The sequence below is a fragment of the Staurois parvus genome, unplaced genomic scaffold, assembly GCF_062004578.1.
Source record: "Staurois parvus isolate SC_StPar_1 unplaced genomic scaffold, SC_StPar_1.0 ptg000389l, whole genome shotgun sequence".
Classification (NCBI taxonomy): domain Eukaryota; kingdom Metazoa; phylum Chordata; class Amphibia; order Anura; family Ranidae; genus Staurois; species Staurois parvus.
Genome location: NW_028318185.1, coordinates 9,541,665 through 9,613,753, shown reverse-complemented (window position 1 = coordinate 9,613,753; position 72,089 = coordinate 9,541,665).

The window sequence follows — 72,089 nt, the reverse complement described above, 5'->3', positions numbered from 1 at the left end:
GACAAGAAAAGTATTTCTTTGTAGAATCTATTGCCTTTTGGATATAGATTGTTAAATTTTATATGTGAAGAACAAGACTAGAAGATCGGCGTGAAAATGTAGGGAAAAAAAAAAAAAGGCGGATGAGCTGGAGAACAATATATTGCCTGTCTGTATTCTACAGTTATCTCATATAAAATAGGTATGTAAAAATGGAAATAAATAAATAAAAGGAACAGGGCAAAGATCTTTGTTCAGAAAAAACACCTACAATTGTGAATTGGAACCCAATATAGCATGTGATTGAAGGATAAGAACACACGCAGTGAAACAAATGAAAAAATGGGGCATGGTGTAAGGAAGGAAGGTATGAAGTAGGATCATCTCTGGTCTGGGAAGGTTAATGGGGCCCAAATATTGACGGAAGCTCATACATAGTCAAAAGTATGTCAACTGTTGACCATAACACTTACAATGTATGAGCTTCTTAGACATCCCATTCCAGAACCATGGACATTAAAAATGGAGTTGCATGCCCAAAACCCTTTGCGGCTACATCAACTTATACTCTTCTGGGAAGGCTTTCCACATTATTTTAGAACATGCCTGTGGACATTTTGCCCATTCAGTCAATCATGAACATGCAACTCCAAAAGGTGTTCAGTAGGGTTAAATTCAGGGCTCTGGGCAGATTTTGATCATCATACTTACAGTATATGAGCTTGTTGGACATCCCCTTCCAGAACCATGGGCAGTAATAAGAGTTGCACACCCCAACCCCTTTGTGGCTATAACAGATTCCACTGTTCTAGGAAAACTTTCTATGTTATTTTGGAGCATGCCTGTGAGAATTTTGCCCATTCAGTCAATTACAAATGGCACTCCAATTCATTCCAAAGGTGTTCAGTAAGCACTGGGTGTATTTACCACAAGGCAAACAAGGTATTTGCCTAGGGCGGCATTTTTCAGGGGGGCAGCACTGCCCTTTGGAAGAAGGGACAGAAGAAGGGACACACGCGGCATGGGGACATTGTGGGTTCCAAGAGATGCTGTGAGTTTCATGATGGTGTATGTACAGCCTGACTCTCGTTCCTGGGGATGTCCAGTGTTGTGTAGGTGAGTGTCTTTCTCTCTCTTGCCATGGAGGATGGTGGCTGGTGTATAGGGGACAGTGGTAGTGGAAGGCTCATGTGGAGGGCAGGGGTGTTCTTGGTGAATGTCAGGCTCTTTCTTTGGGGGGCGCCAATTTTTGTGCTGCCTAGGGAAGAACAAAACCTAAATACACCACTGTCAGTAAGGGTGATGTCAGAGCTCCGAGCAGGCCACTCAAGTTACTCCATAGCACACTCAGCAAAAAAAGTTATTGTGGATCTGCGTTTGTGCACCTAAATTCAAAAATTTAGGGAGTTGTCCAAATACGTTTGGCTATATAGTGTATTTATTTGGTACATTGGTGGTTTAGTGTTATTTTTTAACTTATAGATCATCACCACCTACCAGTCCTCAAATTGGTGACCACAAGCAAAATCGCAACCAATTTCTGTAAGCAAGGTCACCAGAGTCTAGAAAAAAATATGCAAGCAATAAATACGAGCGCTATACCAATAGTATTACAAAAGTGGGAATAGGTTTTTTAATAACTTGCCTACATCGTTCAAATTTCATATGTGGGTACAGTAATTTTTCTTCTGTAGAAACTCTTCTTTTCCTTTTTTTCATTGCAGCTAAGTAATGAATTCCAAGCAGAAGCAACATGCTGCCATTTAGTTCTTGATGAAGGAAGGGTGCAGGTTGTCCGACATCCACGAAAAGCTACAGAATGTTTATGTATGTAGCGCCTCTCTAGATAGCCAGGGTGAGTTTGTTACATTGTTTTTTTTTTTTATTAGAAAGGCTGAGCAGCAGCCTGGGAATAGACAGCAGGGTCAAATTTGGGTAAGGGCTTTTGCAGATCAGTTCTTTGATACCTCCCCCTGCTCTAGAATTGTGGAAAAGAGCGGTGCTTATTTGCATACCTAGGGGATCCTGACCAATCCCCAGGCAGTAGGCTTGGCATGGGGTCAGGACAACCCTTAAGTATGACTGAACCTGCTCAGCAGTAGGAGAGTTCGGTGGAAAATGTGAGAGAGGAAGATATGCAGGAGCCTGGGAGGGGGTCCAGTGGGAAGGAGCCTACTTACAGGCCTGGACCTGGACAGGAGGATCACTTAGCCTCACCGGTCCCCAGAGGGAGTACTACTTGTGGAAAGGAGCCAGCCCAGCAGAAGGCCTGAAGGCAGCCACCTACTTAAACAGCTCCTCCAGATGCTCTTGGCCCTATAATTAGAACACGTCAGTGTTAGGCCCCTGGAAGGAGCAGTCAGCTCCGAGTGCATAGCCTTGGTTTCTCCCTTCTGATTGCCAAACGTCCTCCTGTGTGACATCACATCTGCCCGTGGTTTCAACCTATACGGGGTTAACTGATGTTGCAACCCATAGTGATCCGCAGGATCAGCTTCAGCGGTTTGCAGCCTGTAAGGGGTTAACTATGGCAGCTCTGTGCTAAAGTCGGAGAACCGGCACATGCGCAGTTGCTCCAGGGGATACATATTTTCACGGGCTACTCATTTTACCGCTACACCGGGGGCAGTTGTCACTGTGCCGGGAATCCAGGATCACCCCGATAACTGGCCAGGACCTTCACAGAGCCCAGAAGCTCTGCTGGTATCCTACTCTTGCACCCAATGTGATGGTGTCACCCGGTGCTCTCTTCTCCCTCCTTCAAGTATTTTATTATTTGAATTTCATGATTTTATTATCTGTCTCCACCTGTGATGCAAGGGATATACTTATCTTGACTAATAGCTGGAAGTTATTTGCTTCAACAGTTCTCTTGAATTTGTATTATTATTATTATTATTCATGCCTATGTATAACAGCAGCTGTGTTGTACTGGATGAATGACACCTCCTGTTTTTTTTCTCATCTGCTGTTCACCTCCTCCCCTCCCCTTTTTATTTTTCTGTACCCACATTTCTGTTTCAATAAATATATATTCAACCTAATTCCCATTACTGATCCAGCTCTCTCCTGAACTGATCTTGGATTCTGCTTTGTACTGCTGCTCACCTGTTTCTGACCTCAGCTTCATCCACAACTCTGATTCAGACTATTTATTTATTTATTTCAGGTACTTATATAGCGCCATGAATTTGCGCAGTGCTTTACATATATATTGTACATTCACATCAGTCCCTAACCCTCAAGGGGCGTACAATCTAAGGTCCCTAACTTACATTCATACATACACATACTAGGGACAATTTAGACAGGAGCAAATTAACATATCAGCATGTCTTTGGAGTGTGGGAGGAAACCCACGCAGTCACAGAGAAAACATGCAAACTCCAGGAAGGTGGTGCCATGGTTAGGATTTGAACTGGCGACCCTGGTACTGCCAGGCAGAAGTGCTAACCACTTAGCCACTGTGCTGCCCATTATGATTCTGTATCTTGCTGCCTTCCTGCTGCTACATCTGTGACTTCGCTATGGTCTCTGGTTTAGCTCACTGCTATCACCAGGGTTGGGGCAGTTGTCATATTTTGTGTAGTTGGTGAACTTGGATGCAGGGATACACTGGATGCCTATGCTGTCATTTTGGTATAGCTGGGCATCACATGCTTCCCTGTACCTTTAAGGAGGAATGGGCTCCTCTAGGCACACCTACCCTTCACCTATCTATTTATACAGGTGCTCCTACTTTGGAGGTTTTGGAGATTTTATTGAGGTCCACAGTATACAGAGGTCCCTTGATGTGGGATTGTGGCTTACGCATGTATTTGCAAATGTGGGCAGACAAAACCCTCTGTTTTTAACGCAAACTGTTAGACAGGGCCAAATTGGTTGTGTTGCAGGCTGGCTGGTAAGTGTTGCTGGGAAATTGTTTGTTTGTGATGTGCATTGCCCCTCCATGTGGACCTTGCTGCTAAGGTTGGTTATAGGTTGTGACTAGAGATGAGCGAATTTCTCAAAAATTCGATTCGGCTGATTCGGCGAATTCCAGTGTGAAATTCGATTCGATGCGAATTTCTTCGCTACGAAGATGACTTATAAAAAGGGTTTCTAGGCTTCAGAGAGCCTTTAAATTAGTGCAGAACACTGTACCTTTAATTTAAATGCCCTTGGAGATGAGGAAAGAGAAGGAGAAGGAGAAGGAGAAGGATGAGAAGAAGGAGAAGGAGAAGGATGAGAAGAAGGAGAAGGAGAAGGATGAGAAGAAGGAGAAGGAGAAGGATGAGAAGAAGGAGAAGGAGAAGGATGAGAAGAAGGAGAAGGAGAAGGATGAGAAGAAGGAGAAGGAGAAGGATGAGGAGAAGGAGAAGGATGAGAAGAAGGAGAAGGATGAGAAGAAGGAGAAGGAGAAGGATGAGAAGAAGGAGAAGGATGAGAAGAAGGAGAAGGATGAGAAGATGGAGAAGGAGAAGGATGAGAAGAAGGAGAAGGAGAAGGATGAGAAGAAGGAGAAGGAGAAGGATGAGAAGAAGGAGAAGGAGAAGGATGAGAAGAAGGAGAAGGATGAGAAGAAGGAGAAGGAGAAGGATGAGAAGAAGGAGAAGGAGAAGGATGAGAAGAAGGAGAAGGATGAGAAGAAGGAGAAGGAGAAGGATGAGAAGAAGGAGAAGGAGAAGGATGAGAAGAAGGAGAAGGATGAGAAGAAGGAGAAGGATGAGAAGAAGGATGAGAAGAAGGATGAGAAGAAGGATGAGAAGAAGGAGAAGGAGAAGGATGAGAAGAAGGAGAAGGAGAAGGATGAGAAGAAGGAGAAGGAGAAGGATGAGAAGAAGGAGAAGGAGAAGGATGAGGAGAAGGAGAAGGATGAGAAGAAGGAGAAGGATGAGAAGAAGGAGAAGGAGAAGGATGAGAAGAAGGAGAAGGATGAGAAGAAGGAGAAGGAGAAGGATGAGAAGATGGAGAAGGAGAAGGATGAGAAGAAGGAGAAGGAGAAGGATGAGAAGAAGGAGAAGGAGAAGGATGAGAAGAAGGAGAAGGAGAAGGATGAGAAGAAGGAGAAGGAGAAGGATGAGAAGAAGGAGAAGGAGAAGGATGAGGAGAAGGAGAAGGATGAGAAGAAGGAGAAGGATGAGAAGAAGGAGAAGGAGAAGGATGAGAAGAAGGAGAAGGATGAGAAGAAGGAGAAGGATGAGAAGATGGAGAAGGAGAAGGATGAGAAGAAGGAGAAGGATGAGAAGAAGGAGAAGGAGAAGGATGAGAAGAAGGAGAAGGAGAAGGATGAGAAGAAGGAGAAGGATGAGAAGAAGGAGAAGGAGAAGGATGAGAAGAAGGAGAAGGATGAGAAGAAGGAGAAGGATGAGAAGAAGGAGAAGGAGAAGGATGAGAAGAAGGAGAAGGAGAAGGATGAGAAGAAGGAGAAGGATGAGAAGAAGGAGAAGGATGAGAAGTAGGATGAGAAGAAGGATGAGAAGAAGGAGAAGGATGAGAAGAAGGACAGTTCTGTGACAGTTTCTGTCTATTTCTGACAGTTCTGGGACATTCACTCCATACAGCTGTTTCAACCGCTGTATGGAGGGAATGTCATGGAACTGTCAGAGTCCCAGAACTGTCATTAATAGTCTATTTCTGACAGTTCCATGACATTCCCTCCATACAGCGGTTGAAACAGCTGTATGGAGTGATTGTCCCAGAACTGTCAGAAATAGTCTATTTCTGACAGTTCTGGGACATTCACTCCATACAGCTGTTTCAACCGCTGTATGGAGGGAATGTCATGGAACTGTCAGAGTCCCAGAACTGTCATTAATAGTCTATTTCTGACAGTTCCATGACATTCCCTCCATACAGCGGTTGAAACAGCTGTATGGAGTGAATGTCCCAGAACTGTCAGAAATAGACTATTTATGACAGTTCTGGGACTGTCCTTCCATACAGCGGTTGAAACATTGTATCTATTTTTTTCCATAAATGACATTCTGCAAATACACTTAGAGGAGCGCTGCAGATACACTTTTTGCCGGCTTGGAATTAATCTTATTTTCATCCTACTTCTTCTTCTTCATCCTCATCCTCATAAGAAGAAAAAGAAGAAGTAGGATGAAAATAAGAATAATTCCAAGCCGGCAAAAAGTGTATCTGCAGCGCTCCTCTAAGTGTATCTGCAGAATGTCATTTATGGAAAAAAATAGATACAATGTTTCAACCGCTGTATGGAGTGAATGTCCCAGAACTGTCATAAATAGTCTATTTCTGACAGTTCTGGGACATTCACTCCATACAGCTGTTTCAACCGCTGTATGGAGGGAATGTCATAGAACTGTCAGAAATAGACTATTAATGACAGTTCTGGGACTGTCCTTCCATACAGCGGTTGAAACATTGTATCTATTTGTTTCCATAAATGGATCCATTTCTATGACAGTTCTATGACATTCCCTCCATACAGCGGTTGAAACAGCTGTATGGAGTGAATGTCCTAGAACTGTCAGAAATAGACTATTTCTGACAGTTCTGGGACTGTCCTTCCATACAGCGGTTGAAACATTGTATCTATTTGTTTCCATAAATGGATCCATTTATGGAAACAAATAGATACAATGTTTCAACCGCTGTATGGAAGGACAGTCCCAGAACTGTCATTAATAGTCTATTTCTGACAGTTCTATGACATTCCCTCCATACAGCGGTTGAAACAGCTGTATGGAGTGAATGTCCCAGAACTGTCAGAAATAGACTATTTCTGACAGTTCTGGGACTGTCCTTCCATACAGCGGTTGAAACATTGTATGTATTTGTTTCCATAAATGGATCCATTTATGGAAACAAATACATACAATGTTTCAACCGCTGTATGGAAGGACAGTCCCAGAACTGTCATTAATAGTCTATTTCTGACAGTTCTATGACATTCCCTCCATACAGCGGTTGAAACAGCTGTATGGAGTGATTGTCCCAGAACTGTCAGAAATAGTCTATTTCTGACAGTTCTGGGACATTCACTCCATACAGCTGTTTCAACCGCTGTATGGAGGGAATGTCATGGAACTGTCAGAAATAGACTATTAATGACAGTTCTGGGACTGTCCTTCCATACAGCGGTTGAAACATTGTATGTATTTGTTTCCATAAATGGATCCATTTATGGAAACAAATACATACAATGTTTCAACCACTGTATGAAAGGACAGTCCCAGAACTGTCATTAATAGTCTATTTCTGACAGTTCTATGACATTCCCTCCATACAGCGGTTGAAACAGCTGTATGGAGTGAATGTCCCAGAACTGTCAGAAATAGACTATTTCTGACAGTTCTGGGACTGTCCTTCCATACAGCGGTTGAAACATTGTATCTATTTTTTTCCATAAATGACATTCTGCAAATACACTTAGAGGAGCGCTGCAGATACACTTTTTGCCGGCTTGGAATTAATCTTATTTTCATCCTACTTCTTCTTCTTCATCCTCATCCTCATAAGAAGAAAAAGAAGAAGTAGGATGAAAATAAGAATAATTCCAAGCCGGCAAAAAGTGTATCTGCAGCGCTCCTCTAAGTGTATCTGCAGAATGTCATTTATGGAAAAAAATAGATACAATGTTTCAACCGCTGTATGGAGTGAATGTCCCAGAACTGTCATAAATAGTCTATTTCTGACAGTTCTGGGACATTCACTCCATACAGCTGTTTCAACCGCTGTATGGAGGGAATGTCATAGAACTGTCAGAAATAGACTATTAATGACAGTTCTGGGACTGTCCTTCCATACAGCGGTTGAAACATTGTATCTATTTGTTTCCATAAATGGATCCATTTCTATGACAGTTCTATGACATTCCCTCCATACAGCGGTTGAAACAGCTGTATGGAGTGAATGTCCTAGAACTGTCAGAAATAGACTATTTCTGACAGTTCTGGGACTGTCCTTCCATACAGCGGTTGAAACATTGTATGTATTTGTTTCCATAAATGGATCCATTTATGGAAACAAATACATACAATGTTTCAACCGCTGTATGGAAGGACAGTCCCAGAACTGTCATTAATAGTCTATTTCTGACAGTTCCATGACATTCCCTCCATACAGCGGTTGAAACAGCTGTATGGAGTGATTGTCCCAGAACTGTCAGAAATAGTCTATTTCTGACAGTTCTGGGACATTCACTCCATACAGCTGTTTCAACCGCTGTATGACATTCCCTCCATACAGCGGTTGAAACAGCTGTATGGAGTGATTGTCCCAGAACTGTCAGAAATAGTCTATTTCTGACAGTTCTGGGACATTCACTCCATACAGCTGTTTCAACCGCTGTATGGAGGGAATGTCATGGAACTGTCAGAAATAGACTATTTCTGACAGTTCTGGGACTGTCCTTCCATACAGCGGTTGAAACATTGTATCTATTTTTTTCCATAAATGACATTCTGCAAATACAGTTAGAGGAGCGCTGCAGATACACTTTTTGCCGGCTTGGAATTAATCTTATTTTCATCCTACTTCTTCTTCTTCATCCTCATCCTCATAAGAAGAAAAAGAAGAAGTAGGATGAAAATAAGAATAATTCCAAGCCGGCAAAAAGTGTATCTGCAGCGCTCCTCTAAGTGTATCTGCAGAATGTCATTTATGGAAAAAAATTGATACAATGTTTCAACCGCTGTATGGAGTGAATGTCCCAGAACTGTCATAAATAGTCTATTTCTGACAGTTCTGGGACATTCACTCCATACAGCTGTTTCAACCGCTGTATGGAGGGAATGTCATAGAACTGTCAGAAATAGACTATTAATGACAGTTCTGGGACTGTCCTTCCATACAGCGGTTGAAACATTGTATCTATTTGTTTCCATAAATGGATCCATTTCTATGACAGTTCTATGACATTCCCTCCATACAGCGGTTGAAACAGCTGTATGGAGTGAATGTCCTAGAACTGTCAGAAATAGACTATTTCTGACAGTTCTGGGACTGTCCTTCCATACAGCGGTTGAAACATTGTATGTATTTGTTTCCATAAATGGATCCATTTATGGAAACAAATACATACAATGTTTCAACCGCTGTATGGAAGGACAGTCCCAGAACTGTCATTAATAGTCTATTTCTGACAGTTCTATGACATTCCCTCCATACAGCGGTTGAAACAGCTGTATGGAGTGAATGTCCCAGAACTGTCAGAAATAGACTATTTATGACAGTTCTGGGACTGTCCTTCCATACAGCGGTTGAAAAATTGTATCTATTTTTTTCCATAAATGACATTCTGCAAATACACTTAGAGGAGCGCTGCAGATACACTTTTTGCCGGCTTGGAATTAATCTTATTTTCATCCTACTTCTTCTTCTTCATCCTCATCCTCATAAGAAAAAAAAGAAGAAGTAGGATGAAAATAAGAATAATTCCAAGCCGGCAAAAAGTGTATCTGCAGCGCTCCTCTAAGTGTATCTGCAGAATGTCATTTATGGAAAAAAATAGATACAATGTTTCAACCGCTGTATGGAGTGAATGTCCCAGAACTGTCAGAAATAGTCTATTTCTGACAGTTCTGGGACATTCACTCCATACAGCTGTTTCAACCGCTGTATGGAGGGAATGTCATAGAACTGTCAGAAATAGACTATTAATGACAGTTCTGGGACTGTCCTTCCATACAGCGGTTGAAACATTGTATGTATTTGTTTCCATAAATGGATCCATTTCTATGACAGTTCTATGACATTCCCTCCATACAGCGGTTGAAACAGCTGTATGGAGTGAATGTCCTAGAACTGTCAGAAATAGACTATTTCTGACAGTTCTGGGACTGTCCTTCCATACAGCGGTTGAAACATTGTATCTATTTGTTTCCATAAATGGATCCATTTATGGAAACAAATAGATACAATGTTTCAACCGCTGTATGGAAGGACAGTCCCAGAACTGTCATTAATAGTCTATTTCTGACAGTTCTATGACATTCCCTCCATACAGCGGTTGAAACAGCTGTATGGAGTGAATGTCCCAGAACTGTCAGAAATAGACTATTTCTGACAGTTCTGGGACTGTCCTTCCATACAGCGGTTGAAACATTGTATCTATTTTTTTCCATAAATGACATTCTGCAAATACAGTTAGAGGAGCGCTGCAGATACACTTTTTGCCGGCTTGGAATTAATCTTATTTTCATCCTACTTCTTCTTCTTCATCCTCATCCTCATAAGAAGAAAAAGAAGAAGTAGGATGAAAATAAGAATAATTCCAAGCCGGCAAAAAGTGTATCTGCAGCGCTCCTCTAAGTGTATCTGCAGAATGTCATTTATGGAAAAAAATAGATACAATGTTTCAACCGCTGTATGGAGTGAATGTCCCAGAACTGTCATAAATAGTCTATTTCTGACAGTTCTGGGACATTCACTCCATACAGCTGTTTCAACCGCTGTATGGAGGGAATGTCATAGAACTGTCAGAAATAGACTATTAATGACAGTTCTGGGACTGTCCTTCCATACAGCGGTTGAAACATTGTATCTATTTGTTTCCATAAATGGATCCATTTCTATGACAGTTCTATGACATTCCCTCCATACAGCGGTTGAAACAGCTGTATGGAGTGAATGTCCTAGAACTGTCAGAAATAGACTATTTCTGACAGTTCTGGGACTGTCCTTCCATACAGCGGTTGAAACATTGTATCTATTTGTTTCCATAAATGGATCCATTTATGGAAACAAATAGATACAATGTTTCAACCGCTGTATGGAAGGACAGTCCCAGAACTGTCATTAATAGTCTATTTCTGACAGTTCTATGACATTCCCTCCATACAGCGGTTGAAACAGCTGTATGGAGTGAATGTCCCAGAACTGTCAGAAATAGACTATTTCTGACAGTTCTGGGACTGTCCTTCCATACAGCGGTTGAAACATTGTATCTATTTTTTTCCATAAATGACATTCTGCAAATACAGTTAGAGGAGCGCTGCAGATACACTTTTTGCCGGCTTGGAATTAATCTTATTTTCATCCTACTTCTTCTTCTTCATCCTCATCCTCATAAGAAGAAAAAGAAGAAGTAGGATGAAAATAAGAATAATTCCAAGCCGGCAAAAAGTGTATCTGCAGCGCTCCTCTAAGTGTATCTGCAGAATGTCATTTATGGAAAAAAATAGATACAATGTTTCAACCGCTGTATGGAGTGAATGTCCCAGAACTGTCATAAATAGTCTATTTCTGACAGTTCTGGGACATTCACTCCATACAGCTGTTTCAACCGCTGTATGGAGGGAATGTCATAGAACTGTCAGAAATAGACTATTAATGACAGTTCTGGGACTGTCCTTCCATACAGCGGTTGAAACATTGTATCTATTTGTTTCCATAAATGGATCCATTTCTATGACAGTTCTATGACATTCCCTCCATACAGCGGTTGAAACAGCTGTATGGAGTGAATGTCCTAGAACTGTCAGAAATAGACTATTTCTGACAGTTCTGGGACTGTCCTTCCATACAGCGGTTGAAACATTGTATCTATTTGTTTCCATAAATGGATCCATTTATGGAAACAAATAGATACAATGTTTCAACCGCTGTATGGAAGGACAGTCCCAGAACTGTCATTAATAGTCTATTTCTGACAGTTCTATGACATTCCCTCCATACAGCGGTTGAAACAGCTGTATGGAGTGAATGTCCCAGAACTGTCAGAAATAGACTATTTCTGACAGTTCTGGGACTGTCCTTCCATACAGCGGTTGAAACATTGTATCTATTTTTTTCCATAAATGACATTCTGCAAATACAGTTAGAGGAGCGCTGCAGATACACTTTTTGCCGGCTTGGAATTAATCTTATTTTCATCCTACTTCTTCTTCTTCATCCTCATCCTCATAAGAAGAAAAAGAAGAAGTAGGATGAAAATAAGAATAATTCCAAGCCGGCAAAAAGTGTATCTGCAGCGCTCCTCTAAGTGTATCTGCAGAATGTCATTTATGGAAAAAAATAGATACAATGTTTCAACCGCTGTATGGAGTGAATGTCCCAGAACTGTCATAAATAGTCTATTTCTGACAGTTCTGGGACATTCACTCCATACAGCTGTTTCAACCGCTGTATGGAGGGAATGTCATAGAACTGTCAGAAATAGACTATTAATGACAGTTCTGGGACTGTCCTTCCATACAGCGGTTGAAACATTGTATCTATTTGTTTCCATAAATGGATCCATTTCTATGACAGTTCTATGACATTCCCTCCATACAGCGGTTGAAACAGCTGTATGGAGTGAATGTCCTAGAACTGTCAGAAATAGACTATTTCTGACAGTTCTGGGACTGTCCTTCCATACAGCGGTTGAAACATTGTATCTATTTGTTTCCATAAATGGATCCATTTATGGAAACAAATAGATACAATGTTTCAACCGCTGTATGGAAGGACAGTCCCAGAACTGTCATTAATAGTCTATTTCTGACAGTTCTATGACATTCCCTCCATACAGCGGTTGAAACAGCTGTATGGAGTGAATGTCCCAGAACTGTCAGAAATAGACTATTTCTGACAGTTCTGGGACTGTCCTTCCATACAGCGGTTGAAACATTGTATCTATTTTTTTCCATAAATGACATTCTGCAAATACAGTTAGAGGAGCGCTGCAGATACACTTTTTGCCGGCTTGGAATTAATCTTATTTTCATCCTACTTCTTCTTCTTCATCCTCATCCTCATAAGAAGAAAAAGAAGAAGTAGGATGAAAATAAGAATAATTCCAAGCCGGCAAAAAGTGTATCTGCAGCGCTCCTCTAAGTGTATCTGCAGAATGTCATTTATGGAAAAAAATAGATACAATGTTTCAACCGCTGTATGGAGTGAATGTCCCAGAACTGTCATAAATAGTCTATTTCTGACAGTTCTGGGACATTCACTCCATACAGCTGTTTCAACCGCTGTATGGAGGGAATGTCATAGAACTGTCAGAAATAGACTATTAATGACAGTTCTGGGACTGTCCTTCCATACAGCGGTTGAAACATTGTATCTATTTGTTTCCATAAATGGATCCATTTCTATGACAGTTCTATGACATTCCCTCCATACAGCGGTTGAAACAGCTGTATGGAGTGAATGTCCTAGAACTGTCAGAAATAGACTATTTCTGACAGTTCTGGGACTGTCCTTCCATACAGCGGTTGAAACATTGTATGTATTTGTTTCCATAAATGGATCCATTTATGGAAACAAATACATACAATGTTTCAACCGCTGTATGGAAGGACAGTCCCAGAACTGTCATTAATAGTCTATTTCTGACAGTTCCATGACATTCCCTCCATACAGCGGTTGAAACAGCTGTATGGAGTGATTGTCCCAGAACTGTCAGAAATAGTCTATTTCTGACAGTTCTGGGACATTCACTCCATACAGCTGTTTCAACCGCTGTATGGAGGGAATGTCATGGAACTGTCAGAAATAGACTATTAATGACAGTTCTGGGACTGTCCTTCCATACAGCGGTTGAACTGTCCCCATTAATAGTCTATTTCTGACAGTTCTATGACATTCCCTCCATACAGCGGTTGAAACAGCTGTATGGAGTGAATGTCCCAGAACTGTCAGAAATAGACTATTTCTGACAGTTCTGGGACATTCCCTCCATACAGCGGTTTCCGGCAAAAAGTTTATGTGCAGAGTTCCTCTATTCTGCAGATACACTTAGAGGAGCTCTGCAGATACACTTAGAGGAGCTCTGCACATACACTTTTTGCCGGCTTGGAATTATTCTTATTTTCATCCTACTTCTTCTTCTTCTTCTTCTTCTTCTTCTTCATCCTCATCCTCATCCTCTTCTTCTTCTTCTGAGGATGAGGATGAGGATGAAGAAGAAGAAGAAGAAGAAGAAGAAGTAGGATGAAAATAAGATTAATTCCAAGCCGGCAAAAAGTGTATGTGCAGAGCTCCTCTAAGTGTATCTGCAGAATAGAGGAACTCTGCACATACACTTTTTGCCGGCTTGCAATTATTCTTATTTTCATCCTACTTCTTCTTCTTCTTCTTCTTCTTCATCCTCTTCTTCTTCTTCTGAGGATGAGGATAAAGAAGAAGAAGAAGAAGAAGAAGAAGAAGTAGGATGAAAATAAGATTAATTCCAAACAGGCAAAAAGTGTATGTGCAGAGCTCCTCTAAGTGTATCTGCAGAATAGAGGAACTCTGCACATACACTTTTTGCCGGCTTGCAATTATTCTTATTTTCATCCTACTGCTTCTTCTTCTTCTTCATCCTCATCCTCATCCTCAGAAGAAGAGGATGAGGATGAGGATGAAGAAGAAGAAGAAGAAGAAGAAGTAGGATGAAAAGAAGAATAATTCCAAGCCGGCAAAAAGTGTATGTGCAGAGTTCTTCTATTTCTGACAGTTCTCTCACAGCTTCTTCACATGAACAGTGGTTGAAACATCTGTATCCTAAATGTAAACTAATAGATACAATGTTTCAACCGCTAAACATGTGTTCCTTCTGTCAGAGAACTGTCAGAAATAGCGGAGCTCACTGCAGGGACACTTTTGCCGGCTGATCGGGAAATGTTCGATTCGCGCACCCGAAGTAGGCAAAATTTCGGTTTCGCCGCGAATCGAATATTTCCTGAAATTCGACTCGAATTCCGGTTCGCCTGGTTCGATTCGCTCATCTCTAGTTGTGACGATTGTCACTTTTTGTGTTGTTGGCTATCACCAAGTGCCAGCTCTGAATGCATCCTGAATCTGCTCTAGTTAACTGTGTGCTTCTGTCACCTGCTCACTGGGGTCGCTTGTGGACTTCACCCTCCTGACTGTGCAGCTCAACCATAGACTCCCTCAAGAGTTGGTTCTGGCCAGCTCAGTGGATTGCTTCAAAAAAGTCCTGGATTCTTTCTTGGATACACAGAATATAACTGGATATAATATTTATAGGTAAAGTTGATCCAGGGAATATCTGATTGCTTCTCGGGGGATCAGGAAGAAATTGTTTCCCAGCAGGAGCAAATTGGATCATACTTTGCTGGGTTTTTTTGCCTTCCTCTGGATCAACTGTGGGTGTAGGATTATAACTTTCTTTTTTCTATGGTTGAACTGGATGGACTTTTGTCTTTTTCAGCCAGACTAACTATGAAACTATGTAACCAGCGTTTGCCTTTATCCTCTTCTGGTTCCTATTCTGCTGCTGTCCCTTTAATGTTTTTCTGCTGGATCTTCTGGGTCAGCATCTCCAGTCTAAGGTTCTGATATCACCATTTACCAGTATTTGTGCTCCTCCTGTCCCTTGGCACTGTCTGTCCTACTTCCAGAGGTGCTAGGGCCAGAGATACAAACAGTGGTGTATTTTGGTAGTGTGCCGCCCTAGGCAAGAGTAAAATCATGCCCCCTTCCATGTGTGTGGAGGGGGGAAGGTTGGAGAGAGAGAGAGAAATTCCAGCACCCACCCGCTGGCCACCCTGGGAGCCATGATCAGGAAAGCCTGACGTCTTCCTTCTGATCTCTGACAATGATCCTGGAATGAAAGTCTGACACCCTTCAGCATCCCACAGTAGGCCGCACTGCTGTGCCTCCCCTTCTCCCTATCCTCAGTCATGGCTGCCACATAGGGCTCTGAGGAAGAGGTTGTGTCCTCGAAACGCGTTAGCCAGTTGGTCATCCAGGGTTCCATTGTATTGACTCAGATGTTGTTTGGATCATACAACTTGTTCAGTTTGACATGCCTGTGTTATTATGTCCATTGTGAGTATGATACCTATTTTTGTTTCTTTAATAATTTATTTTAAACGATAATGCACTCGGTCGGTGCACCCTTTTTCTGTTTCTCCATTTGTATCCATGGCTGCCACATGTATCACCTCTACCTGGAGGCACTGTTGCCCCCCTGTAAAATTCTGCCTTAGGCAAATGCCTTGTTTACGTTAAATAGGCCCCTGGATACAACAGAGGCTACCCTTGTCATTTCAGTCTCCTATCAGGAACGTGACAAGAGATCTGTCGCACAGTGTATAGTTTATGAAGGATATAACACCACAAGCTGTGTGAAGCTTTGAATATTTTTTTGGTTACCTTCGAAAGATGGCATACTTTGCAGAATGCATTTTTTCCCATACTCTTCCAAGTGTCGCTTCTTATCTTGAAACTTTGGTGTTGGCTGACTTTGGGCTGCAAATGCAGCTTGCTATTGACATCAGTTTGAGACACATCTGATATCATCCAGAATTCATTGACAGGTATTTTCCTACAGTTGAACTCCTTCTCATCTGCATTTGACCTGCTTCGAGCTGCTTTTGCAAACCTATAGACTTGTTTAGGAATAGAATGAGTTCTGACATAAACAAAAGCCCATCCACACTGGCCACTTGTCATCATGGTATCCTACAAGACCTTTGGTATTTTGATCTAGGTACTGCAGGCCTGTTAGGCTCCATTAATCACCCCTATTCATGTTAGAGCCCAAAGAATCCTAATCAGCATGTGACTGCAGTAGAGAGCCTGGCAATGCGCACTTACGAAATATGGTTCTTCCACTGGTTTTCAGGTAGAAAAAAGCAACAATAACAGGTCTGATTATTTTTAACATCAATAGCCCGGGGCAGGGAATGAAAAAAAAACATCAGGCGCACACCAATTATTTCAAAATGTAAATTCCACCAGTGATAGGTCACTGGAAATATGATGACGATTAGGCTGACAAAGGGTTTAGGGGCCAATTATATGTAAAAAAAAAACCGGCTATATTTAAATATAGTTTTAACATGGAATGGGGTTTATCAACATCAACCCACATATTTTGATGTAAAACAGTGTATAATACATGAGATTAAATATAGGAAATGAATTTATGTAGGTCAGAGCTCACAACTAATTCCCAAACCACAGCTGTGCTATACATAAACCAAAGGGCCTCTATTCACATTTCCTTTTCCTTCTCGATAGTTATGGAACTAATTTTCATTACTGGAAACTGTAACTAATATTAACATTCATAGACATATCTGATTCCTGCTTTTTAAACCCAAAAGTGTACATTATTGGAAGCTACAGTACATAATTGGAAAGATAAACTCTAGGTAGGCAACTAATTACTTCTAATTTCTAATTCTATTCAGCCAGTAGTGAGATCCAAAGCCTTTGCCTTGGACAGCCAAGTCCTGGAACTCTATTGCAATTCCAGTATACTGTTTGGAAACCCTACCAGTGAAATTTAGTTATTTGCTTCTTTTCGATCTTTCACATTTGCCATTGAAAGTAATAAAATGACTCTTCAACTGCCCGAAATCTTGTGTGCTCATAATTCCCTTTGCTGAAGCCACAATGCCTCTGCGTTTATCAGGCCTGTCTGGATAATCATGGGACACCTCTCTTCCTTATTATAGAGATGAGGAGAGAGTCAGGGGTTCTGCAATCATAACTTACTTCTCAACATAGGTTGACAATGCTGCTCTTCTGTAGATACGATGCAGTGAGTGTTGTCATCTTAGGACAGAAAGTGTGTTACTGGCAGGATCACTGATGAATGGGAGTTGCACACCTATCCGCTCTTCCAAAAACATTTAACTCAGCAATCAGTAGTGCAGGTGCATCCATGTCATTCATGCCCAGGGACTGCTCCTCCGTGACTTGTTTCACCACTACTGGCTTGATTGCAAGGTCCCCAGGTGGGAACAATAAGGATGCAGGTGTACTACAGTATGGCCGAATAAAAGGTTTTTGGAAAAGCGGATTGGTGTGCAGCTTCCATTCATTAGTGCCCTTCTGTCAGGGCAGGAGCTGTGGAATGGACAGGCAGGTCTAATGGCAGGGTCACGCACCGACTGACGACAACCACCACCCACAGACCAGAGTCCCTCAGGGCGCGGAGTCTAAGCCCCAGGCTGCCCTTCACCAGGGCCCCTGATGGTGGGGATGGACTTGACGCAGCCAGGGACCAGGTTGCGCCCCCCGAGTAACCCCAGCTGTGGTAATGGCCGCCGCCAATGGCGTATAGCTGGTAGGAACCAGATAACAACGAAAGTGTAGTCGGACAGGCCGGGTCGATAACAGCAGGACAGACAGTACAGAACGGTAGACAAGAATACACAGGTCACAAGCCGGGTTCAGCAACGGGAGGTCAGATAAAGGGATAAGGCTGAGAATAGTCTTAGACAAAGCCGAATCAGTTTCCAGGAGAGCCACGAGAGTAGAACAAGAGCTTGCAATAACACTATCATACAGGACACGAATGCAAAGAGCAAGTGCAGACAACAGGCTTAAATGTGATCAACCACACCCCTCTGGGGGTGGACCGCAGAGGCCTGAAAGCATAAAAGGCTCCCACCATGCTTTGCAGAAACCCAAGATGGATGCCAGCACATGGAGCAGCATAACTTCTGGGAAAAGGTAGGACCTTGACACCTTCACAGAGAGCAGAGATGGGCTTCTTGAGCGGGCACTCTGGGGGTCCACTGCGAGTGAGAGAAGTGCAGGTCTGGAGTGGTGCTCTATCTTTCGGATGTTTGGAAGGATCACCACATAAAGGTAAAAAAGCCCCCAAAAAGTGAATAATGAATGCAGCCACCACATCCATAAACTGATAACCCTCACTACATTTTGCTCTTGGGTTTATATTTATTTAGCAGTACTGCTTTGACCAGAGTGCTTCTCTGGTCTTCTGACTGGACAATGATGAATCGTTGCTGGCTCTGGTCTCTTCTAATTTCTGCAAGCCCCGAGTATTAAGCTGACAACACTGCAACAGAAACTGGCAGGCTCATAGCGTTGGCCATACCTCTTCCAGTCTGGGCTCTGCTCTGCAGGAGATCACAGGAAGCTGATATAAAGACAAATATTTTCACATTGTGGGCACATGACCATTACCTACTTATAAGACCAAACATATGTGCACATCCCTCTTAATGATTGAGTTCCGTACTTTGCAGCTTGAATATGACTTGCCTAAGCAATTCACTTTCCAATACCTACAGCTTAGACATGCCATTACTGCCCAATCTAAAGCCTCTTCCTGGTCATTTACTGAGCTGGTAATACTTAATCAAACTATAGCTTCAACCACAGGAAAGGGTCAAATATCTTTGATCTACCAATCCATTGTGCTCAAAGTTTCTAAGACAATGTCTTTTAATTGTATAACACAATGGTCAACTGATTTAGATACTATTTCAGATGAGGAGTGGTCCACCATATTCGAAAATGTAATTAAAGTCTCCTTGTCCCCAGCTCAGAAGCTTACCCAGCTATTTATTATCCACCGCACTTATCGCACTCCTCAGCGGCTATACGCTTGGAATAGGAAGAATTCTCTACTGATTCTCTACTTTGCCCTAGGTGTGAAATTCATAATGGCACACTTATCCATATGCTATGGAAATGACCCATATTGGTAAGATATTGGTCCCATATTATAACAATGATCAACATAATCTGGAGTCTTAATGTACCATTAGATCCCAAACTTTGTCTAGTGGGAGTGTTGGATGAGGAACTGTATACTCCACATGTCTATAGACTGCTGTTTATTGCTAGGAAACTTATAGCTCAGAAATAGTTATCTCCCACATTTCCTTCCCATACTTAATGGATTAACCACTTGAGCTCCAGAGGATTTACCCCCCTTAATGACCAGGCCTCTTTTTGCTACTCGGCGCTGCACTAATTCAACTGATAATTGCGCGGTCATGCAATGCTGCACCCAAACAAAATTTACGTCCTTTTATTCACACAAATAGAGCTTTCTTTCGGTGGTATTTGATCACCTGTGCGCTTTTTAGTTTTCACTCTATAAACAAAAGAAAGGCCAAAAATTTTGAAGAAAAACAATATTTTTTACCTTCATCTATAAAAAATATATAGTAAACTCAAAGCTGGTTATAAAGTTAGGGCAAAATGTATTTTGCTCCATGTTTTTGGTAAACAAAAATCCCAATAAGTGTATAGTGATTGCTTTGTGTGGAAGTTATAGCGTCTACAAACTATGGTATAGATACTGCAATTTACGCCATTTTTTTGCTATACAGCGCTGCCCTAGTTTAATGGACAATTGCGCGGTCATGCAATACGGTACATAAATGACATTTACATCCTTTTTTCCCACAAATTGAGCTTTCTTTCAGTGGTATTTGATTGCCTGTGTGGTTTTTATTTTTTGTGCTATAAAAAAAAAGGCAGACAATTTTGAGGAAAAAAAACAATATTTTGGACTTTAAAATCAAATTTAGTCATAAATTTCTGCCAAAATGTATTCTGCAACATGTCTTTGCTAAAAAAAAACCCAATACGTGTAAATTAATTGGTTTACGTTAAAGTTATAGCATTTACAAATGGCGGGAAAGATACTGGGATTTTTAGGTTTTTTTCATACTAATAATGGCGGCGATCAGCGACTTATGGCGGCGATCAGTGACTTATGGTGGCGATCAGCGACTTATGGCAGCACTGCGGCGGACATTCTGACATTGGGGGGTACTGACTTGGGGTCACTGACATCCCCAGTGACACCAATACAGTGATCAGTGCAAAAAAAAAAAACACTGACACTGTACTAATGGCACTGGGCAGGAAGGGGTTAAGTTTATTATTCAGGGAAAGGGTTAACTGTGTGAGGGGAGTGTTTTACTAGGGGGCGGGGGTGTACTGCAGGGAACACCGCTGATCGAGAGAGAGAAACTCTTCTGTCCCGATCAGCATGTCCTGGAGCTGTCAGGGAACTGACAGAAAGCACAGCTACTGCAGCTGTGCTCTCTGTCAGCGATTGCCGCCAATCGCCGGGACATAGCCGGTAACGACCAGCTGTGACCCGGCGACTGACATCCGCGGCTGTGATCGGCGGGACAGGTAGGGCGGCGGCACGCCTCGCATGCGCCCCCTACCTGTTTACAAAACACACGTTTTAAAACGTGCTTTTGCCCAGCCGTGCCGCCGTATTTATACAGTGGCTGGGCGGCATGTGGTTAAAACTGTTAATGATACTCTGATTAGAGAAAATCTAGTTTATCAGCATACAGAATGTGCCCATAAATTTACAAAAGTCTGGGATGCCTGGTTGGGGACACCAGGATTAGCACCAGCACTATTAGTTAAGAACAGGCTGTTAAGCAGTGGAATCCCTTTGGGTCTACTGTGAGATAATTATTGTCCCATCAACCCTTGAATAGGAATTGGGGATATAACTATATACTGTAGATACAGCAAAACTCTGCTTTTGGCAAACGTTGGATTAGACTTTTCATCTACCATATTGCACGTGGATGTGCTGAGGAGGTTTGACTCTCAGAGTTCAGTTCAGAAGAAGGCCGTGTTTCTGATAAATTGTTAAAAATTATTTTGGTTTTATATTTTGTGTTATTTTGATTTCCTTCTGTTTTTTCCCAGCCTATTTTGAAATCTGTTTTTATTTTCTCTTTTTCAAAAAAAAAAAGGATCTGGAAAATGTTGTGGTCTAGAATCTATGTTTCTATCTTTGGCACACAGGACTTTGTACCCCTTTTATATTATAACGATGTTGACACTAACGCCACACTCCGTTGGAGATTGTGGTTGTATGATGATGTGTATACATGGATCCATACTTCAATTAATAAAAAATATCTGATTTTAAAAAAAATGATTGCGTGATTGAGAGTGGTACTTGTAACAATATGTATAGAAAATGAGATGATAATACAGATATGTTTTTCATTCAGTGATCAGTAGTGTTCACAATTTCAATTCTGAATAGACAACTTGGAGCCAGGACTTTTGATAAGTTAATACCTTGCTTCTACTGAATCATTTGACAGGATCCTGTAGGCATGTGGCTGCAGATAAAGGCAGACAACTATTACCTTACACAAAGAATCCTCTAAAAATCAGCAGAGGGAAGAGGTCATCCCATATTAGAGTCACCACCATGGCTGTGATCACTCATTTTCTATTACTAAAGGGAAAATACTCACATATGTAGCCCAGAACAATTAAAATAGCACCGCTCTAATGCCCCTCCAAACCTGTGTAAGACAGGTGGAAGACAGACAGGATCAGCTTGTCAGGCTCCAGTAGACTTCAAGAAAATGGTGGGTGTCTACACAAAGACGCTGACTCCCTGTTGCATAAATGTAATGAGATGGGTAAAAGATGGTTTCAGCTCCTGTTTTCCAGAGGCCTCTACGATGAAAGTGTTACTAAACCCACAACAGTAAAAATCAGTCTGTATATGCAGTAAAGCATGCTTGTTATACTCACTGTGGAACCTAAGGGGTTAATCCTCTGCATTGTGTAAAAATGCTGTTTGATCCTTTCTTCTCTGTTCCTTACCTTTTTCAAGTGACCACCTCTTATCTCCTGGTAAGACAGACTGAACCGTAGGCATTTGCACATGCTCAGTTTAGTGTGTATTGCTAGAGAGGTTTTTTTTCTCTTGGGAGAGTGCATGTGATCAGCACAGGGCCAATCAGCACTGTCCAGACAGAGGTCAGGGGTTTTGCATCCTCCTAGAATAGAAAGAAAACTCCTCCTACAAGCTTTAGCTAGTGTTGTGCTGGACACTGATAGAAGTCACAGGACTGCTCTAACTTCTGATAAAAAAAGGTATTTAGCCGTTTATATTTACTAAAATAATTGCACTTTAATGTTGTGTGTACTGTGGGAGACCAGATATAGTGGATGTAGGGTCCGGGGAGACCAGATATAGTGAATGCAGGGTCCGGGGAGACCAGATATAGTGAATGCAGGGTCCGGGGAGACCGGATATAGTGAATGCAGGGTCCGGGGAGACCGGATATAGTGAATGCAGGGTCCGGAGAGAGCGGATATAGTGAATGCAGGGTCCGGGGAGACCGGATATAGTGAATGCAGGGTCCGGGGAGACCAGATATAGTGAATGCAGGGTCCGGGGAGACCGGATATAGTGAATGCAGGGTCCGGGGAGAGCGGATATAGTGAATGCAGAGTCCGGGGAGACTAGATATAGTGAATGCAGGGTCCGGGGAGAGTGGATATAGTGAATGCAGGGTCCGGGGAGAGCGGATATAGTGAATGCAGGGTCCGGGGAGACCGGATATAGTGAATGCAGGGTCCGGGGAGACCAGATATAGTGAATGCAGGGTCCGGGGAGAGCGGATATAGCGAATGCAGGGTCCGGGGAGACCGGATATAGTAAATGCAGGGTCCGGGGAGAGCGGATATAGCGAATGCAGGGTCCGGGGAGAGCGGATATAGTGAATGCAGGGTCCGGGGAGAGCGGATATAGTGAATGCAGGGTCCGGGGAGAGCGGATATAGTGAATGCAGGGTCCGGGGAGAGCGGATATAGTGAATGCAGGGTCCGGGGAGAGCGGATATAGTGAATGCAGGGTCCGGGGAGAGCGGATATAGTGAATGCAGGGTCCGGGGAGAGCGGATATAGTGAATGCAGGGTCCGGGGAGACCAGATATAGCGAATGCAGGGTCCGGGGAGACCGAATATAGCGAATGCAGGGTCCGGGGAGACCAGATATAGCGAATGCAGGGTCCGGGGAGACCGAATATAGCGAATGCAGGGTCCGGGGAGAGAGGATATAGTGAATGCAGGGTCCTGGATTTAGTAACACTTTAAGCCTTGAAAAGCGTGAAAAGTTTCTGAGGAGTTCTTTACAGGTGGGGAACAGAAGCTGAAGCCATCTTTTGTCCATCGCATTACATTTATGCAACAGAGGGTCAGTGTCTGTGTGCACTTGATGAAGATAATCGGAGAGTGCTCCTACGGTACATCGGAATGTGGAATGAAGTGTAAAGCTTCATATTAACCTTATGGATGATGAAGAATAAGAAGTAAAGGAAGGAGGAGAAGCCAGCTCAGGAGTAGAGGCAGTGGTGACTGGTGATAAACGTTCTGTTGGAGGAGTGGACTGGTGGCTGTTGGTTTACCCTTCTAATCGGCAGGGTTCCTATATTAGGGCCCACTGCATAACAGAACCCTCCTAGGGACCTGGCCTGGACCATGATGTGATAGGCCTCACAAAGTATACATCATCCTCCCTTCATACCTTCAGACTGAAGCAAGCAAAGTGTGTTGTGTAACATAAGTAAATAAACTGGTGAAGAGAATCTGCGGTGTCTCTCAAATTGCCTCTGTAGTCATTGCCAGAATAGGTGTCACTAGAAAGTGAAAATACATTATCCTTCCAGTGTAGGGCCCGGTAACATGATTTGGCCCTTAGCATGAGGGACGCTAACTTATGCATGAAAGCAATACCATCATGCAAACACTTGGCAAAAGTAATCATATTAGATTAACAGCATGCAGTTCCCATGTGTTTTTTAAGACCTCGGTTGGAATTGTGTTCATTCCTCTTCCTACACTTCCCAGTTGCAAAGTTTGCATGACATGGCTGAATATACGGCTTACCTCAGGTGATCGACAATGCTTCATGTCTCTGACAATCTCTAAATAATGTACATTGCTTCCTATTATAATAATGTTACATTATTCCCAGAAGCTTGACTTACAAAGTATACATTATATGTTATGAAGGGTAAGGAACATGCTGTCACTAAACTTCTTGCTGCGTGTCTGCTTTTGTACACTAAAGTACCCAGATTAGACAAAAGCCTTTTCTTCTTCGGTATCTTTATAAACTGTAACAATTCTTTGTGCTGGTTTTGAAAGGATAACACCAGAGAGGCCAAATACTCGTACAATTTCCCTGTCGTGCTAGAGAAGGTCATAGTCTGATCACATGGAAGAGCTCACATGCTCACTGCAGAATTCAAAAAGAGTTTACAAAACGTTAATTCAGTCTCATACCCCCCAATTTTCTGATACAGGAAAAAGCTTTCAGCTCCAAACTTTTTACACAATAGACATGTCCTCGGTACACCCCAGACCATGCTCATATTATTTCATATCAACGATATTTCATATGCCAAAGGGAATTCTTTCATGTGTTTGGGGGCAGCATATGGGCTAAAATGGAATACTGCTAAAAATGTTTTTTTTCTTTTTTACAGTAGTTCCATGATGAGCAAAGTTCATGATGGTTCTGAATAGAGGGACCCTTTTGTTCTCTCTTAATGGTGACCTCCCCGACTGAACCCAAACGCGCTGACACACCTATAGTGTAGAGTGGGCTTTATTCGAAACAAAACAGTAAGCCCTGAAAGAAAAGGGTTTGCAACAGAAATAATACAACAGAAAATGTAAGTAATTTCAATCCTTAGCTCAATTACAAATTTAAGGATCCTATACAGTACTGTATATAAATATAAAGAACCTAACCCTAACTAGTCCACTGGCTAGTGGAGTCTCAATTACAATCTGCTGGCGTTGGGGCCCTGAGTCTCTGGATGGAGTTTCCTTTCTACAGAGTGTTTGTATTTTCAAGTTGGAGAAGAAGATGGTCCAAAAGAAGGGGTCCTGGGCTGTCCCTGGTGGTATCAAAGTCTAAATGTTGGTGGCCAGGTGGCCTCCCACCACAATCTGCTGGTCTCTGATAGTCCCTTGGAGGCCAGGTAAGAGGTTGTGTACATAGGCTTCCCTCTAAAGCTGGCGTCAAATCAGCAGCAGCACACCTCTCTGCAGGTACAGGAGAATAAAGACAGAATTGGCGCTGGGAGGGAACCACACGTAGGGAGATCCTAGTGTGAATAAATGCAGCAATTACAGTCACATACAGTATAGATAAAACATGATATTATAAGTATAAAGTCCAAAAAGTTCAAGGGTCCCAGATAGGGAATGAAAGGTGAAGGCAGCTCCCCATAGAGTGACGCAGTACTCTACAGGAGATCAAATCGGACAGAAGGGGGGCGCCAATATGAGTGTAGAGCAGCGGTTCTCAACCTGGGGGTCGCAACCCCTTTGGGGGTCAAAAGACATTTTCACAGGGGTCGCCTAAGACCATCGGAAAACACATATTTCCGATGGCCTTAGGAACCGAGACACCGCTCCTCTATCCGTCTCCAGGTGTGGGCGGGATGACATGCCGTCCCTGTCATCTGGAAACACCCCCGGGATCAATCCTTCGCCGGTGATTGGCCGCCGGAACTGTAGCTCAGGAGAGGCACAGGAGGTGGAGCTTGGAGAGGAGGAGCCGAGCGGCACCGCAAAGATCGAGCGAGTGAAGAGGAGGAGAGCGGCCGGAGAAGGAAGACATCTGACCGGTAAGTGTCTGTACCATGGGAGAGGGAGGGAGCGAGTGAGCCCAGGCTGGAGCAGGGGTCAGCAAGGTAAGTATCATTGGTGTCAGTGGGAGGAATAGTGCCCATCATTGGTGTCACTAATACCAATGATGGGGCACTATTCCTCCCCCCACTGACACCAACGATGGGGCACTATTCCTCCCCCCACTGACACCAACGATGGGGCACTATTCCTCCCCCCACTGACACCAACGATGGGGCACTATTCCTCCCCCCACTGACACCAACGATGGGGCACTATTCCTCCCCCCACTGACACCAACGATGGGGCACTATTCCTCCCCCCACTGACACCAACGATGGGGCACTATTCCTCCCACTGACACCAACGATGGGGCACTATTCCTCCCACTGATACCAACGATGGGGCACTATTCCTCCCAATGACACCAATGTTGGGGCACTATTGCTCCCACTGACACCAATGATGGGGCACTATTCCTCCCACTGACACCAATGATGGGGCACTATTCCTCCCACTGACACCAATGATGGGGCACTATTCCTCCCACTGACACCAATGATGGGGCACTATTCCTCCCACTGACACCAATGATGGGGCACTATTCCTCCCACTGACACCACCAATGATGGGGCACTATTCCTCCCACTGACACCAATGATGGGGCACTATTCCTCCCACTGACACCAATGATGGGGCACTATTCCTCCCACTGACACCAATGATGGGGCACTATTCCTCCCACTGACACCAATGATGGGGCACTTTTCCTACCACTGACACCAATGATGGGGCACTATTCCTCCCACTGACACCAATGATGGGGCACTATTCCTCCCACTGATACCAATGATTGGGTACTATTCCTCCCATTGACATCAGTGATGGGACACTATTCCTCCCATTGACACCAATGACATGGCACTACTCCTCCCACTGCAAAATTACAGTTATGAAGTAGCAACAAAAATAATTTTATGGTTGGGGGTCACCACAACATGAGGAACTGTATTAAAGGGTCGCGGCATTAGAAAGGTTGAGAACCACTGGTGTAGAGGGTTAATACTTTAATGGTATCAAAAGTAGTAGTGGGACCTTTTCAATCCTGATTGACAAGGACCCACTACTACACTGCTGGCTGACAAAAGGCTTACCAGAGGATGATTTTATATCATGCCTTTTAACTACATATGTTTGTGAGTAGTTTTTACTCCTTTTGATACCATTAAAGTATTAACCCTCTACACTCAGATTGGTGCCCCCTTCTGTCCGATTGTACACCTCTCTGCTCTCCACCTGGAGTCAGAAGTCTTATTTTCAGAAGCTATGGACAACAGTCTTTGTGGCTCTGCCCTATATTTGTCTGCCCCCGTAGCTCCCTGCAGCCACTCTCTCTCCCCTCTGGATTTAGAAGTATCTGTCTGAAGCTCTCCCCCCTACAGCTTGGTTCTCAGCACAGCATTACCTCTGTATTACAGCCCACAGCACAGGGCACTAACTCAGTCTGCTCTCTCTCTCTTGTTGTCTCTCTCTTGTTGTCTCATGGCCAGGGGCGGACTGACAACTCATGGGGCCCCCGTGCAATAGGGGATCATGGGGCCCCTGTTTCCTTGCCCACACTCAAATCACACCCAAAGAAGCCTATGAAAGGTACCAGGGATATCTCATGGGGCCCCCTACTGACCCCTGGCCCTTGGGCAGTGCCCGAGTTTCCAAATGTTCAGTCCACCCCTGCTCATGGCACAGCCTGGTTCAGCCACTTCCTTCCGATTCAGTACAGCACAATCCATCTACCATCTGGTTCTCTCCAGTCAAGGGTTCCTTAACCTCCCTAGCGGTATGATTATTTCAGTTTTTGGTGCTGAAAGCGGTACCATTATTTTGCATGGAAATATGTATTTTTTTTATTGTAGGCTGTAATTTTTAGGACTAACTCACTGAAATCTGTCCGAACAAGAGTCTAGTAAACATCTCGGGTATGATAAAACTTGAAACACAAAATTATAAATTATAATTTAATAAATAATCATAAAAAATAATAATAAATTTAGATCAATAATATAATCAAACCAAAAACACTGAAATTTGAAATATAGCGCCAAGTTCGCACATTGCTGAGCAAAGTTGCAGAATCTTTTTCAGTGTCTGATGAGGAATTTCCCCCACGAATCATTATCACTCAATTCTGCAAGTGGTTCTGATTTACTATCGCTGTTCTCTAGCCGGTCTAAAACTGCTTTTGACCTAAAGGGACGCTTTTTGGACGTCATGGACTTTTCTAAGTTTCCAGGCACAAAGAACAGTCAAAATGCAGGCAGGGCACAGGACAAAGCACTCGGGACAAAATGTATGTGAAATGGTTTGAAACAGCAATGTTTTACTATGTAATATTCGTTTACAAAAAAATGACATTTTTTAAAATTTTTAAATTTGTCGCCAGTTACGATCGCCGTACGTCCCGACGTCACAGGGACAGGAACACGGAAGCCAGATGCTGGCATCGGCCGGAAGAGATGGCCGGGGACGCTGCTGGGGACGCATCGCGTGAGCGAAGGACAAGGTAAGTGCTGCAGGGACCCCCTGAGCAATGCCACATGGTAAGCCCAAGTGTAGCTCGGGGTTACCGCTCTTGGTACTGAAATTTTACCCCGAGCTACACTCGGAAATACTGCCAGGGAAGTTAAAATGCAGGTGATGCATCCTCTAGTAGGTGGGGTAAAGTCCTAGTCTGCAGCTGCAGACAGAGTCATGGTTTCTTCAAGTCTTTACTAAGATGGCCCCTGTTCCTCCTATGCTGGTGTAGCACTCACCCCCTCTAAGGGCCCACTGGTTTGGTCCTGTGCTTCTTTTCCCAAAAGGTGCACTATCAGCCAGGCACACAGTCTCTGACACTCTTCTAGCTCAAAGTTTAGTCTAGGGGTATCCTTTAGTGGTGCTTTATTACAAAGTTGAGCTTGGAAGGGTATAGGGTATACATGGGATACTCCAGGAATGTTAGGTAGAAACTGGAGGACACCTATCTTCCTCCTCAAGATTGTTAGCGCAGTCCTTGCAGCAGCAAATGTGAGCTACACAGGGATGCTATGAACAATGTTCACTTCTAGTCTTGGGTATATACATTCAGGTATATTCTGCCTGCTATAATCAGCTTGGATTTTATATACAAAGACCACCTGGCTTTCCACCCCCATATTCATTATTAGAAACACAAAAACCTGATCTCATTTCAAGTGAGGTGGAGTCTCCTTGATCCTGCTTATGGTAATATATATTTTTTACCCTTATGCTTATTCTATTCAGGTATTTTGTTTGATACTCATGATTTATGTTTATACATTCTCAGAACCACTTGCTATTGTGGATTCATTTCCATTTGGGGTGGTCACATATACTTATGTAATATATACTGATTTGTGACTAGTGACTCAAAAATTATGGAAGAATTGATTTGCCAAGGTGGCAACAGGGGTGGACTGACAATTCATGGGGCCCCCGGGCAATAGGGGATCATGGGGCCCCTGTCTCCTTGCCCAAACTCAAAAAAGCTTATGAAAAAGGTACCAGGGGCATCTCATGGGGCCCCCTACTGACCCCGGGCCCTCGGGCAGTGCCCGAGTTTCCAAATGGTCAGTCCGCCCCTGGGTGGCAATGTTTTAAAGCCATGCTTTTACTTTATATTACAATTTATATCCTAAATAAGTGTGTTACATATTGTCAGACATGATAAAAATAGTATTTCTAATCACAGAAATTAGTTTGTATTCATTCTTTTGCTTATGTAGCCTGGCTGCTGGTTCTTTAAGTGGCACAGCAGAACATCTTCTCCTGGATGCAGATTGCCGGGCCTCCTTACAGGGACTAACAGAGCTGTACAGTGAGAGAGAAGAGCTCTTATTGGCTGTTGAACTTTAGCCCCATTCAACAATATCAGGTTTGAAAAAAAAGTGTCCCCGATGTAGTACCACCCTAGAGAAGGTTCAGGTTAGGTAAATTTAGTTATTTAGTTCTCTTGTAATCAGTGGAGCTGCTCGTGGGTACTTTGGTCTTCTCTGAGTTTCACAGGCTGATTCCCCCTGTTTTCTGGATGTTTCTGGAAAGAAGTGGACTGGGAGAGTAACATCCAGGGGTGGACTGGCCATTTGGAAACTCGGGCACTGCCCGAGGGCTCAGGGTCAGTAGGGGGCCCCATGAGATGCCCCTGGTACCTTTTTCATAGGCTTTTTTGAGTTTGGGCAAGGACACAGGGGCCCCATGATCCCCTATTGCCCGGGGGGCCCCATGAGTTGTCAGGCCACCCCTGGTAACATCTACAGTATGAATATTGTATGTGGTTCTAGCCAAAACCTGGGGGAGGGTGCCCAGATGGTGGCTGGGAGTGAGCATAAATAGCCTGAGGTCTGGAGCTGCCCTGTCTTGTCCAGGAAAAGGTCCCAGACTGAAGGGCTGTTGTCCTTCTGGGCAGTCCAGCTTCTTCATTTGCTCATGAAGGTCCCAGCTGTGCTAGCTGGGGGGGGGGGGCTATTCTACTGAACTTTGCTGGAACTGACTGAGAGGTTTTTTTTTTACATGAAGAGTTCACAGGAGAAATGTCTGGCTGATATTGGAAGGAGGAATCCAATTATTCAGAGACATTTATGAGTACAAACAGGTGTTTGAGATGCCAGTGACTGTATGCTACTGTTGTCCTACTTGTGTCAGAGCCAGCTTGTACTAAAAGTGAACATTGTTCATAGTGTCCCTGTGTAGCTCACATTTGCTGCTGCAAGGACTGCGCTAACAATCTTGAGGCGAAAGATAGGTGTCCTCCATTTTCTACCTAGCATTCCTGGAGTGTCCCATGTATAATAGAAAATATGGCAGTATGACAAGAGCAGCACTGCCTGCAAAAAGTGGTTAATTGAAAATCCATGCAGAGTAATATAACTGCATTCAATAGCTACAAAAATATTTTATTTGATCCCATGGATCATGAAGAGGTTGGACATGGACACGGTGAACAAATCATAATAAAATTACAAAATTAAAAACCATTTGACGTCTTCAAATCTGGTTATTTATCGGCAAGCAGGAATCCACATAAGGCAATGAAGTTTCCTAACTACGTGATCATAGAATTCCATATGGTTCCACATAGTATCTGGATAGGGAGAACATTCTTCAGATATTCTTTGGTAAACACCACAATAAACGGAATGACTTCCTATAATGGAAACCAAAGAAGGATCATAGTAGTGGAAACATAAAAAGAATAATGAATGCACAGGTCATGTACTTGAACAAGGTAGCCAAACTAAGTGGTAAACTAATAGTTCCATTACCTTCTCATGAGCTTGACCATCATGAAAAAATAATGAATGCAAGGCCTTCCAGTTTCCAAATGGTCAGTCCACCCCTGGATGTTACTCTCCCAGTCCACTTCTTTCCAGAAACATCCAGAAAACAGGGGGAATCAGCCTGTGAAACTCAGAGAAGACCAAAGTACCCACGAGCAGCTCCACTGATTACAAGAGAACTAAATAACTAAATTTACCTAACCTGATCCTTCTCTAGGGTGGTACTACATCGGGGACACTTTTTTTTCAAACCTGATATTGTTGAATGGGGCTAAAGTTCAACAGCCAATAAGAGCTCTTCTCTCTCACTGTACAGCTCTGTTAGTCCCTGTAAGGAGGCCCAGCAATCTGCATCCAGGAGAAGATGTTCTGCTGTGCCACTTAAAGAACCAGCAGCCAGGCTACATACGCAAAAGCATGAATACAAACTAATTTCTGTGATTAGAAATACTATTTTTATCATGTCTGACAATATGTAACACACTTATTTAGGATATAAATTGTAATATAAAGTAAAAGCATGGCTTTAAAACATTGCCACCCAGGGGCGGACTGACCATTTGGAAACTTGGGCACTGCCCGAGGGCCTGGGGTCAGTAGGGGGCCCCATGAGATGCCCCTGGTACCTTTTTCATAGGCTTTTTTGAGTTTGGGCAAGGAGACAGGGGCCCCATGATCCCCTATTGCCCGGGGGCCCCATGAATTGTCAGTCCACCCCTGTTGCAACCTTGGCAAATCAATTCTTCCATAGTTTTTGAGTCACTAGTCACAAATCAGTATATATTACATAAGTATATAGCTCAGGAAAGTCAGAGAAAGCTAGATGTTCTATACACTTCTTCTACATGTCCCAAGAGCCCTTTCCCTACTCTCAGTGTGTGGGCAGGCTCTGGAGAGTCAAAGCGGTGGCATTGATTTGCTTGCAAATGTCTTATGATTGTACACAGAGCTGCACATGAAGAATGTTGATGCAATGACGTTACTCCAAAATGAAAGTAGAGGGGCATCTTGCACACCTTTACAAAAGATCAAAAGATATAATAAAGCTGAATGGTGCTTTACCAACATGGGGGCTTCAACAGATAAATGAAATAAATTAAAGCCAAACTAACGTTTTTTCAATCAACATGAACTATTTTTAATCCTTATGCTGCCTCATTAGTAAATAAATAGGAAGGTATATTATATGCACTCCTTTTTTTTTTTTTTTTTTACATTTCTTCAGGTTCTTGCTGGTTTATGCCCTAGGCAAAAAAATTATGTTATACATCCCAGGAGTCTTCATGGTTATCATTTATTTATTTATTTTTTTTACTATAGATCTATTATTTTGAAAAATTCTAGAAGATACAAAAGAAATAGGGAACAAGAATCACATCTTCAAACATTGCATGGATACCAATAAGAACAGCATAGTAATCCAGCCATACTGTGAGTTGACAAGTTCCCAAAGCATGGCTAGAGACTTTGTACATTTAATGTTGCTATGTTGCAAATTTTTTGCACTGCCCCATATTTGTATATTTCACTGTGGATACAATTTTATAAAACCTTTGTATATACTCTTCTATTATTTGAGCACAAGTGTTTGTATAATATGTATTTATTGTATAGCTCAGTATTTTTCAGTGCCAGCCAGGGGTGGACTGACCATTTGGAAACTCGGGCACTGCCCGAGGGCCCGGGGTCAGTAGGGGGCCCCATGAGATGCCCCTGGTACCTTTTACATAGGCTTTTTTGAGTTTCGGCAAGGACACAGGGGCCCCATGATCCCCTATTGCCCGGGGGCCCCATGAGTTGTCAGTCCGCCCCTGGTGCCAGCATAAATTTTCTCATGTGAACATACACACACGGGATTTATATAATCTAGGACCAGTCAGTCAAGGTGCTTGAAGTTGCACTAGTTCCAAAAGTTATAGATGGAATGTCAAATTAATAATGTTATAATTTCACCAAGGAAAGCATTGTCCCTAGGTAACAGATTATATATACAGTACGTGCACTCAAAATTGGAATTTTAAGCCCTGGTTCAAATCAGTGCGACTTCAGGTGCAGCATGGATTTACAAGTCGCACCTAAAGTCGCATTTAATGCATTTCTATGGAACTGTCTTAATCAATGAGATTTGAAGTAATGTCATTTCAAAACTAGTTCCTGCACTACTTTTTTTCTGATTTCATTGTGACTTGCATTGACTTCTGTTAAATGAAGTCAAAAGCCACAGTGAAATCGAAGGTATTGATCTGTCACTTTGAAATTGCGCAACTTCAAGTGAAGTCGCATTTAGTGTGAACCAGGGCTAAATAAGCCTCCAAGGCTAGAAATTCTTAATCAGTGAACAACTCTATTAAAGAATTCCATATAATCATGCAGACTCGCATATAAAATTGGCCAAAGGTAAAAATCAAAATTTTAAATAGAATACAGTGCAATGTACTGTATGCACTTAAGGATATAGTGAGGTCCAGGGGCGGACTGACCATTTGGAAACTCGGGCACTGCCCAAGGGCCCGGGGTCAGTAGGGGGCCCCATGAGATGCGCCTGGTACCTTTTTCATAGGCTTTTTTGAGTGTGGGCAAGGACACAGGGTCCCATGATCCCCTATTGCCCGGGGGCCCCATGAGTTGTCAGTCCGCCCCTGGTGAGGTCAATGGTCTATGCGTTTCATGGAAGAACCTGGTTCATCAGGACTTTTCAAGCCTCAAGAATGTTTTTCAATGATGAACATTCTACTGAAAAGATAAATACCAACGTTTCCAAATCACATAGCTATACAAACATATATTCACATAAATAAACATTCAATTAAATCCTCTTGGAGTTTACACATGAGTATTTGTCCATAACAGCTAGAGAGAAAAAAAAAACCAAGGACATTTTCTTACCGTGCAACCAATTTATTTCTCATGGGACTTTCTGATAAGGCACAACACACACAACCAATGAATAACTAGTTTACTAAATTGTTGTTTAATAAATACATAAATAAACTTTTCCCTGCATACAAAAGAGGATAAAATGGTAACATGTAATCCATATTAATGCATTTCATACATAAATAAATATACTGTTGATCATATACAGGTGAAACTCGAAAAATTAGAATATCGTGCAAAAGTTCATTTATTTCAGTAATGCAACTTAAAAGGTGAAACTAATATATGAGATAGACTCATTACATGCAAAGCAAGATAGTTCAAGCCGTGATTTGTCATCATTGTGATGATTATGGCTTACAGCTCATGAAAACCCCAAATCCACAATCTCAGAAAATGAGAATATTACATGCAATCAATAAAACAAGGATTGTACATAGAACAATATCGGACCTCTGAAAAGTAGAAGCATGCATATGTACTCAGTACTTGGTTTGGGCCCCTTTTACAGCAGTTACTGCCTCAATGCGGCGTGCCATGGAAGATATCAGCCTGTGGCACTGCTGAGGTGTTATGGAAGACCAGGATGCTTCAATAGCGGCCTTCAGCTCTTCTGCATTGTTCGGTCTCATGTCTCTCATCTTTCTCTTGGCAATGCCCCATAGATTCTCCATGTGGTTCAGGTCAGGCAAGTTTGCTGGTCAATCAAGCACAGTAATCCCACGGTCATTGAACCAGGTTTTGGTGCTTTTGGCAGTGTGGGCAGGTGCCAAGTCCTGCTGAAAAATGAAGTCAGCATCCCCATAAAGCTCGTCTGCGGAAGGAAGCATGAAGTGCTCCAAAATCTCCAGGTAGATGATTGCGTTGACCCTGGACTTAATGAAGCACAGTGGACCAACACCAGCAGATGACATGGCTCCCCAAATCAACACAGACTGTGGAAACTTCACACTGGACTTCAAGCATTTTGCAGTGTGTGCCTCTCCATTCTTCCTCCATACTCGGGGTCCTTGGTTTCCAAATGAGATGCAAAAGTTGCTCTCATCAGAAAAGAGGACTTTGAACCACTAAGCAACAGACCAGGTCTGTTTTTTTTTAGCCCAGGTAAGACGCTTCTGACATTGTTTGTTGTTCAGGAGCAGCTTGACAAGAGGAATACGACATTTGAAGCCCATGTCCAGGATCCGTCTGTGTGTGGTAGCTCTTGATGCACTGACTCCAGCCTCAGTCCACTCCTTGTGAAAGTCCCCAACACTTTTGAATGGCCTTTTCCTGACAATCCTCTCCAGGCTGCGGTCATCCCTGCTGCTTGTGCACCTTTTTCTTCCACACTTTTCCCTTCCACATAACTTTCTATTAATGTTCTTTAATACAGCACTTTGGGAACATCCAACTTCTTTTGCAATTACTTTTTTAGGCTTTTCCTCCTTATGGAGGGTGTCAATGATGGTTTTCTGCACAACTGTCAGGTCAGCAGTCTTTCCCATGATTGTGATTCCTACTGAACCAGACTAAGAGACCATTTAAAGGCTCAGGAACCCTTTGCAGATGCTATGGCTTAATTAGCTGATTAGAGTGGGACACTTTGAGCCGAGAATATTGCACCTTTTCACAATATTCTCATTTTCTGAGATTGTGGATTTGGGATTTTCATGAGCTGTAAGCCATAATCAGCACAATTATGACAAATCACAGCTTGAACTATCTTGCTTTGCATGTAATGAGTCTATCTCATATATTAGTTTCACCTTTTAAGTTGCATTACTGAAATAAATGAACTTTTGCACGATATTCTAATTTTTCGATTTTCACCTGTACAATCCCGATGTCAATACATAATTACACTAAAATTGCATCCAAAAACTCAACGCATTTCATGACTCTTTGTTCACTTCTTCAGAAGTAGATGCTTGTATAAAATCTGAAAGGTAAAACATCAAGTGTGTAGCATACCTAATGATATCTCATAATCTATAGAGTAATTCAAGGGCCTCCAGAGGGACTCTGATACTTATAAATCAGCTAAGAATAGATATGACAGTATTTCCAGGGGAGTCTCACCTGGAAGCCGTGGAAGTATGACTCAGCAAAAGCCCAGGGGACAAATGGGGAGAGGATTTAATGTGGGTAGGCAATCCATGATGGCACCCAAAATAGTTGCTATAGAAAAAAGTTTAGGTGTCCATTATTACTAATGTCCATATAAAAGAACATTCAGGCAGCAGTGACCATAACAAGATTTAATTTATTGTTAGCAGTAAGTAACAAGCACTTACGGGAAAAATAAAAAACGAACATTGGCATCGATGAACACAACACAAAAATGGGAGTTCTTCGAAAAGACTGTTTGTGAGCACACTGCAAAATATATTGCCATGTGCAACAAGTTTAAAAGGATAAAACCAAAACTATGTGGCTTACGGCCAAAGTTAAAATAGCTTTAAAAATTAAGAAAAGAGCTTTTATTATATATAAACATGAAGGAACGCTATCATCATTTAAACATTGCAAAGAATATAACAGAATATGTAAAAAGGAAATAAAGGCTGCAAAAATAGAAAACGAACAACAGATTGCAAAAGATCGCAGGACAGACCCCCAAAATTCTTCAAATATATTAATAGTAAAAAGGTTCTGCAAATTTATGAAATCCCTTCTTCAGCTCTGTGTATACAAAGGAACATGGGGGAGCTCTTGTCCATAATGGGCATGGTATTGACACAGCTCCAGATGATCCACATTGGCTCACAATTGATATGATCCAGAAATATTTAGACAGAATAAAGGTGAATAAAGCACCTGGACTGGATGGCATACACCCACGGGCCCTTAAAGAATTGAGCTCTGTCATTTCAAAGCCATTATTTCTAATTTTAGGGACCCTTTAATCACTGGCATAGTACCCCTGGATTGGGGTGAGGCCAATGTGGTGCCAATATTTAAAAAGGGGTCAAAATCTTTACCAAGTAATTATAGACCTGTTAGTTTAACATCTATAGGGGTTAAGATACTGGAGAGTTTAATAAAAGACCACATTGATGAGTTCTTACTGGCAAAAAATATTCTAAGCAACAGACCGCATGGATTCATGAAAGACAGAAGTTGTCACACAAATCTAATTTTTTTTATGAGGCGAGCAAAACCTTGGACAGGGGGGTGGAAGTGGATGTGGTATACTTGGATTTTTGACACAGTTCTCCACACACGGCTAATGTGTCTACGGGCTTGGAAAAATCTGTATGTAAATGGATAGAAAACTGGCTAAAAGATCATATTCAAAGAGTAGTGGTTAATGATTCATACTCTGAATGGTCTGGGGTCATCAGTGGTATACCCCAAGGTTCAGTGTTGGGACCCTTAACTTTTTAATATATTTATAAACAATATAGGGTCTGAGATTAAAAATAACATTTCAGTCTTTGCAGATGACACCAAGCTGTGCCGTGGAATAACGTCCTTACAGGATGTCTTCAACTTACAAGCCAACCTCAATGTTCTGTGTAATTGGGCAACTATGGGGGAAATGAGGTTTAATGTTGATAAATGTAAGGTTCTGCACTTGGGGGCTAAGAATATGCATGCATCATACATACTAGGGGGGGGGGTACAACTGGGGGAATCAATGGTGGAGAAGGATCTGGGAGTTCTGGTAGATCATTATTATTATTATTATTATTATACAGCAATGCTCAGAGCTTTACAAAATAAAAGGAGACAATACAGCAACACAGCAACAATACAGTTCAATAAAAGAGGGTCAGGAGGGCCCTGCTCTTTGAAACTTACAGTCTAAGAGGAAGGGGCTGGTGGTGCAAAAGGTAATAACTCTGAGGAAAGGACTGGTAGATGGAATAGAAGATTCTATTATTAGCTGAAGGCGGGATAGGCTTACCTAAAGAGGTAGGCTTTCAGAGATTGCCTAAAAGTGGGCAGAGTAGATGATAGTCTGATAGAGTGGGGTAGAGAGTTCCAGAGGATGGGGGAGCTCGGGAGAAGTCCTGGAGAGGAGCATGGGAGGAGGAGACAAGGGAGCTAGAGAGCAGGAGGTCATGGGAGGAGCAGTGAGGACAGTTTGGGTGATATTTGGAGACAAGATTGGTGATGTAATTTGGGGCAGAGTTATAAATGGTTTTATATGTTATTGTTAATGTTTTGAATTTTATTCTTTGGGCAATGGGAAGCCAGTAGAGGGACTGCCAGAGAGGGATGGCAGATATGGAACAGTTAGTAAGGTGGATGAGTCTGGCAGCAGCATTCATGATAGACTGAAGAGGGGATAGCCTGCAATGAGGTAGGCCAATAAGGAGGGAGTTACAATAGTCAAGGCGAGAGATAACAAGGGAGTGAATAAGTTGCTTAGTAGTTTCCAAGGTTAGGAACGGGCGTATCTTGGAGATGTTGTGCAGGTGAAGTCTACAAGATTTGGACAGTGATTGGATTTGGGGCTGAAAGGACAGATGGGAGTCTATGATTACACCTAGTACCCTGGCATGAGGGGAGGGACTGATGGTTGTATTATTGATCTTGATGGAGAAGTCAGGGGAGGGGGCACGGGCTGGAGGTATTAGTATGAGCTTAGTTTTCGAAAATATTGAGTTTGAGGAAGTGGGGTGACATCCATGTCAATATGTCACTTAGTAGGTCAGTAATGCAAAAGGAGACTGAAGGGTGAGGTAAGGAGTAGAAAGATAGATTTGTGTGTCATCAGAATAGAGCTGGTACTTAAAGCCATGGGAGTTTATCAAGTAACCAAGGGAGGAGGTGTAGATGGAGAAGAGAAGGGGTCCAAGGACAGAACCTTGAGGGACCCCTACAGAAAGAGGAAGTGGAGAGGAGGAGACAGAGTTATAGGTAATGCTGAAGGAGCGCTGCGATAGGTAGGAGAACCAGGAGAGAGCAGAGTCTCGGAGGCCAAGAGAGTTTTTTGAGGAGGAGGGGATGGTCAACAGTATCAAAAGCCGCAGAGAGGTCAAGTAGTAAGAGTACGGAGCAGTGGCCATTGGTTGGGATGAGTACGGAGTAGTGGCCATTGGTTTTAGCAGTTAGTAAATCATTAATGAGTTTTAGTACGGCAGTTTCAGTGAAGTGGAGTGAGCAAAAGCCAGACTGTAAAGGGTCAAGATGGTTGTTGTCAGTGAGGTAGGAGCTCAGGCGATTGTAGACCAGTGGTATGTCCTTCTCCTATTCTTCTGGGTCCACCATCTTCTTGCTTCCCCCCACTGGAATGATTATATAACCACATGCATACATGCTGGAGTTGCAATATCTCGGTACCAGGCTCTATTCTCAGCAGATGCCATGATTGCACACTGGACTATGCATTCTCAGCCAGAGTACTGTTTAAAAATTGCTAGCAAAAGAGTTTTCTGACAGAGTAGACTTATAAGTCTGTTCTACGTAAAATCCTTACCTGCAGGAATTTTTTTGTTTTCAGGCTTTTCTTCATCTTTAACCACTTCCCGCCCAGTCTATTGTCAAATGACAGCTGAACAGGAGCTCTCCTATCTTGGGTGGAAGGGACACCGTAGATGACAGATTGGGCCAGTCCTTGTACCATGTGATCACTGTGACCAATCACAGCAGTCACATGACATTTGTACACAATGAATGGCTTTCATTCATAGCCATTCATTTTGTACTTTTGTGATGAGTTCTGTGATTAGCCACAATGATCAGGTGGTACAGATAGGGCCACACACAGCTGATCTGTACCATGTGATAGGTGTGGCCAATCAACAGCAATACCAATACTACTCAGTGAATGGCTGTGAATTAATACATGCCATTCATAAAAGTTATTGCTTATAATAGTGATCAACACTGACTAAGGCATCAAAAACACTCCAGTGCTCAGTCCAAGGTGCTCCACAAGGTACTAATGTGTGCAATGCTTCCTCAGGTGCAGCTTTCCACAGAATGGAAAATCTCCAGTCTGTAAAATAACTGTAAAAAACACACGCAAGAGGGCACAAACGTCTTGTGCATTACCACCAGGGGCAGACTGACTATTTGGAAACTCGGGCACTGCCCGAGGGCCCAGGGTCAGTAGGGGGCCCCAGGAGATGCCCCTGGTACCTTTTTCATAGGCTTTTTTGAGTTTGGGCAAGAACACAGGGGCCCCATGATCCCCTATTGCCCGGGAGCCCCATGAGTTGTCAGTCCGCCCCTGATTACCACCATACAATATATTTAATCCTCAAAGACAAATGGATACTCACAAGTGATTAAAAACAGCAGGCATATAGCATAAGAACCTCAGCCTTGGGTGGTAAGTCCCATCATAGAACCATCTTATTGGAAATTTAACGTGTTTTGGGAAAGCCCCCTTCTTCAGAGCATCGAAGAACATTGTTATAGTCAATCATAGTGTAAAAAAAAAATTTGATCAGTACAGTAGTCCTATGGTAACACTCCACTGCTCTGATCACTGATGTGGCGGAAAACTAACACTGCACATCACCCTGAACATACCATCCCCACCATGAAACATGGTGGTGGCAACATCATGTTGTGAGGATGCTTTACTTCAGCAGGGACAGGGAAGCTGGTCAGAGTTGATGGGAAGATGGATGGAGCCAAATACAGGGCAATCTTAGAAGAAAACCTGTTAGAGTCTGCAAAAGACTTGAGACTGGGTTGAGGTCCACCTTCCAGCAGGACAACAACCCTAAACATCCAGCCAGAGCTACAATGGAATGGTTTAGTTTAAAGCATATTCATGTGTTAGAGTTACCCAGTCACAGTCCCAAATCCAATTGAGAATCTGTGGCAAGACTTGAAAATTGCTGTTCACAGGCGCTCTCCATCCAATCTCACAGAGCTCAAGCTATTTTGCAAAGAATAATGGGCAGAAATGTCCCTCTCTAGATGTGCAAAGCTGGTAGAGACATCCCCAAAAAGACTTGCAGCTGTAATTGCAGCAAAAGGGGGTCCTACAAAGTATTGACTCCGGGGGGGCTGAATACAAATGCATGCTACACATTTCAGATATTTATTTGTAAAACAATATGAAACCCATTTATCATTTTCCTTCCACTTCACAATTATTTTCCACTTTGTGTTGGTCTATCACATAAAATCCCAATAAAATACATTTACGTTTATGGTTGTAACATGACAAAATGTGGGAAATTTTAAGGGGTGTGAATACTTTTTCTGGAGCTTTTTGTCTGGAGTTCAGCTTTAAGCAAGCTTAGGTAATGAAAATGATGAGAAAAGTGCCCCAAGGACGCTTTTTGGGATAATGTATATCGCAGTCAGTTGTGCATTTACATGTATAAGCAATGTGAGCTAACATGACTCTTTTCTTTCTAGAGCCCTTTCTATAGATGCAATCATCTTATCGCTGGTGTAGTATTTTGTGTTTTCCTGGTTCCCCATGGTGCCGGTTTGAAAACCCATATCATTTTCTACAAAACACCATCACATCTCTTGAGTGGATTTTGCAACATATTCATCATTTTAATGCTTTCCAGCGTGGCTCACCCAGGGCTCCACTTTTCCCTCTCTAGCAAATATATGGAAAGAAGTTAAAGCCGTTGAGATCTCTGCGTGAGCAAGGTTCCCAGCAACATTCTATGCTTTCATTCTCCTCCTGCATTAACAATGGAAATTTGTTATACATTTTTGAACAGATAATATAAAAAGCAGATTATTAACCTGGACCCATTACAAAAATTACATTTTGCACGAGTCAATGGGGTACACATAAGTACTTTGAAATCACACTACTCCTTTTGAGTATCAAATGCATTTTCTTCCTATAAATAAAAATATGACACTCGTATGACCAAAACAAGGCAGGCTAGATCACAGGGCACTCTGGGTGTTTCATTTCAATGTACACTCAGCGGCCACTTTATTAAGTACATGCGTTCAATTGCTTGGTAATACACATTGCTAATCAGCCAATCACATGGCAGCAACACAATGCATTTAGGCATCTAGACGTGGTGAAGATGACTTGTGGAAATCCAAGCTGATCATCAGAATGGGGAAGAAAAGGGATTTAAGTGACTTTGAATGTGATAGTTGGTGCCAGATGGGCTGGTCTGAATATTTCAAACACTACTGATCTACTGGGATTTTCATGCACAACCATCTCTAGGGTTTACAGAGAACGGTTCGAAAAAGAGAAAATATCCAGTGAGCGGCAGTTGTGTGGACGAAAATGCTTTGTCGATGTCAGAGGTCAGAGGAGAATGGGCAGACTGGTTGCTGCGACATTCAGATGGTAGGGTCAGAATTTGGTGTAAGCAACATAAAAGCATGGCTCCATCCTGCCTTGTATCAATGGTTCAGGCTGGTGGTGGTGGTGTTATGGTGTGGGGGAAATTTTCTTGGTACTAGCAAGGTGGACCTAATAAAGTGGCCAGTGAGTGTATGTGCAGCAGTAAAGTGGTTGGGCTTTCACACCCACACGGTACACATATGCATCCAAGGGTGGCCAAGGTTTATGTGCTGAATGAATGCACTCCTAAAACAGTGGCTGAACTGGCTCCATGTGACCACTGTGAAAATCAAATACAGTGGCCATGTGATCAGGTAGTCCTTCCCCACAGGCTTATGAGCCCAGTTAATGGGATGCAGGGCTTGGTGGAAAGATGTTAACAGCCTTCTTAGGGTTCTTTCACTCTCACATTGGACTGTGGTACACTCTACAGAGCTTTTCAGAAGTCATTTGAATGGCAGCCAGGAGGTGTTATATCATGGCCTCAGTGCCTGATATAACACTGTAATGTCACAATACCACACTGCAATCACGTGCATTGCAAGTAATTGCGGCACTGCCTCATTGAACGCAATGGGTGAGTATGACAGGTAGTACCAGGGGCGGGCTAACAACTCACGGGGCCCCCAGGCAATAGGGGATCATTGGGTCCCTGTGTCCTTGCCCAAATTCAAAATAGCCTTTGAAAAAGGTACCAGGGGCATCTCATGGGGCCTCTTACTCAGGCAGTGCCCGAGTTTCCAAATGGTCAGTCCGCCCCTGGGTGGTACCACCTGTCAAACTCTGCACCCCATGTTAAAAATGTTGCAAACACAAAGCATTGAGGCTGCAGCATGTGTATTCAGCCATGTCCCTTTGTATTTTGCCAATGTTGGGTGGGCAACCAGAGAGTGGTCAAGCCACTGCTCAACTGCCCATGTCTAACCCTCTCCCAATGGATAATCTGAAAGTGACCTTATTATTTTACTTGTGTTTACCATCTGAGTGATGTTGTATATTTTTCTACGTATATCAGTCCTCCAGGTCTCTTCCAACAACTGCAGATTGTTTTCTTAAATTTTTGCTAGTGATAGACTGCCCAAAGCTTGTTCTGAAAAGGGTAATTGTTAGTACAAATAAATAATGTATCATGGACAGCACTCCGCTGTGTTGGATCAACCGCAAACCTGATTTTCAGTTTATTATCCTTCCTATTTTATTGTTTATTATTTTATATATGATGTGCTGTGAATATGAGATCATGATTTCCTGGCGTTCTGTTTGTCTCTCTTGGATTTTTCCTTCAGATCCCGGGATTACCTCCATCTGTTCCCGGCTGCACATCACCAGACTGCTAATTAGTGATGTATAATTTCCCAGCACCAGTGGAAATCTCTTGGTTTTATACTATTTCTCATTTATTCAACCGCATCTCTGCATGTATTAATACTTTTTTCTGTACTGTATTTTTATTTATGTTTTGCTGCATACACTTCTAGTGAGATTGCTTTTACTAGTGCTTCTATTTTGCGGTTTTTTTATGCTGCTTGTGTCTGTCTTGCTTCAATTTCAAGAGAACCTGTGTGAGTGCAAATACGGTAGATGCCTTTGCCAATTCCATTAATAAATGCTACTCAACTGTCCGTTATGCTCATCTAATTATTTCGGGCCTTTCTGAGAAACTGAGCTGGGGAAAAAAATACAGCATGTGCAGTCTCCTAATCTACCTGCATACTGGGGCTGTTTACATGCACTTCTGAAAATGAATGTCATGTTACCAAAGGTACACTTGCCAGGTGCTCACAATAAACTGCTGGGTGTAAAGTTCAAGTGTCCTTAACCGTAAAGACCATTTGTAAAATGGTGACAGGAGATCCACAATTGACAATTTGGGCACTGGTGGCCACAGTAGTGATGGGTCCAACACAGGGGCGGACTGACCATTTGTAAACTCGGGCACTGCCCGAGGGCCCGGGGTCAGTAGGGGGCCCCATGAGATGCCCCTGGTACCTTTTTCATAGGCTTTTTTGAGTTTGGGCGAGGACACAGGGGCCCCATGATCCCCTATTGCCCGGGGGGCCCATGAATTGTCAGTCCGCCCCTGGTCCAACAGAAGAACAAGGGATATAGGCTAGAATCCACAGGTCTTGGTAAAGTCAGATCTAGGGAGAGATCCATGGTACTATACATGCAAGAGAAACAGATTGTCAAGGCACTGGATCAGGAACATGCTACAAAGTTTATTACGCAACACATATCCAGACTTATACTGAGGCAATAGGAGATCAGCTCTGAGGATGGGGGTGAGCATGGACTGTACAGCAGCATGAAACTGGAGAATCACAGAGCCAGGTAATGGAGAGCCAGGCCACCGAAAACCATACCACTAATGACATCTGTGTCACCTTCCCTCTATCGCTCTGTTACAGCAGATCCTGAGGCAGGTAGTGGGTGGGCAGGGAAGCTGACACAGATGCCATTAGTGGCATGGTTTTTGGTGGCCCGGCTCTCCATCACCTGGCTCAGCGATGTGAGTAAAGCCTAATTCTTATGCTGCAGTTTATCCATGGTCTCCAGTTTTGGACGCTTGAATTGTTCTAGCCTGTCTATTTGTGCAGTAAACTGTCTTGTGGTCCCCAGCTGCCAGAATTCAGACTGTTCTAGTCAACAATCTGGAACTATATGTTCATGCATGGTTTTCAGCTGTGCACCAATACACTGTACTAGTCTACAACCTTGTGCTATATGTTCTTACATGGTCTTCAACTGTGCACCCATAGACTGTCCTAGTCTACAACCTTGAGCTATATGTTCCTGCATGGTTTTCAGCTGTGCACCTATAGACTGTACTCGTCTACAACCTTGTGCTATATGTTCCTCATGGTCTTCAACTGTGCACCCATAGACTGTCCTCGTCTACAACTTTGTGCTATATGTTCTTACATGGTCTTCAACTGTGCACCTATAGACTGTACTCGTCTACAACCTTGTGCTATATGTTCCTCATGGTCTTCAACTGTGCACCCATAGACTGTCCTAGTCTACAACCTTGAGCTATATGTTCCTGCATGGTTTTCAGCTGTGCACCCATAGACTGTCCTGGTCTACAACCTTGATGTCAGGGATCTCCACGATCCCCGCAGCGATGGTCCCGGCGCAGGCGCAGTGCGCTGCCCTGTGCAGGGACGCGGGCACTAGGTCCGGGCCGACCGCGGCGTTCGAGTTTGCGCATGCGCAGTAGAAGCTGCGGCCGCCCGCTGGGCACCAATGGCAGCGCAGGGTGCAATATTTAAACGGCCCTGAGCTGTCATTCAGTGCCTTCTGGTCTTACCTGCATTCCTGAATCTGCAAACCTGTGCCCTGTGAGTTATTGACCCGGATTGTACCTGACCTTGCCATATTCTCCTGTCCTGACCCTTGCTTTGTCTGACCTCTCTCCTGGATGCCCCCTATCGGATCTGACCTGCAGTTGCTGACCTGGCGTGTGACCCGACTATTCTCTGCCCGCTGCCTTGTACTGCACCGTCCTCTCTGTTACCGACCCGGCCTGTCTGACCTTGCTCAACCATCCATCCATCCCTCGCAGTGGGGTCCTCAGACCTCCTCATATCAGACTCTTTCCCGAGGGAGCCCTCGGCGTATACCACTACCACTGACAGACGTACCCGGTAGCCACGACCTGGTCTCGGGGTGCTCCAAGTCCATCCCTACCATCAGGGGCCCTGGTGAACAAGCACTCTGGGACTTAGATTCCGTGCGCTGGGGACGCCTATTCAGTGGAGTGCTAGTGGTACCGCCGGGCGGTCCCTTACACTTGAGCTGTATGTTCCTGCATGGTCTTCAGCTGTGCAGCCATAAACTGTTCTAGTATACAACCTTATGCTATATGTTCCTGCATGGTCTTCAACTGTGCACCTTAGACTGTCCTAGTCTACAACCTTGTGCTATGTGTTCCTGCATATACTGTGATCTCTGTGGGTGGTAAGTATGCCTTACAGAACAAATGTTACAGTTGTTTCCCTGGGCCATCTTTCCTACAAGGTCCCACAATGGTTACTGTTGCTCTAACCTGATGTAACTGTTAACTTTGCTGCAAGCTTCCATGTGACTGGGTTACATTAGTGCACTTTGCACCGTCTCATTGCTCTTTGTAGGGTCATAGTTAGAGATGAGCGAATCGAACCAGGCGAAGTGGAATTTGTTTCGAATTTCAGGAAAAATTCGATTTGCGTCGAATCCGAATATTTGCATAATTCTGGTGCGTGAATCGGATTTTTCCCGATCAGCCGCCAAAAGTGTCCCTGCAGAGAGCTCCGCTATTTCTGACAGTTCTCTGACAGTTCCTTCACATGTACAGCGGTTGAAACATTGTATCTATTTGTTTCCATTTAGGATACAGATGTTTTTATTCGGAAATAAATAGATACAATGTTTCAACCGCTGTACATGTGAAGGAACTGTCAGAGAACTGTCAGAAATAGCGGAGCTCTCTGCAGATACACTTTTTGCTGTACTGGAATACTTCTTCTTTTCATTCTTCTTTTCATTCTTCTCATTCTTCTTTTCATTCTTCTTCTTCTCATTCTTCTCATTCTTCTTTTCATGAAGAAGAAAAGAAGAATGAGAAGAAGAATGAGAAGAAGAATGAAAAGAAGAATGAAAAGAAGAATGAAAAGAAGAATGAAAAGAAGAAGAAGAATGAAAAGAAGAATGAGAAGAATGAAAAGAAGAATGAAAAGAAGAAGAAGAAGAATGAAAAGAAGAAGAAGAAGAAGAAGAATGAAAAGAAGAAGAAGAATGAAAAGAAGAAGAAGAAGAATGAAAAGAAGAAGAAGAATGAAAAGAAGAATGAAAAGAATAAGAAGAAGAATCTTTTCATTCTTCTCATTCTTCTTTTCATTCTTCTTCTTCTTTTCATTCTTCTTCTTCTTCTTCTTTTCATTCTTCTTTTCATTCTTCTTCTTCTTTTCATTCTTCTTTTCATTCTTCTTCTTCTTCTTTTCATTCTTCTTTTCATTCTTCTTCTTCTTCTTTTCATTCTTCTTTTCATTCTTCTTCTTCTTCTTTTCATTCTTCTTTTCATTCTTCTTCTTCTTCTTCTTCTTCTTCTTCTTCTTCTTTTCATTCTTCTTCTTCTTCTTTTCATTCTTCTTCTTTTCATTCTTTTTCTTTTCATTCTTCTTCTTTTCATTCTTCTTCTTTTCATTCTTCTTTTCTTCTTCATGAAAAGAAGAATGAGAAGAAGAATGAAAATAAGAATGAAAAGAAGAAGAAGAATGAAAAGAAGAATGAGAAGAAGAATGAAAAGAAGAATGAAAAGAAGAAGAAGAATGAAAAGAAGAATGAAAAGAAGAATGAGAAGAAGAATGAAAAGAAGAATGAGAAGAATGAAAAGAAGAATGAAAAGAAGAATGAAAAGAAGAATGAGAAGAATGAAAAGAAGAATGAAAAGAAGAAGAAGAATGAATGAAAAGAAGAAGAAGAATGAATGAAAAGAAGAATGAAAAGAAGAAGAATGAAAAGAAGAATGAGAAGAAGAATGAAAAGAAGAATGAGAAGAATGAAAAGAAGAATGAAAAGAAGAAGAAGAATGAAAAGAAGAATGAGAAGAAGAATGAAAAGAAGAATGAAAAGAAGAATGAGAAGAAGAATGAAAAGAAGAATGAGAAGAAGAATGAAAAGAAGAATGAAAAGAAGAATGAAAAGAAGAATGAGAAGAATGAAAAGAAGAATGAAAAGAAGAAGAAGAATGAATGAAAAGAAGAAGAAGAATGAATGAAAAGAAGAATGAAAAGAAGAAGAATGAAAAGAAGAATGAGAAGAAGAATGAAAAGAAGAATGAGAAGAATGAAAAGAAGAATGAAAAGAAGAAGAAGAATGAAAAGAAGAATGAGAAGAAGAATGAAAAGAAGAATGAGAAGAAGACTGAGAAGAAGAATGAAAAGAAGAATGAGAAGAAGAATGAAAAGAAGAATGAGAAGAATGAAAAGAAGAATGAGAAGAGTGAAAAGAAGAATGAGAAGAATGAAAAGAAGAATGAAAAGAAGAAGAAGAAGAATGAAAAGAAGAAGAAGAATGAAAAGAAGAATGAAAAGAAGAAGAAGAAGAATCTTTTCATTCTTCTCATTCTTCTTTTCATTCTTCTTCTTCTTTTCATTCTTCTTCTTCTTTTCATTCTTCTTTTCATCCTACTTCTTCTTCTTCTTCTTCATCCTCATCCTCATCCTCTTCTTCTTCTTCTGAGGATGAGGGTGAGGATGAAGAAGAAGAAGAAGTAGGATGAAAATAAGAAGAATTCCAAGCCGGCAAAAAGTGTATCTGCAGAGCTCCTCTATTCTGCAGATACACTTAGAGGAGCTCTGCAGATACACTTTTTGCCGGTTTGGAATTCTTCTTATTTTCATCCTACTTCTTCTTCTTCTTCTTCATCCTCATCCTCGGAAGAAGAAGAGGATAAGGATGAGGATGAAGAAGAAGAAGTAGGATGAAAATAAGAAGAATTCCAAGCCGGCAAAAAGTGTATCTGCAGAGCTCCTCTATTTCTGACAGTTCTCTGACATAGAACTGTCAGAAATAGAGGAGCTCTGCAGATACACTTTTTGCCGGCTTGGAATTCTTCTTATTTTCATCCTACTTCTTCTTCATCCTCATCTTCTTCTTCTGAGGATGAGGATGAAGAAGAAGAAGAAGTAGGATGAAAATAAGAAGAATTCCAAGTCGGCAAAAAGTGTATCTGCAGAGCTCCTCTAAGTGTATCTGCAGAATAGAGGAGCTCTGCAGATACACTTTTTGCCGGCTTGGAATTCTTCTTATTTTCATCCTACTTCTTCTTCTTCTTCCTCTTCATCCTCATCCTCATCCTCTTCTTCTTCTGAGGATGAGGATGAAGAAGAAGTAGGATGAAAATAAGAAGAATTCCAAGCCGGCAAAAAGTGTATCTGCAGAGCTCCGCTAAGTGTATCTGCAGAGCTCCGCTAAGTGTATCTGCAGAGCTCCGCTAAGTGTATCTGCAGAGCTCCGCTAAGAAATAGCGGAGCTCTGCAGATACACTTTTTGCCGGCTTGGAATTCTCCTTCTTCTCATCCTTCTTCTTCTCATCCTTCTTCTTCTCATCCTTCTCCTTCTTCTCATCCTTCTTCTTCTTCTCATCCTTCTTCTTCTCATCCTTCTTCTTCTTCTCATCCTTCTCCTTCTTCTCATCCTTCTCCTTCTTCTCATCCTTCTTCTTCTTCTCATCCTTCTTCTTCTTCTCATCCTTCTCCTTCTTCTCATCCTTCTTCTTCTTCTCATCCTTCTTCTTCTCATCCTTCTCCTTCTTCTCATCCTTCTCCTTCTTCTCATCCTTCTCCTTCTCCTTCTTCTCATCCTTCTCCTTCTCCTTCTCCTTCCTCATCTCCAAGGGCATTTAAATTAAAGGTACAGTGTTCTGCACTAATTTAAAGGCTCTCTGAAGCCTAGAAACCCTTTTTATAAGTTAAATTCGTAGCGAATAAATTCGCATCGAATCGAATTTCTTCCTCAAATTCGGCGAATCAGCCGAATCGAATTTTTGAATAATTCGCTCATCTCTAGTCATAGTGAATAATTCTGGAAGACTTCAGTTGTATATCAGCAGGCAGGACTGAGACTCCATGGAGGAATATCTGCAGATTCTGAGCTTGGTCTTCAGACTTACATACTGTAGTTCCAGCTTATGGTATGACATACACTGATACAACCAAGGACTGGCAGCATAGAAAGAGATCATATTTTACCACCAGTAAATGGCCATTCAGCTCCCTTTCCGATGAGCTTACACACAGAAGTGGGTCCTTATGTGTTGGTACATGTATGTACTGCCATGTTTGTGCTGAGAGCACAGCTCGCTCCCAGCACAGACACCAAGTTGTCAATGACATTCCTTGGTCTTATGCTAACAATTGGGAACTGGGAGGCCCAATTCCCAATCACTGATCAGCCATCACATTGATCATTCACTATACAGCATGCCCCCATGTTGTTTTCTCCTCTTGAAAGGGGAAAAAAACATACATTGGGGTTGATTTACTAAATGCAAATGGTGTGTACACTTTGCAAGTGCAGTTGCTCCAGACCTTAGTAAATGAGATGAATGTCTGCTGACTTCCATCGTCTGATCATGTGTAAATAAAAATTCTGGTTTTTTTTCTTGCATGTGATTGGGTATTTTTTTCAAAGTGAAGCTTCACCTCATTTACTAAGCTCTGGAGCAACTGCACTTGCAAAGTGCACAGTTTATTTGCCTTTAGTAAATCCAACCCATTGCATACATACAGAATACATTATATAATACATTGTATCTTTTTCTCCTTGCTAGAAGAGAAAATTGTTAAAAAAAAAAATAAAAGTGTGTGTAAAATAAAAAAGACATAAACAAAACAAAATAATTAAAAAAACTCCTGTGCCAACTGTGTAATGTGTGATGAGTGTCAGTGAATGAATGCTGCAGCTGACATCAATATGTGTTTCCACATGAATGTGCAAAATTATGAAAAAAATGATGTAGAGCTGCTATCTTCAAGCAATTGATTTGCACTTTATTGTTATGGACTATTCATTTAAGCACTTTATTTTCTCACAGAATTATGCATTTTAATAAGAAAGATATGTTTATTGTTTTAATATTGTATACTGTACAATTATTAACAACCCTCTTTTCCCACCGGGTTTGGATCATCCGGGGGCGTTTTCTTGGTGGGTGACTAATGGTTTTTTGCAGGTGCGACACTTTTTGATTTCTCGGTCCTTTCCCACCTGGAACTCTCTTCAGGAATCGCGGAATGTCTTTCGATACCTTCAATTGCGACACTGGCTGCTTTTGTTGCGGAGCACTTCTGCTTTCCCGTACCAGAAATCTGCCTTTGAACAGCTTTGCCAACAGCGTCCGGGCGCTCCGGGCCTTATATCCCTTCTTTATGCAGCTCTGAACAGACGCTCGTCGCATACTTCTCTTTCATATGTTGTTTAGTGGGAACGCGATCTGGGAGTGGCTGTGGATCCGGAGGACTGGAATAAGGCCTGGTCATTCATAGCTAAATGCTCATTTAATACGATCACACTGGAGGCAGCCTATAAGGTATTGTTTCGGTGGTATTGGGTTCCGGCTCGGTTGGCCTGGGCTAACCCTGCCTGTAGTGATCAATGTTTTCGGGGTTGTGGCCATCGTGGAGATGTCTTGCACATCTGGTGGTCATGCCCGAGACTGTTTCGCTTTTGGTCTCGTGTGTTTGGCCTCCTTTTCACCTTGTTCCATCTCTCCATATGCCGGGATGCCCGGTATGTCTTGCTTCATTGCCCCATACTGGGCCTCTTGGCTCACCAGCAGAAGTTGGCTTCTTATTTGTTTTTATTGGCCACTAGAACAATTGCTCAGGCCTGGAAGAGTCCGTTTGTCCCTCTTCAGGGGGTGCGGGATCGTATGACTACTATGATGCTCAACGAGCAGATGTCGATTATCCGCAACGACTCCCACCGTAAATTTTTGAAAATATTGGAGCCGTGGTTGCAATATGCCTTTCCCACACTCCCCCCAGCTAGCCTGGGGATGTAATGGCGTTCGATACTGGCGCTCTTGGACCCCTGCTTTTTGCCCCCCCCCCCTTTTTTTTTTCCCCCTTTCTCTCTCTCTCTGTTTTTGGTGTGACTGGACAGCTGCCTTTAGTTGTTAGAGTCAGTTGCATTAATGTTTTGTACCTTATGTGCCATTGATAGCCCCTGCGTGGGCGTACCTTTTACCCTGTTGGTGTTAGAGCACTGTTTTCCTTTTATTTTGCTTTTTTTTTTTTCTGTGCAATTGAAAGCCCCTGTGTGGGCGAGTTTTCTTGCCTCTGTTTTATAATGTTTAAAAATTAATAAAAACCATTGGAATATAAAAGATAAATTCAACATCTTAGATTGAAAAAAAAAAAAAGAAAAAAAATATTGTATACTGTATATCTCCGATTGTAAGCTCGAAAGAGCAGGGCCCTCGAACCTCTCGTATATTGTCTTGTTACTGTATTGTCTCATTTACTGTCCCCCACTATATTGTACAGCGCTGAGCAAACTTTTTGGCGCTATATAAATACTGTATAATAATAATAATGTTGATGTGTAGTTTTTAGATAGCAGTGTTACATCATCTTTTTGTTTCATAATTTTGAACCAATAAAATAGCTAGATTAGGGTTTGATCTAGGTCAGGAGTAGGCAACCTGTGGCTCTCTAGCTGTTGTGGAACTACATTTCCCATGAGGCATTGCAAAGATTACAAAACTGACAGTTACAGCTATGACTTGCAGAGGCATGATGGAACTTGTAGTCCTGCAGCTCTCAGGTTGCCTACCCCTGATCTAGGTCAATGTCAGGGTTGGGGTCAAGGTTAGGGTCAACGATTATGGTCAATTTAATTCAACTTTGCCTTGAAGGGGTTAAAGCTGGCAGGGACCGCCCGAATTTCAATCCATGTATAACCATTATGGCCAGGGGTGGACTGACAACTCATGGGGCCCCCGGGCAGTAGGGGATCATGGGGTCCCTGTGTCCTTGCCCAAACTCAAAAAAGCCTATGAAAAATGTACCAGGGGCATCTCGTGGGGCCCCCTACTGACCCCGGGCCCTCGGGCAGTACCCGAGTTTCCAAATGGTCAGTCCGCCCCTGATTATGACTGTCCATAAGTTGATCTACAGATTGACTTCTGTTCAATAGCCCTGTTGGATTGTAGTTGCTTGATCAGCAAGGCAGGCTATAGACTGCAGCGCTGATCTGTGTATTCTGACTGGGGAAGTCTCCCCGCTGTTTTAATACAAAGACACAACAGGGAGGTTTCTTCAATTCACATCAAGTGTGTGGATTCTGGAATCAAGTAAGTTTTTTTTTTTTGTTCAGCTCAATCCGCTGTTTAAAAGATAAAAACTGACTAATGTAGGAAGCTTTAGATTTAAAGATAATGTATTGTGAAAATGTCACCTTGTTATACGTTGTCTATCAATCATTTGTTTGAAGTATAGCAGATTTGTGGCTTTTAAAAATTTTGTTTAAGTACATCCAAGTATTTACAAAGTTCTTGCAGCATTTGTCACTGTCAGCAAAGCGGCTGGAGGTATCAGAAGGAAAGCATCAAAACTATTGTGTCCAGGAAATGTTCTTTATTAATTCTTGCATTAAATGGAGTTAATACTTCAAAATGTGTCTAAAGCCAAAAACAAACATTTAATTTATTGCAGGTTACTAGTTTTCTATTTTTCGGGCTTATCTACTTTATTTTGACCTGGTGATCCAAAAGGGTCAGGATCTGTATTATGGGATCCAGATCCACTCATACCAAGAAAAGTACAAGAAGTAAAGTCCATGTTGATGGCATACAGCTAAAGCAAGCAAGAGAACAGTAGAAGCAAAAGGTCTTTATTACTCGTTGTTATGCACTTGGGCAAGACAAATCACCGCTGCCATCACACTGGAACCATTGGTACCAGGGGCAGAACTGGCCATTTGGAAACTCGGGCACTGCCTGAGGGTCCAGGGTCAGTAGGGGGCCCCATAAGATGCCCCTGGTACCTTTTTCATAGGCTTTTTTGAGTTTGGGCAAGGACACAGGGGCCCCATGATCCCCTATTGCCCGGGGGCCCCATAAGTTGACAGTCCGCCCATGATTGGTACCCCAGTAGCACTGACCCCTAAAGGAGCTGCTGATATTTGGGTCCCCTGGTTCCAGATGTCAATGACCTTTCCAACAATGCCACACCCTGTGATACATTAAGGCTGGGAGGGAATATTTATTGTAACAGTACACCATAAAGCAACAGAATGGTAAAAGGCAATAAACACTACAACAAATAGGGGTAACAGTTATGAAAAAACATGCACGGCCCTGGCCAAACGTTTTGAGAATGACACAAATATTAATTTACCTGCCACAAAACACATTCAGTCATCATTGCTTTGCCAAAAAAAAGGGATTCACAGGCAAGGATATTGCTGCTACTAAGATTGCACCTAAATCAACCATTTATGGGATCATCAAGAACTTCAAGGAGAGAGATTTAATTGTTGTAAAGAAGGCCTAAGGGTGCCCAAGAAAGTCCAGCAAGCGCCTGGACCAACTCCTAAAGTGTATTCAGCTGCTCCACCCATGCAGAGCTTGCTCAGGAATGGCAGCAGGCAGGTGTGCATCTGTTCGCACAGTGAGGTGAAGACTTTTGGAGGATGATCTGGTGTCAAGAAGGGAAGCAAAGAAGCCACTTCTCTCCATGAAAAACAACAGGGACAGACTGATATTCTGCAAAATGTATAGGGATTGGACTGCTGAGGACTGGGGTAAAGTAATTTTCACTGATTAATCCCCTTTCCGATTGTTTGAGGCATCCTGAAAAAACCTTGTCCAGAGAAGAAAAGGTGAGCGCTACCATCAGTCCTGGGTCATGCCAACGGTAAAGTATCCTGAGACCATTCATGTGTGGGGTTGCTTCTCAGCCAAGGGAGTGGACTTACACACAATTCTGCCTAAGAGCACAGCCATGAATAAAGAATGGTACAAAAACATCCTCCAAGAGCAGCTTCTAACCATCCAAGATACGCGTATCGCCAAGATACGCTCCTTCCTTACCCCAGACACCACTAAGATACTCGTACACTCCCTGATTGTCTCGCGCCTTGACTATACTGCAACTCCCTTCTCACCGGCCTGCCCCAGCGCTTCAGACCATCCTGAACTCAGCAGCTAGACTCATCCACCTCACCACCTGCTCCACCTTTGCCACCCCCCTCTGCCTATCCCTCCACTGGCGCCCGGTTGCCCAACGCATCAAATTCAAACTGCTAACTCTGACCTACAAAGCCATTCACAACACTGCCCTTACCTACCTCACCAACCTGATTCCCAAGTACCACCCTACCCGTACCCTTCACTCCTCACAGGACCTCCTTCTGTCTTGCTCCCTGGTCTCCTCCTCTCATGCATGACTTCTCCAGGTCCTCCCCGATCCTCTGGAACTCACTACCCCAATCCATCAGATTGTCACCTTCCCTCCTCACCTTCAAGCGCTCCCTGAAAACCCACCTCTTCAGGGAAGCCTACCCCACCCTTACCTAACAGCCGTCCTCCTTCATTCCTCCTACCAATCCACCCCCCACAGCCACTTCCTCCTGTACCACTACCCCCTCCCTCCTAGATTGTAAGCTCGAAAGAGTAGGGCCCTCTAACCCCTCCTGTGCTGTTTGTTGTTGTTGTACTGTTTCATGTATTGTCCACCCCTCTATTGTACAGCGCTGAGCAAACCCTTAGGCGCTGTATAAACTCGATGTAATAATAATAATAATCCAAGAAAAGTTTGGTGATTAACAATGCCTTTTTTAGCATGATGGAGCAGCTTGCCATAAGAAAAAAAGTGATAGCTAATGGGCTTGGGGGACAAAATTTTGCGTCCATGGCCAGAAAACTCCCCAGACATGAATCCCATTGAGAACTTGTGGTCAATCCTCAAATGGAGGGTGAACAAAAAAACCCTACAAATTCTGACAAACTCCAAGCATTGATTATGCAAGAATGGGCTGCTGTCAGTCAGGATGTGGCCCAGAAATTGATTGACAGCATTCCAGGAGAAATTGAAGAGGTCTTGAAAAAGGAGGGTCTACACTGCAAATATTGACTCTTTGCAGAAACCTATGCAATGTAATTGTCAATAAAAGCCGTTGACACTTATTATTATTATACAGGATTTATATATTATTATTATTATACAGGATTTATATAGCGCCAACAGTTTGTTCAGCGCTTTACAATATAACGGGAGACAATACAGCAACAATACAGTTCAATACAAGAGGGATAGGAGGGCCCTGCTCATGAAATGCTTATAATTATACTTCAGTATACCATAGTACCATCTGACAAAAAGATCTAAAAACGCTGAAGCAGCAGACCTTGTGAAAATTGACATTTGTGTCCTTCTCAAAATATATGGCCAGGGCTGTACATATTAGTAAAAAACTGTGAATATCCCCAGGATGTCCCCAATATCCTGTCTTAAGAGTAATACTAGGAGTGGTCCAACAGTCTTTGCCAAACACTCCCCCACTGAAAAGTGCATCGGGGTCAAAATTTGGCATTGAGGTGCTCATAAATAAGTCCTTCCAGCAGTATATCTGCTCCATTTCACCCCTATGTCACCTAAACGTTATAAATGCTCGCTCAGGATTCAACTACTTAATGCTACCAAGGCCTGCATTATCTTTTTCTAGATGAGATCTATAGCTCCCACATTCATGTAAAATTGGACACATTTACAGAACGGAGGACATCCTTGCCTCTGAAAATTATAGAGAAGAAAAGTTTTGCAAAAAAAGGGTTCTACTGAATAGAATATACTTTCTCCTCCAGTTATGTTGTAGACCTGGCTACATAGAGACAGCTGAGGCCCCTCACCTCGAATAGCTACGTTCCCTGATTTTTGGAGGTGTGACATATAATCTGTAGAATGGAATGCTTCCCCTCTTGGAAGTTGTTTTGCTCTAGGGGCTGCCTGTTTGGTATTTGGCAGATAAACCTCCTCCACCATGTTGACCCTTTATATATACACTATATCTGTTCACATACGTACAGATTTCTGTCTCTCATTATATCTTGTTTGTCTATGACTATATAATGTTTGGGGTCTTCCTGTCTAAGGTGGTGTCATTTTTTCTTTTTATTTGATTTCTTTTTTTAAGGAATATTATATTTTATAAAAAATTCTAAATAAAGAATTAAATTTAAAAAAACTTAGGACCCTCTAAAACCTGGTATAGGTTCCTGCTCTGTGGCCCGAGGGGGCAATACTGTTTATTCAAATAGGTTGTAGTAGAGTTTGGCCAGTGGCTTCTCACTGACTTCTACAAGGTGACACCTTGTCATTTCTCACCTTCCATCCAGGGCTCAGCAGTGTCCATTGCAGTGATGTCCTCTCCTCAATCAGGCGTTAACAGGCTCAACAATGACATTACCACAGACCAGGAGATGCCCACTACTCATCTACTTTGTGTCCCCGTAACTACAGCAAACTGACCTGACAGCAGCCTGCATACATCTTCTCTGTTCTGTATATCATCATTGTGTTGTGTAGGGAGCCACTGTAATTGCACCCTTATCAATAAAGAGCAGGAAGTGTCTCATGTTTGTTAAGAAGAAAGATTTTACATAAACCATTGCAGCCTTTTTAGCTTCTAGAAGAACACCAGTGAGGCTGGATTCTATTTTTGCAGTTTTTTTTGTGCATTCGTGCGTGTGATTTTCCACCATTTTTATACGCGTTTTCATACAGTTTTTAGGTGTTTGTGAGCTTTGAACTTTTTTATTAGCCAATAGAGAAAATCTCTTTTTCTTTCTTCCTCTTCTGCTTTCTTCTTCTTCTTTCCTTCTTCTTTCTTCTTCCTACTTCTTTCTTCTTCCTCTTCTTCTCCTTCTTTCTTCTTCTTTCTACTTCTTCTTTCCTTCTTCTTGTTTCTGCTTCTTCTTTCCTTCTTCTTTCTTTCTTATTTCTTCCTCTTTCTTCTTATTCTTTCTTCCTTCTTCCTCCTTTCTTCTTCCTTCTTCTTTCTTCTTCTTTCGTCTTCTTCTTTCCTTCTTCTTTCTTCTTTCTTCCTCTTCTTTTTCTTTCTTCTTCTTTCTACTTCTTTCTTCCTCTTCTTCCTTCTTCTTTTTCTTTCTTCTTCTTTCTACATCTTCTCTCTTCTTCTTCTTCTTCCTCCTTCTTTCTTCTTCTTCTTCTTCCTTTCTTCTTCTTTCTTCTTATTTTTTCATCTTCCTCCAGAGCTTGTTTGAGCTTAGGGTGTTTGGCTTTAGGTGACTTGGAGTTGAGATGTGGACCATCTCTATTGAGAATAATTGATTTTTTCTCCCTCAATCGCTTCAAGCTACAAATTGCTCAAGTGTGAATCCAGTCTCAAAGTCTCCTCCATTTTCCCTTTGATACAATATGCAATAACACATATTGTGTTTGTTAAAGTCACATACATAGCTAGATCACATTTCAATGTATTCAATGTGATTTGTAGGTAGCTGTTTGTAAGAAACGTGTTCATTGTATGCATTTGCAAGAGATGTATACAAACTAGTGACACATGCAAAGTCTTGTTTCTCTTTGTGTGTGTGTATCAGTCTCTCTGGCTTTAGGGTGAATGATATTAGAAGGTTTTATTTGCAAAATTTTCTAAATTTTTTTGAGATTTCACTCCAAATAATTTCTCCATTTTGGTTAAATGTTGTCAGTGGTAAAGATACATTAATTTTTTTGTGTTTTTTTTTTACCCTTCTTCTGCCACTGATGTAAGGTATATGTTGGTGGCAGCATTGACCTGTAAACAGACTCCCAGATGCTATAGCAACCAGGAGTTTGTTTACATTCTCACAGTCACCTGTTGGCTTTCAAGCAGTTGTAAAGCCACCCGATCACTTCTACATGTAAAGTAAGGTGCAGATCTGTGCTTGATCAGGGGTCTAATAGACCTCTGATGTCTCCTTATTTGCCCTTTTAACTCTTTGTTTCTCCGCTCTGCTACTGACAGTCTTTACCTCAAAATCTGTACAGTCTAATCCTGACCTAGTCAGTTTTGTCTACTAAAGCTCATTTCCTGGACATACTAGTTCCCCCCTCTACATGTGGAAAGAAAAAACTTGATGTAACTGGAGCACATGACCAATCGCAAAGCTACTCCTAGCCAAATGACAGCTCCCTGAGCTTTCATCAGATATATAAGAGAAGGGATGAGGATAGTGGTGACATCAATGAACAAATATAGCCAAGGACATATTTGACCAATTTCATTGCCCAGTTATGACCAGTGGCCATATTTTGGCAGTGATGTCATCACCACCCCACTTTGATTACTTGGCCAGCCATGTAATTCATTGGTGATGGTGATGTCAGCCTATGATAGGGACATGACGGGTGCCAACATCCACCCCTTCCTTTGCAATAATTTCCAGCCAGAATCTGCCATTTATAGAAGTGGTAAAAATACCACTTTTATATCCACTTGACCTTCAGCAATGTACCCATACGTCGCTGGAATTTATACAGGGATGATGCTTACAGCTGTAGGCATCATCCTAATACCGTTTTTTTAGAGATGATGGTCAGTTATCTTGTAATAGCAATTGAAGCAGCTAACTATCCACTTGACTGCTATTACAAGCAGTGCGAAGGGACGTCCCTCCCCCTGAGCCTACCGCTGTTTTAACGGGATCTTTGTCCCACCAGGAGTCCCGAACGACCAGCCAGCACTTAGCCTGGCTAATCACAGAGCTGAACAAAGACCAGATCAGCTTTGTTCCACTTTATGATACAGTGACCCAGAATCAATGACCCTTCATCACTTCCAGTTTACTTGGACATAAAGAGCGCCATTTTTAAAAAATAAAAGCATTTGATCACACTGATCTTGGCGTGATTAAATGCTTTTAAGGGCAGAGAAAGTAATTGGGATCTTATTGACCCCAGATCTCTCCATAAAGAGTACCTGTCACATGCCTATTGCTGTCACAAGGGATGTTTACAAACAGCGATCGCCTACACATGTGCGGTATCACCGCAAATGTCAAATCATTAGCAGTAATTCTAGCATCAGACATCCTCTGTAAATCAAAAGTGGTAAACTGTAAATGCATTTAAAGTGTTGCCTATAAAGGGATCTTCAATATCTCCGGATCATACAGCTGCACCTCCAGTAATGTTGTGTACCTTATCCAGTGCAGAAAATGCAGCAAAGGATCTTATGTTGGTGAAACAGGACAGAAGTTGCAAACAAGGATGAATCTGCACAGACATACCATCAAGGAACATAAAGAAGGTGACCTTTGCACACCTGTGGGACACCATTTCACACAACCAGGCCACAATATGGAAGACCCCAATGTTTTGGTTCTGAAAGGAAAATTCAAATCTATCCAGGAAAGAAAAACATTTGAACTAAGAATGATAATTCTATTTGACACAAAAGATAACGGCCTTAACTTGGACATGGGATTCCTCAACCATTATCCTACAGCTTTATGACTATCTATTAGCTGAAGCTTGACCCCCTCTGTGTGAGTGTAGTATCCCCCCTCCCCCCCTCACTCTTGATCTTATCTGTAGCCTTTTTTTTTTTTTTCTCAATCCCTTCTAACATTCTGCTTAAACTTTGTGATTTGTAATAGTACTGCTTGGACTTTGAAGAAGGGGACATACCCCGAAAGCTTGTCCTCAAAATTGTATGTTAGTGCAAATAAAAAAAAGTATCACGGACAGTACTCAATTGTTTCTGTCGCCTATGGATAGTAAAATTTACATTGTTTGACGCTGTTGCACAGGCGTACGCAAAGCGTCACATGTTTGGTATCTATTTACTCAGTGTAACATCATCTTTTATATTTTACAAAAAAACTGATTTATGTATTGCCTTTTATTTACATTCAACTGCAAAAAAGTATATTTTTTTGCAAAAAATTGTGTTTGAAAAAATGCTGCACAAATACTGTGTAACATAAAAAATGTCAAAACCCACCAATGTATTCACTAGGGCCTCTGCTTTTAAAAAGTGATGTAATGTTTGGAGATTCTAGGACATTTTCGAGCAAAAAATATTGATTGTTACATGTAAGTAAAAAGTGCCAAAAAAAGCTTGGTCTTCATGTGGATATATGATGGTCTCCTGCTGAACAGGGGTTTGAACAGACAAAAGTTCAGGCAGTCATCCGAACTCCCAAGCAGCCAAAGTTCAGTCTGAACTTAGGTTTGGACTGAATTGTTGGCTCGTTCCTACCATGAAATTACCAATAATTTCAAAAGCAATATAAAAAAGGCTTGAAAAAGGAGCAGTTACACTCCCCATGTTGTGGCCCTCTCAGGTGGAAGGACACTTCCAGTCTTGTGCAGTCCATGTACTCCAGGGTGGCTCTAGGATTTCTGGTTTTGTTTATGGTGTCCTACAGCTCCTGATGGAGGCATCTGCTTCCTGGCTTCCGAAGACACATTGAGGCTCAGTAGCTAACTGCACTGGGTGGATGAAATGCTCTTATCCTTATGCACCTTGTGAGTTGCCACGTGTTAAGTCTTTTCCTATATACTGCACTTAGTTGGATCCCTTTGCTGTTTCCTTTATATATTACAGAGATCCCTTCAATATCATTGAGGAGCTGCCACTGATATTTTTGGACCTATGGACTTTTTTAGTATAATCCTATATGCCCACAGCCCATGCACGTGATTATATTGTAGCTCAGCCGTTTCCCTACCTGCACTATTCTCGATAATTCCTTAGGAAAAGCAATATCAATACAGTTTGGGATGGGGTTTTCCCTGTCCAGCTATCCCCCACAACTAACCCACAAGGTCTACCATCACATTTTTTTTAGTTTTTTGACTCTGTTACCTCCAAGGAAGATAGTAATTTTCTTTCTGTGGCCCATCTAAGCACTTTCCCTCTGGACCCAGTTTTCTCACAGCTACTACAGACACCCTTGTATTATATTTTATACTTGATAACTCACATCTTCAGCCTCTCTGTCTTTTCTGGCACTTCCTCACTCTTCTCAACTATACACTGGTCATCCTTATATTTTAAAACCCTTCCTGTTAGAGGGTGGCTATGTTCATTCTCCATAACCCTGCTATGTGTAGGAATGTAGTCACCCTCTCTTGTTTGCTCCTGAGATGTACTATGGGCTATGGGATTTGTAGTGTGCATAGAACAGAGTACGTGACAGCAAATAAAGTGCACTATTCGTTCCAAACAAATGAAAGTGGAGGGTGATTTGAAGTTTGGGCACTCATGGAGGACATTACAAGGAGACAGAAAAAAACAGTAGGAAAGACTTTCATGAAAAATTGATTACAGGGCCATTAATAGTGGATGTGTATGGATTGTTTTTGAAGAATAAGGTTATTGCTTAGAGTCAAATTAAGTGAAAAGAATATATGCACTGTGAAGTACAGGGTAATATAAAAATTTGATAATTTAACAAAAAAAAAATGAACATCTATGTTTGATTATCCTATCTACTAAATAATCTACCTGATACATTTTTTTAGAATGGTCAAGAAAAAAATTGCAAATACTAAAGTTGTGAAAATAGTTGTACAAGAACACATAACCAAAGTTCATGTAGGACTGAAAAATGTAATAGTTGAGATCACAAACACAATTATTGCAAGCTAGATTTGGGTACTTAGTAGAAGAGTAAGCCTCATGTGGGAGTGGTGAAAATGGGTGGCTGAGCCATGGCTTTACTGCAAATGGTTGCCCACGCAAAATGTAAAATAACAGCCTGATTAGGCTCATTAAATGCTGCAGTTACAATGCTTTGCTTCATGGCCATGGTCACATGCCCAAGTCAAGATGCTTTCCTTCATGGCACAATATTTTTAATTTGGGGTGCAGTTTTACAAGTGGCACAGCTTTGCAATGTGTTAGTTACTGATAGGATTGATTTTCAAGTCTAACGTAAGTTTGTCTCGAACATCGGCCATTCGTGTATTTGGCTGGGATCTGGGGGCCCCCTTGCTAAACGGGGCTTCCAGATTCCAATAAGCCCCGTCCAGAGACCCCCACAACCACTAGCCATGGTTGTGGGGAAGAGGTCCTTGCCCCCTGCATCAAAGCACCTCCCCCATGTTGAGGGCATGAGGCCTGGTATGATTCACGAGGGGGGGAGCTAGCTCGTTCCCCCCCTTTTCCTGACCTGCCGGGCTGCATACTCAGATAAGGGTCTAGTATGGATTTTGGGGAGACCCCACACCAAAATTTTGGCATGGGGGTTCCTCTCAAAACCCATACCAGACCTGAAGGGCTTGGTAAAGATGGGGGGGACCTGGCGCCTTTTTTGCTTATTTTTTAATTGCCAGAAATTCTTTTTTTTAAATTTAGCTGTCAGCAGGGAAACCCACTGACAGTTGATACATTACTGCATGGTTTTTACTACTAAAATACAGAATGACTTAATAAAATAACTCATATGGTATTTTAGTATTGTTTTTTAGTGAATGCCATAGTTTCTTTGGAAAAATGCTAGGCAGTATCTTATCGCATACTCAGATGTGGTAAGATACTACTTAGTGAATTTTCCCCTGGATTCTAAGTTCACGGTTGAACTTTCGTTAGGTTCAAATGTTTGACCCCAAACTGGGTATTCGGACCATCACTAGTGGTAGTGCAACATTATACGGTTAAATCGGGTGGTGAGGAGGCGACATAACACCTCCTCACCACTTGACAAATGGGGGTTTATTTACTAAAGCTGGAGAGTCCAAAATCAGACTCCCTTCTGCATAGAAACCAATCAGCTTCTAACCTCAGCTTGTTCAATAAAGCTTTGGCGATGAAACCTGGAAGCTGATTGGTTTCTATGCAGAAGGGAGTCTGATTTTGGACTCTCCAGCTTTAGTAAATAAACCCCTTGCTGTCTGAAAAGACCTCTGAATATGGATCTTTAAGGGTACCGCACTCCACCGTGCATGTGTAAGAACCTTTAGGGTGGCACTATCAGCTGGATGAGTCTTTGCAATGGTTTCTTCAATAAACCTTAATACTTGGGTTTAAAAGGTCAGCCACATCCTTCCTCTTTTTTGAAGACTGGAATGTTATATATAGAGCAATCCATGATCATTGGGAGTTTGCCTCTGGTCCCAGAGGATTAGAGAGGGAGAGGCTCAACTTTCCTAGCATACTTAGTAGTAGACCTGGGGCATGTGCCCCGGTGCCATGGTTAAGCATTGCTCAAATGGAATCCTTCAGGTTTCACTTGTAGGCAGGTGCCAGTTGCACTGTATTTGTGAATGCTGCTGATATAGTTGGGGATTACCCGCTGTGGTGTGTCTGTCATTTGGCCTGTTAAGGTTACTGTAGCTAGGGTATTTAAGCATAAGGGATGAGTCTCTTGGGCTCTCTTTTGGAAGATTGGTCATGGAAAATAGAAGGACCATACTTGGAGAGATGTAGTGTTGTACTGAAGTAGGTCACTCCTTGGTGGGACCCCGAAGCGGTATTGCCAACAAACCACTATTTGGTGGGAACACAAGTGGAAGGGTATGAACCACCACAGCATTGCCCTAAAGTTGTTGCCATAGAATTTTATTAAAAACTGAGGAACATTGTTCACTGGATGAATTGTTGTGCTGATATGTTCCTGATGAAATTAACTGTATGAAGACAAAAGAAAATGGCCATGCCCCTGCCTCAGTAAAAAGGAATTGCTGGAATCACCTACTCTAATTCCTGGGAATGTACGATGAGTGAAATCCTGCAGTGTATGGGAAAGGGGAATGAAGTGTACGCTTGTATTTTAACTATCTGAGTAATGATGAGAGAGTCAGATAAAAGAAGGAGTTCGGGAAAACAGGTGGTAGTGGCCAGTGACAGAAGTTCTTATGGAGGGGTAGATTGGTGGTTAAGGGCAAAATAGATGCCCTTAATCAGGCACCTTCATCTTCACTTGACACCTTTGCCCCATTAAAAACTCGAACAGTCTCATTCTCCCGCCCAGCTCTATTGTATAATTCTCATTTACGTTCAATAAAGTTAGTCTCTACCCTTTTAGCAGCAGGGACCCATAGTCAGGGCCTACTGTGTAATGGAACTCTCCTAAGGAATGGACCTGGACCACGAGCGTACATGGCCTTGTGAAATATTCAGCAGTTTCCCTCCACGCCTTTGGATTGAAAGAGTAAAATGTAAAGTGTAATATGTGTTGAAGAATTGGTGGAGGAAGATCGGTGTTCTATGCTATCTCCCTCAAAAGAGCTTCATACCAGGGGCGGACTGACAACTCATGGGGCCCCCGGGCAATAGGGGATCATGGGGCCCCTGTGTCCTTGCCCAAACTCAAAAAAGCCTATGAAAAAGGTACCAGGGGCCTCTCATGGGGCCCCCTTCTGATCCCGGGCCCTCGGGCAGTGCCCGAGTTTCCAAATGGTCAGTCTGCCCCTGCTTCATACTCAGTACCGGGACAGGTGTCACTTGTGTGAAAAAGGACACAATCCTTCTGGTGTGGGGTGCGATGTAATAGGTTGGCCTTCATCCATGACAGGATGCTAACTCACACATTACATGGTATCATCATGTAAACACTAAGAATTATTAAAAAGGGCCATAGCATGCTGGTGCCCCCATGCTAATCATGACCCCCCCCCCAACACACTATTTATTAGTTCTGTGAAAAACAACAGCAAGTTGCAGCCATTTTTCCTTTTTTATAGGTTCAGTGGAACACTCTGTAACAGCCAATATAACAATGAAATCACATGCAAAAAAATAAAAAAAATGTGATCAAAGACAGATCATATTTTTTCTAGCAATTTATTATTGCAGATCTTACTCTCTAATCTTTCACTGTCATTTCTTTTTTTGTCCCGGGGAGATAAACAACAAATGAATCTATTCAAAGAGCCGCAGCTGTTGGCGGCATTAACTGGAAATGAGTTTTCTATTCAGACCTCAACTTTGTTAGAAGTGACGAACACCTTGCTTTATCATGGAATTGAAAACATATTTAAAGGAGAAGAAAATTGAAAAGAACAGAATACTGTTGGACTTTTTGAGTGCATAGGTATAGTGTAAATGTCATACATGTATTTCTTGGTACTTTCTGCATGACACAACATGAGTGGCTTGGGTTAAATTCTGAGCCCTCCAGTCCCCCAGGAAGCATCTAAAACGTCAAGATTTGCCACAACAGCATGTTCATGGAAAAGTGATCAGGGGATGGTGAATTGTCTGGAATGTAGCATACACTATTGGTTTAAGAACTGATTGAAAGATTTGCTCATGAAAGGCCATTTGCATCCGAACAACTATACCTATTCCTTGTCTGGCCCATTCATTTGTCAGACCAGACCTTTAGGCTTGGCTCACATCTGTGTGGGTGGTGCTGCTGCGGGACTCACACAAATACCTGCACCACCCACACAAAGGAATGCAGGACCCGTTGTCAGGTACCATTAATTCTAATGGCACGCCACCCGCACTGGAAATTGCAAACGTACTGGGAACCTTGGTTCCTGTGTGGGCTGCAATTTCTGAAGATGTGCAGGGACCTCTTCCTTGCGTGGGCATGGGGGTCCATTCAAATGAACAAGCTATCGTGCCCACGCAAATTGCGGCCTGCATGGATGCACCTATGTGCACCAGGGCTTAGGTCTGGTATGAATTTTAACTGGTGAACCTCAGTTAAAAAAAACAGTAAAAGAAATCTGGAGCCCTCCCAAAATCCACACCAAATCCTAATCATGTAACTTAGCTGGCCAGGATATGAGGTGGGGGTGGGGGTAATGTGCAGCCTCCCTCCTGAGCTATACCATGGCACATGCCATTGTAATACACGTCTTCCAGCAATGAAGATGCAAAGATGGTCGATTCCATATTTCGTCAATGACATGACCTGGGAGACCCCACCCCTTTGTTTACTTTTAGTGGCAGGGTTTGGAAGATGTAATTTGTGAGTAAGTGAAATGGAATGGATTTTTTTAATTAGTAGGTGGAATTTATTCATCATTATTGTGGCTGTGGGTTACTGGGCACCGTGATTGTTGATGCATTTACATCATGGAACATTATTTTGAATGAGTAGGGATGCAATTTACTCATTCACATGGGGCAGTATTTGGGGGCCCACCTATTGTTCAAAGGGACATTCAGATTCTGATAAGCCCCCCACCCTCAAACTCCCATAACCACCAGGTCATTGTAAGGTAGATGAGGCCTTTGTCCTCCTGAACAAGGGGAGAAGGTGCTTTGATTCCTGTGTGTGATTCATGAAGGGGACATGCATTTAGCATCCCCCTTTTCCTGGCTAGCTAGGCTTTATACAGTACTCAGATAAGGATCTGGATGGAGTTTAGGGGGTACTCCAAGTTTTTTTCTTGTTCTAGGCTAAGGGTCACGTATAGATGAAGGCAGGGGCGGACTGACAACTCATGGGGCCCCCGGGCAATAGGGGATCATGGGGCCCATGTGTCCTTGGCCAAACTCAAAAAAGCCTATGAAAAAGGTACCAGGGGCATCTCATGGGGCCCCCTACTGACCCCGGGCCCTCAGGCAGTGCCCGAGTTTCCATATGGTCAGTCTGCCCCTGGATGAAGGAAATCTCTAGCATTGTATAGAAACATAAGGTAAAGTGTCAGGGGGTTGTCATTTGCTGCCAAGTAAGAATATAATTTTTTTTTGTTTGTAAATGTCAGTTTTGATACAGTAGGTTGCAGACATTGTACAGATGCGCTACTTCACAGGTAGATTAAGGGCATCCCCTAGGCATGTTATTTAAAGGAATGTTGGATTCCTTAAAGAAGAACTCAAGGATAAGCTAAAAAAAATCACTCATTAGTACACCCCCCCCTACACAAAACACTAAACAGTTAATACAATTTTGAAAATCCCTACCATTTAGGAGAAAAGTCTGAATTTAGGAAAAAAATTAGTTTTCATGACCACATCTCTGTAATTTAAAAGATAACAGCATAAATTCTGCCAAGGAGGAGGTGTAACAGCAGGAATTACATCATATCCTCCTCTCTCTCTGCAGCTAAAGGAAACTACAGTTCCCATCATCCACAGGGAATTGTAGTGAATGTGGGCGGGTACACTAAGCCTGTACATGTGGAATATGTCTGAGAGTCTTGGTCCACCCAATACTGCAGGTGCAGGTGGGGCTGAATGTCATCACTGTTTCATGGAGAAAGAACTACAGAAGGGATGTGCCAAGAACAGTGGCTAGGGGAATAGGAGATATAGCAGACACTGGTCTTACTAACAGGAAACCAAAGAGAATTAACGGTTTCCATTTGAAAGGTGGCGTCACCTGTTTATTCTTTATCTAGTGGCTGATCTCCCCGTCCGAGGTGGGCTGTACCCCTGAAGCATCTCCTTTGGTTGTCCTGGTTCCCTTGGCTTCCCTTTGGCTGTGCATTTCCTGAGGCGTTGCAGAGTACATACGGTTTCCATTTGAAAATGAATAGGTTATTTCTAAGCATACTTAGTGAACCAGAAGATGGATGACATATTCAGTGAAGGTTGGAAATCAGCAACAAGGACATGTAAAGAAGTTTTTGCCTGGAGTTTTGCTTTGATCATTATTTAAATTGCTGCTCCCCGAGGGGATTGCATGGACGGGCGGCTGGAGCGGATGCTGTGAATACCGCTCTGCACCTTCCTGGCGCTTTAGGGGCTGACCCAGTTTTACCCGGCTAACCACCCGATCAGCTGGAGGAGTAGGAGGGAACCTCTGATACCTCTGATGTCCACCTGGCCAACCTGGATGATCTGTGAGCAGCTGCCGCACTGCCGCCTTGAAGAAAGGAGGAGGGGGCAAGATGGGGGGAACTGCCTCTGCATTAGTGGGTCCAGCTCTCCCCATCCAGCCCTGGATCTCGTGATGACAGGCTCCCAGGCTCATGTGAGTGTTCTCTCTGCTTCCTCTGGTCTCCCCCTCAGGCTGCAGCCCTGTCACCAGGCCAGGAGTCACATTCTTCCTTCCTGCTTGATAGGGAGATGGCGGAGATATTTTATAGTCAGCTCAGTGGTCAAGATTCTGCTCCTGATAGTCTAGTTTCATCCCCTGCTCCTCTGGATGTGCCCCAGCACTACTCGGGGGACTCTGTTCTCATTGCTTGTTTTGCTGATTTGCTGCAGAGGGAATTAGAAAAAGCTACCACTAAATTAACCTCTGACCTCAGGCAGGATTTTAGGGAGCTTGGCAATCACCTTGAGAATATTGAAAATAAAGTTGATGATACCATACACAGAGTGTCACAGAATTCTACCAGGATTATAGCTGGTTTTGCCCACTCCCTCATATTGTTAGTGGTTCCGGATACTGACGAAATTCACATGGAGATTGATTGCATCTATAGAGCTTTGATCCCCTTAAAGCCTGATGGACCCCTTCGAGATGTGATCGTCAAACCTCACTTCTTCAGAATTAAGGAAGTGGTGATGCGCTATACCAGAGAACATCCCGCCTTGGAAATCGATGGATATAAAATTCTAGTCTTTGCTGACATTTCGCAAGCTACCATCCAAAAACAGAGGGTGTTCAAACCGTTACTCTCACCTTTGATTCAGAGAGACTTCCGATATAGATGGAACTCTCCATTCTGCTGCAATTTATCTACAATGGCAAATACTATGTGTTTTCTGAAGGAGAGAAAATCTTGTTAAATTTGTGCTTTATTTCCCTTAGCGCCCCATCACGGGATCCTCCCTGGGCTGACGGCCCTCCTCCTCCACTCTCCCCTTTATGGTCTCCATCTCCCAGGAAAAAAAAATCTGCTGCTTGGTGTTCCAAGTCCTGAGGACCTTGCAAGTTATCACACAATTTTTTTTTGTTGGACATCTCTGTGGTCCTGTCTGGGGACATTGGCCTCCGCCTTTGTTGTTGTTTTTGTATTATTGGTACTTTAATTATGCACTGTATTGGTTTCTAACTCTTCTGGGTTGGTCCTTTTTTGTGCTAGATATTCTAGCTTTTGGCTTCAGGAAATTTTCTGATGATTTTGCTTTTTTCATAGACCCCCATGGTGCAGCAAAGAGTCTATGCACTCTCTCTACTGGAAATACTCTCCCCATTGCTTTGCTTTGGTGGAGACCCTTCCATTCCTAGACTTTTGTCTAGTATGCTTGCATTTCAGTTGTTTTATGTTGTATATTGTTCATTATCTATTTAGGTGGATGCTGGCCTATTTTTGGGCTCAGCATCTTTTGTTTCTTCCCTCTTTTTTTCTTCTTTTCCCCGCCTTTTCTCACGATTTCTATGTGAGGGTCACTTTGAGCTCTTCTATTTGGATCAGCATTCCAGATATCCATATTAGTGGATATATGGGTCATGTCATCGCTGCTCTGCCTTTGTTTTCACGTCTACACCGAGACCTACCGATAGTGTGGTTCGTCTTCTTTCTCACAATATGCAAGGCCTGGGTTACCCCTCTAAACGTCTCAAGATGTTCGCTCGTTATAAGTCCTTAGGAGCTGATACAGTGGTGTTGCAGGAAACCCATTTTGCTTCCTCTTTTATGCCTAGAGATATCCATAAGGATTTCTCTGTATGTTTTTTCGCTAAAGCATCTGAAAAAAAACAAGGGGTAATGCTCTGTCTATCATGAGGGTTACATTTTATCGAATCTAAAGTGAAGGAAGGGCAATATTTATTAGTTAAAGGTCATCTGGGGGGATTTTTGGTGACTTTTCTAATTTACTATGCCCCCAACATGTACCAATTAGCATTTTTCCGATCCTTGTTTCAAACTTTATACCCGGAATTGGAAGGTGATATACTTTTGGAGGGGAACTCGAATTTGGCCCTGGATCACACGCTTGATAAATCATATGCTACTAAATAGAGATGAGCGAATTATTCAAAAATTCGATTCGGCTGATTCGCCGAATTTGCGGGAGAAATTCGATTTGATGCGAATTTATTCGCCGCGAATTTAACTTATTTAAAGGGTTTCTAGGCTTCAGAGAGCCTTTATATAAGTGCAGAACACTGTACCTTTAATTTAAATGCCCTTGGAGTCTGCTGGGGAAGAGAAATAATACTGTCAGTCAGTATGACATGCAGATGAGTGCCGTCGATCTTAGAATCACCGCACACTTCACTCATTTGAGCAGTCACGGGGCACGACGAAGAAGAAGAAGAAGAATGAAAAGAAGAAGAATGAAAAGAAGAAGAAGAAGAATGAAAAGAAGAAGGAGAAGAATGAAAAGAAGAATGAAAAGAAGAAGAAGAAGAATGAAAAGAAGAAGAAGAAGAATGAAAAGAAGAATGAAAAGAAGAAGAAGAAGAATGAAAAGAAGAAGAAGAAGAATGAAAAGAAGAATGAAAAGAAGAAGAAGAAGAATGAAAAGAAGAAGAAGAATGAAAAGAAGAAGAAGAATGAAAAGAAGAATGAGAAGAATGAAAAGAAGAATGAAAAGAAGAAGAAGAAGAATGAAAAGAAGAATGAAAAGAAGAAGAAGAAGAATGAAAAGAAGAAGAATGAAAAGAAGAATGAAAAGAAGAAGAAGAAGAATGAAAAGAAGAAGAAGAAGAATGAAAAGAAGAATGAAAAGAAGAAGAAGAATGAAAAGAAGAAGAAGAAGAATGAAAAGAAGAAGAAGAAGAAGAATGAAAAGAAGAAGAAGAATGCAAAGAAGAAGAAGAAGAATGAAAAGAAGAAGCAGAAGAATGAAAAGAAGAATGAAAAGAAGAAGAATGAAAAGAAGAAGAAGAAGAATGAAACGAAGAATGAAAAGAAGAAGAATGAAAAGAAGAATGAAAAGAAGAAGAAGAAGAATGAAAAGAAGAAGAAGAAGAATGAAAAGAAGAATGAAAAGAAGAAGAAGAATGAAAAGAAGAAGAAGAAGAATGAAAAGAAGAATGAAAAGAAGAAGAAGAAGAATGAAAAGAAGAATGAAAAGAAGAAGAAGAAGAATGAAAAGAAGAAGAAGAAGAATGAAAAGAAGAATGAAAAGAAGAAGAAGAAGAATGAAAAGAAGAAGAAGAAGAATGAAAAGAAGAATGAAAAGAAGAAGAAGAAGAATGAATAGAAGAAGAAGGAGAATGAAAAGAAGAAGAAGAAGAATGAAGAGAAGAATGAAAAGAAGAAGAAGAAGAATGAAAAGAAGAA